The sequence below is a fragment of the Trachurus japonicus genome, chromosome 2, assembly GCF_045865225.1.
Source record: "Trachurus japonicus isolate A0001 chromosome 2, Traja_1.0".
In the NCBI taxonomy this organism is placed as follows: Eukaryota; Metazoa; Chordata; class Actinopteri; order Carangiformes; family Carangidae; genus Trachurus; species Trachurus japonicus.
The window spans coordinates 5023963-5094711 of record NC_140908.1 but is presented as its reverse complement, the minus strand read 5'-3'; the positions used below and the strand labels follow the sequence as shown (position 1 = coordinate 5094711).

General features: G+C 42.1%; 5 protein-coding genes across 6 annotated transcripts; 3 read left to right on the top strand and 2 right to left on the bottom strand.

Moving 5' to 3' along the window:
* Nucleotides 1-19675: 19675 nt before the first annotated feature.
* Nucleotides 19676-23745, top strand: LOC146990657 (cobalamin trafficking protein CblD-like). Its single transcript, XM_085796692.1, has 8 exons — nt 19676-19730; nt 20219-20267; nt 20620-20761; nt 21058-21275; nt 21766-21871; nt 21985-22106; nt 22205-22291; nt 22999-23745. Exons 2-8 carry the CDS (start codon nt 20256-20258, stop codon nt 23215-23217), a joined length of 906 nt encoding a protein of 301 aa, XP_085652818.1. The 5' UTR covers nt 19676-19730; nt 20219-20255; the 3' UTR covers nt 23218-23745.
* Nucleotides 23746-24767: 1022 nt separating this feature from the next.
* On the bottom strand, nt 24768-26488 carry LOC146990656 (uncharacterized). The gene has a single exon (XM_085803206.1). It carries the CDS (start codon nt 26345-26347, stop codon nt 24827-24829), a length of 1521 nt encoding a protein of 506 aa, XP_085659332.1. The 5' UTR covers nt 26348-26488; the 3' UTR covers nt 24768-24826.
* Nucleotides 26489-27639: 1151 nt separating this feature from the next.
* LOC146990655 (ly6/PLAUR domain-containing protein 6-like) lies at nt 27640-34972 on the bottom strand. Its single transcript, XM_085803195.1, has 5 exons — nt 34904-34972; nt 28783-28948; nt 28205-28303; nt 27982-28113; nt 27640-27901 (listed from the first exon to the last, which is right to left on the bottom strand). The coding sequence occupies exons 2-5, from the start codon at nt 28898-28900 to the stop codon at nt 27735-27737; spliced, it is 516 nt and encodes a 171-aa protein (XP_085659321.1). The 5' UTR covers nt 28901-28948; nt 34904-34972; the 3' UTR covers nt 27640-27734.
* A 1009-nt stretch (nt 34973-35981) lies between these two features.
* pspc1 (paraspeckle component 1) lies at nt 35982-47129 on the top strand. 2 transcript variants are annotated; one of them, XM_085796679.1, is made up of 10 exons: nt 35982-36510; nt 37499-37648; nt 37758-37909; nt 38049-38144; nt 38247-38443; nt 38717-38801; nt 39564-39669; nt 43178-43235; nt 45773-45909; nt 46289-47129. In XM_085796679.1, the coding sequence occupies exons 1-10, from the start codon at nt 36109-36111 to the stop codon at nt 46532-46534; spliced, it is 1629 nt and encodes a 542-aa protein (XP_085652805.1). In that variant the 5' UTR covers nt 35982-36108; the 3' UTR covers nt 46535-47129. The 2 variants fall into 2 exon arrangements, with proteins under 2 accessions (XP_085652805.1, XP_085652810.1); XM_085796684.1 differs by lacking the exons at nt 43178-43235; nt 45773-45909 and having other exon boundaries at nt 35985-36510; nt 46289-46794.
* Nucleotides 47130-50937: 3808 nt separating this feature from the next.
* Nucleotides 50938-67173, top strand: LOC146990653 (rho GTPase-activating protein 20-like). Its single transcript, XM_085796671.1, has 16 exons — nt 50938-51152; nt 54792-54877; nt 56278-56451; nt 56944-57093; nt 57227-57268; nt 57413-57497; nt 57618-57695; nt 58670-58736; nt 59595-59765; nt 60928-61100; nt 61233-61397; nt 61877-61989; nt 62123-62315; nt 64318-64432; nt 64906-65672; nt 66493-67173. The coding sequence occupies exons 1-16, from the start codon at nt 51066-51068 to the stop codon at nt 67171-67173; spliced, it is 3147 nt and encodes a 1048-aa protein (XP_085652797.1). The 5' UTR covers nt 50938-51065.
* The last annotated feature ends 3576 nt before the right edge of the window (nt 67174-70749 follow it).

Genomic DNA, 70749 nt, shown 5'->3' with positions numbered 1-70749 from the left:
CTGTTTGATTGACGTGAGACGTACAACGCAATTCAGCGCACCGAAGTGCCCGCTTGTTCCTTTCTCCAACTTGTACAATGAAAATTGAAAAAGGAAGTCGAGAGCCGGAACCAGCCTTCAAAGTAAAAGCTCCGCGTTTTGATGGCTACAGCAACGGACAATTTAAAAGAAAGAAGAAAAAAAACTCCGAAACGAATTAAATACTTAATTCACAACAAATCGCCTCCTAAACGATTACCATTTACCCCAGTAAAAACGACATTTCTCATGGTACAAAGTGAACGACGTAATTGAATTATACTTCGTACACGTACACGGACCGGGTCGGTACTGCTACTGCAGCCAGGCAGCGTGAGCCTGTGAGCCTGAGCTCAGGGCAAAGGAACACCGAGGTCACAGACAAATCTCATTTCTACACATTTGCAGATCACAGATCTGCCGCGGCAGAAGTGTTGCAAAATTCACGTGTAAAAACACAGCCAATGGAGAGCTCCTGCCTGAGTTGTAAGTGATGACAGACATTTACAGATCTATTTACGCATTTACAGATCGGTTTACACATTTACAGATCTATGTACACTTACAGATCTGTGTTCACATTCACAGATCTTTGCATGCACTTGCAGATTTGTCTTCACTTGCAAATCTGAATACGGACACAGATTTTTTTTACACACACACAGGTCTGAATACACACACACAGATCTGAATACACACACACAGATCATATTACGCACACACAGATCTGAATACACACACACAGATCATATTACACACACACAGATCTGAATACACACACACAGATTGAGATACGCACACACAGATTGAGATACGCATTTGCAAATAATATTGCAACAATAATAGCTCCATACATTTTCCCTCAGCCGTGAGAATTAAATTGGCAGAAAAGCTGAAACACACAGCTTTCTTTTTCCTTTTTTCATCTCACGAGCTGTTATTCCACCTCCACCTCTTCACAAAACACATTGCGCTGCTTTTATCTTCCTTTCAACTGATGTTAGACAAGCTCCCACTTTTTCGCCTTTGGGAAAAAGCTCTTATGTCTCATCATCTCCTAATTCTATCCAGCTCCAGATGAAGAATTATACATCATGGTGCAGAGGGGTGCTACTTGGAAGCAATGATTTGGCTTTTAATCAAGAAGCCCATATGTTTACACTCTGTATGTAATGAAAATGTCAACTAAGACACAATATTCTGCACTTTTACCCACATTCGGATTCACAAACTGCAGCGGCTGTCACTCAGACAGAGTTAATATTAAGCTTTCAAACCGCAAGACCTCTTCTGTTCCAAGGCGGTAAATGAGGAGTCGTGTTCTGCATTGATTGCTGTGCGGCCTCCCCCTGATTTAATGAAATATGAGTTGTGTTTTCCTTTCTCCCAGCCTCCTTTGTTTTCCACCTCTTTGAGGGGAGTGTCACGGCGAGCCGCAGATAGAATGAACAGTGGCATATTCCCCCAAGAAGCCGAAAACGATATCTCACCGAGCCAACGTTCTGTGTTGTGATGTTGATAAGGCTGTTTATTGTCTTTAAACAAATTTGTTTCATCACTTCTGAGAGGATTTGGTGCATGTGGGACTGGAAGAATACAATGTAATCTTTATTGCACCAACATCAAATGACACTGGTTTTTTGAATTATTCCATATTACATCTAATTTCTGCATTTTCAGACTTAATTTTTTGTTTTTTACTAATTTTTTTTAACATATTCTTGAATAAAACTAGCAGTAGCTGCAGTCCATTCATAATCATCCTCATGGTCATGTGCAGGCGGGTGATGGGAGGCCTCAGGGTGTCAGTGCAGTGCTATCAAGACTCTGTGTTCAGTCACAACAGTTTAGTCCAAGAGTGATACAGGAGCAGCTGACATGTTGAATATGGAGCCGAGGCGCTGTACTTCATTAGACCGTGCAGCAGCGACTGTCACTGCTCATACCACTGCTCATCAACAGTTATGTGTGTATCTAGCGTGTGTGTACGTGTGTGTACGTGTGTGTGCCTTCTACTCGATCACTGTCAACACTCGTCAGAGCACTCTGCGTTAACGTCGGTGAGCTCCATGTTGCTCGGTGTCCAATAATGTGAGGAGGCTGCGGCAGTAATGAAGTGCATCTAACGGCATTAATGTGATCTGACAGAGAAAAGTCATTTAGCGAGTGGCTGTGACTGTAAACACAACTAATCATCTACATCTGAGTCTCTCAACAATCATAAATGCTTCGCTGCTCGTCGTCGTACTTTGGAAAAACTTCTAAAAGAGAAACTCTTGTAATAATTATGGCACGGTTCAGAACTCGTACATGCAAAGTTTTCTGGAACAAAATGTTCTATTGCTCCGAAGAAACTATAAAATAATAAAGAAAATAATAATAATGACAGTAGAAAAAAAACAACAAGCAATAAAAAATAAATGAGCTGAATAAACAATCTCCTCATAATAATGTCATTTCCCCTGCCAATTTGTAATTATACCAGTAGAATAAATGGTGCAAACCAAACAAAAAGCACCAGCTACAGCTTTCTTCTTTGTATATTCAAGGTGGTTGTCACCTATCATTAGCCTGCTGTCTGTGGACCTGCTCAAAGCAATCCAATACAAAGCTCAGGCAACAACAAGAGGACCACATTTCCTCATTCTTTTGCTGTCTTGCAGTGATTCAAATAAGTAGATTGATACCACTCTCATATCTGTACACTAAAAATGAAGCCAGCTATAGTTTCTGTCAGAGGAAGTCCTGTATCCAGGTAGAATAACCTCCATGAGGCAGGTGCAGGTGTCAGGATGAGACCGTGTCTGAGCCAAATGGCTTTAGCATGCACTTTTATTTCTTCCATCCTCCATCCCATTATAGCACTAAAGTAGCGGAGGACACACACCACACCTGGGTCCAAACAGTGTGACCATGAACAGGTGAACGTGTTTATTTGCAGCTGGAAAACTCCCTTCCTTGTAATTTGGTAAAAAAAAAATGTATCCTGGCTTCTGATGTCTCCTCCTTCAGCTGCATTAACACCATTATCATCAATTGCTTTTTGATTTCTCCCCATTTTCCCTTTCATAAAGAGATTTAAGCCATTTGTGTCAAAGTTTTCCAATCTTGATCCCAAAAAGGAACAAAATGCATCAGTATGAACATGTAATCTATTGTGCATGTTATTTTTTCCCTTTCTCATTTCTTACTCTTAATGAATGTGATAAATCTTGGAGGAAACCCACCTATAGAGAAAACACACTCAGCAGCAGGATGCATAATTCATGCACAGTGCTCCATGGCATCGTAGCTGCTGTGTACCAGAGGTTCTGTTCACTTTAGCTTCAGTTTGACTGTGGAAGTGGATGAAATGTGATTTCTCACATCATTGCGCTGATTAAGCATTTAGCTTGTTTATACGATCCTCTCTGCAGTTTTTGGTGGTTATTGATTTCAGCATGTATTAAACACAGCTTTATTCTCTGTACAACAGCATCCGAGCCGAACAGTCCTCCATATAATCATTTGCAAAGCCGCACTTTAGTTCTTTCCAATGTTTCTGATTATCTAAGCCAAGGGTGGAGGCGGGGGTTAAATCCACGGGGAGCAAACTGAGTCTGTGTGTGGTTTGGTTAATGTTTAACAGTTGAAAATCTCCTCTGCTTTGAATTCAATCAAGTCAAGATGTGAAAAGTATTGAAAATGATATTAAAAAATGTAAATCTGTTGCCCTTAGAATAAATAAAAAAAAGATGGTGTAGGAATGTGGACTTGAGGATGGATTTGCTGTCATCCTCATGTTTAACATGAGGTCATGCACCTAAAGCATCAATCAGCTCCTGCTGTGATGGAGGACTTGTCGTCCGCTGGAAAAGAGGAGGGGAAGAATGAAAAAGGGAGAGCTCAGCGGGGCGCCGAGGTCATTACTATCTTGTGCAAGGTCACAAAAATGCCACTGGGTAATTGAGTGAAGCCTGGCTGGTAGCTGCAAATCGGAAAAGACGCCTCACCTCCATCTGTCGGGGTGGGGCGGGGGTGATTTCATATCGAGGCTCTCTCTGTAGTGGGGAAGCAGAAGCAGCTGGAAATTATGGTTTTATTTTTCCATTTTGGATGCTCAGCAGAAAAAAAACATGCAAGGCAGCTGTGGCAGTGAGGTAGACAAAGACCTAAGTTTATCTGCCGGGAGGAAGGGTGCTGCCAGATGCGGCTGTGCCCCCCCACACCCGACCCACCACCACCACTCGGCTCTTGTTGCTTTTGGAGGCGACAGAGGAAAGCACTCTCACAGGAATCAAAGTGCCTCAGCCTCAGCTTCAGCCTCAGCGAGGGAGTGAATTCACGTTATTTGCCCATTTACCTTAAGGAACAGAAGTGCTGATGGCAGAGCTTTTCTACACTGGTGGAGCCTCTCCATCCCATCACTGTGTTGTCACAACCCATCCAGCTGCTACTTCTGATAGCTTTCTTTTCATTTTCCACTCTCTCTCTTTCTGCATCCCATCCTCTTTGCTTGTTTAGGAGAGGCCATCAGCTTTCAACAATGTCTCTCTGAGGTCTCGCCCGTCCTTGACCCTCATCTTCTGCTGCCGGTGTGTGTGCGTGTGTGTTTGCCTACTCGCGTGCGTGTGTGTATGAATAAGCAATGCAGGGTGACATTGTGTGTGCAAGAGGTAAAGGGCAGAGTTTTTTTTTTTTAACCTTTTCAGAGCAGGGGCGCGAGTCGCCTGAAAAAAAGCTGCAGGATTCCGGTTGGTTCAGAGCGACTCTATAGAAAAGGAAGAAGCGGTGCATCGCTGCATTTACACCAACAATGATTCAAGGCTCCTCAGAGCGGAGGATAATTAAATAGGTTCCGCACATGCCTGCACATCCAGACGGTTGACTTAATTTCCTCTGAGCAGGGGGAAACGATGGTGTGACCTTGATGAAGCAAATTGTCTCCCGAAAAGAATCGAAAGACAAATATCCGTCAAATGTGTTGTTTTCTTTTTTCCTCCAGAATTAAGTTTTGCGAGACGTGAGATGAGTTTCAGTGCAAAGTACAAAGAGACGGAGAATTAATGTGACTTCCTTGAAAGCAGAAAATAGAGGGTATAGGCCTGTTTGTGGCTTTCCATAATAACAGAGGGTCTTAGATGTTGAATAGGATCAGTTTAACACTGAGGGAAACATGTTTATTGACTGTCTGGCTTAGAGTAAGAGGAGGAGATGGATACCTAGGCTGTCACAACCAGGAAACCATTTAATTTCTTTTCATTTTTTACCACTATTAAAGGAGAAACCTACACATAGTTTAATAATACACATACACCTTATAGAAGAAGAGCCATTTATTGGCTTTCTAACTAAATCCAGCTGTTTTTATACATATGAATGGAAAACAAAATGCAAAATTGATTGCGATCAGCTCACATAAGCGCAATCAGGTGATTATGTAATAATTGTGACGGGCCTAATTGATACCACTCTCTTACAGCTTATTTTAGCTACAGTATAGCATGAAACCTGCAGGTATTGATATTCTTTGCACTGCCGTCCACCGATGCTAATTGTGGTGGGAAAAGGTTGGAGCCCGTGGGCAAGGTGCAGCACCTGTACCTCCTCAAAACCGTCTGTGTCTGGATCCCAGAGCCAGTCTGAATGTAAATGTGTCTCTCTGTGTCTCTCTGTGTCTCTCCTGTCCTTCAGCATCCTTTAAAAACACACGTTGCCCAGCCGAGAGGCTTTGTAAAGTGCTGTCAGAACCTATTTAGCTCCTTCATCGTGCTCTGCTGCCGCACTAGTGTGTGTGTGTGTGTGTGTGGATCTGTCACTGCCTCTTACTGCGTGGTAATCCCTGACATTCTCCTTTGTTTTTCTTTTTTTTTTCTTCTTCTGACCGGTTATTGCTGGTAAATCATGTTGTGGTTGTGTTCTGCCTAACCAGAGATCACTTATCAAATTAAATCATTTTTAGTTTGAGGCTCTGCTGCTGGTTCTCGGCCTGTTATTACTGTTGATTGCAACCAGAACATTTCACTTCCTGTAAGAGCTTCTTAAAGTTACTCATTCAGATTCAGTCAGTCATAGCAGGCAAAAACCAGGCCCCATTAAAGCTTCTCTCATCTATATTTTATATTAACAATGCATCAAATTGCTACTTTTATTGTTAAGCTTTACTCTGCAGTTCCACTGAGGTTTTTTTTAACCATCTTAAGATAATTGTGCTGGTTTTATAGGCCACAATTTTCCTGTTTTGATTAATTCTAACTGCCCTCGTCAACATAGCTTCCAGTGAATGGGAACTGTTCAGTAAAAACGCTCCAATAAACCCACTGTACCAGCAGCTCAGCACCAAGCAGCAGACTGAGAAATGTAGTGATGGTAGCTGGGGAACATGGTGTGCAGCCAGAGGCATTTTCACAGGGGTGGGTGAAGAAAATATAATGGTAACCCTAGTAATATAAGTGGTAACCCTTTCATTTGCAGGCAGCTAAGTACATGATAATGTCAAGAAAATAAAAAATGATTGATTGCATAGAAATAGCCCAGAAATAATGGTCAATTGCAAGGCATTGCTATGAAATTGACCATTATTTCTAGACCATTTCTTGACATTACTACACAATTACTTGTTATTTCTTGGCTATTTCTCGACATTATCACGTAATTAGCGGCCTGTAAATTAAAGGGTTACCAAATAAATTAGTGCAGGTTTACAAACTGCACTAATTAATCCAAAAAAGGGCAGAGGTGAAACCTTAAAGATTTTCCATTCAATATAGCCTATGTGTATTGACAATGGACAGAATGAGTATATTAAATGCTATAATATAATAGTGTGTTTCTGCTGTTTTCAGAGGGAAGTGGTGTTTTACTCTCAGCAACCTTCAGGGATTAGAGACAGCCTTGTGCTGTGAAACCATCTTATTTAACCTTGAGAGTGCTGTTGCTTCAGTGATAGCCTTAATTCACTTGGTGGTTATCTAGTCTTGCCGCTATTATACACTTGAGACAGTGAAGGTTTCTCACTGAGTTCCAGTTTGTTTTGTTTGTTTGTTTTTTATCCTTTATTTATTCCGGGTAGTTTCAGCATCTCTCCCATCACATTCAGATTCAGCACCTTTGAATCGCAATTGTGTTGTCTCTCTCTCTGCAGTCAGTGCTCCTCATCATTATGCCCACAACAACAATGAGATTATGGATAATGGATCCAGCTGGAATAGCATCATAACAACCACCATCGCCTGCATCTATCCCAGCACCTCTCTCTCTCTCTCTAGTATTGATTTTGAATTCCTTCCTCAGGAGCTCCTCTGTTATGAGTTAGTGCTGCTGGAGAGGATGCAGGTCCACACTGAGGATGGATAGATGCTGGGTTACATGCTGTGGCCAGATTAAAGCAGGTATAGGCTATTGATCGGCGGATAGGCAGCAGTAAGGTGGCCATTGATTGGGCAAACAGCCAATTTTTGACCTCACAGTGCACTGTGTGAAATCAATGTCTTTAATCCACTGGGAGAGGTGAAGAACAAGAAGACAGGTCCCAGAATGCTCTCTGTTTTAGTGTCATCTAAAAGCCTTTTTCATCTTGATATGTGGATTTAAAAAGCATTTATTGAGGGTCCAACAACTCTGGTCCAAACTTTCTGAATATTATCCTATCTGGAAAATCCTTTTCAGAGGAGAAGGGATGCAGGGATGCCCCCCCCTAAGGAAAATCATTTTCTAAAATGAATAGGAGGTTCATAAGTCTTTATTGAACACAAATAACCTGGACCTTTCTATTTAGTCAAATACATTCATTTAGCCCTGGTCCAGATGGATCCTTTTGACCTTTAGTTATGATGGGTCAATCAATACAGAAATAGATGTATTTCATCGCTGATCATATTCATCAGGGGAACAAAGAGCAGTCCCTGCATGTTTCTGTACTTTACATTAGTGTGACCAGATCTACTGCCCTTTATCCTCCACAACATCTTTATTTAATGAGAACATTTAACAAATAAATAAATATAACCTTGTTATATCACATTGTTAGATTTCTCATGTTGATATGTGCATTTATAGCTTTTCAGAATTGGTTTAGCTTCTTTTTTTTTTTTTTTTACCTATATCTTCTTATAATACAAACACATTGATTACAGAACATACAGAACAGATACATGAAATAATGGGACTGATCAAAATAAAGAATAAAAAAGAGAGAGAAAAATAGAACATAACAGACCAAGAAAAAACAATAGGTAATAGGTTGCCCTCCTGGTTTAGCTTCTTTAACCTCTTTATATTTAGATGATTAGTTATCTTCACTGTATCCCAATGTGAGGGTCAGATGTTTTAGGTTTTAGGACAAATTACATTATTTACCTTGTTGGTCATTGAGTAATTTGAAATGCATGAAGTGAAACCAGAAGGGGAACGTCTCGTCCCTCGGTCTCATCCTTCAAAGGTGACATTTGAAGACTGATTGCATGACAGCGGCGGCGCATGTCCCATTTCAAAGGCGCCCAAGAAAATGCATCAGTCAGTCCCGAGTCCTGACTCCTTTTCATTGTGGTGGCATCCACGAACCACTTTTTAATAAGAAAATGTAGCAGTGTGTCTGTTCGGTTCATTTCAGTTTGACCTTCACCGTCTCTGTGGTCTTTGGAGACTAGATCTTCAAAGTGCAACAGTAATGGCCTCATATATTTCTATCAAGAACAAGATCACATCTCACAAAGCAGATGACTAGTCTACAACGCAGACCTGGACCACCTAACGCAGCATCCTGTCCTCACCTACACCTACACCGACTCCTCTCATGACTAACAGCTGCAGGGAACTGTGCAGGTTTGCTGACGGTAACTCGACCGGATCACAGATACCCCCACCAAATCAGGTCAGCGCTGGCCGGATCATTGCCCCTGTCTAATTGAGAGAGGTCAGCGCTCTCACCTTGTCTGGCACGCCGCACCACACGCACATTCCTGCACTGCACTGTACGCGTGTAGGCACAAGGCCAGGAGACAAAGCCAGTAATAGCAGAGCAATACGGTCACGCTTGAGCGCGCGGCGCTGCAACGCTGCAGCCTGCAGACTGGAAAACACGGGAGCCAGTCAAGTGTGGCGGCATTTCTGCTTTATAGAGTGTGAGTCATTAAAAGAGGAAAGGACACGAGTGCACACTGACATGTCACAAGGTTTTTATTTAGTGATGCTATAGAGCAAAAGGTTATTACAGCGAAGCTCTCGGAGAACATTATTGCACCTACAAACAGATGGATCTGTGTTTGATTCCCTTTGAGACAGTGGTGGAGGCTAAAACGGAGCTAAAAGGAGAGTGAATATTGTTTTTACATTCAGCAGGTGGCTAGAAACTAAATAAATCTAAATGAATGCAAATGTTACTCCGTGTTCTTCACTGTTTGCCAACACAATAATGTTGATGAGTACACTCTCTGGTTTATCAAGTGTCATGTGAGTGGAACTAACATGTGGAAAACGAACACATCTTTATAGGCTGGATCACTTCTCATGCTTGTGAGGGACTGCAGATGAACATGATCACATCGTGGCTTATTTACATTTTAATTAATGTGGAGTAGTAGTGTGTGCCGGAGGAAATGCATAATAGAAGTGCATGTGCTTTTCCCACAGCATCTGCCATAACTCCCACTTTTTATACACCGTGTCAAGTGATGTTCCTCAGCCTTTATCTGTCAACAACACTGCGTATTTGTTGTTGCTGCTGTTTTTTTCATTGTGAAACGGCTGCTTATCGTCTCTTTTGCACTTCAAGTGTTGAATACTTTTATTTATCATTTGGTTTATACAAATATTTAGCTTGTTGATTATCACCTCAGGCACCCAAAGAGAAAATCATCAATTTTCAATTGTCCTATGGTTTATCGTGTCAATGGTGACATTTATCAGTCAGAGGCCAAATACAGATGAATGTAGACTATTGACTTATACTTATTCATTTCCTGAGCTGTTTAAAGGGATAGTAGCATTTTTTTAAAGTGGGGTTGTATCATCATACAATCAATATAGCCCCTAAGTACTTTAATTGTAGTAGAAGACTCTCTACACTCCTCCCGTTAGCAACGCCAGCCCATAGCCCTGCCCAGAGATTTACAACATACATTGTTGTGAACAGACCCAAAGAAACGGCCTATTTTCGTGGCCTAAAAGAAGTTTTACCTGAAAAAAAATACACAGTTCCATTGTTCGCTATAATATAATTTTTTCCAGCCCCTCAAAGTGCAGGAAAAACGCAGTTTTTATTTGGACCTATAACCAACTGCTGATCGGCGGGCGCTAACCCTGGGCGGAGGAGTACATGAGTTGGTTATAGGTCCAAATAAAAACTGCGTTTTTCCTGCACTTTGAGGGGCTGGAAAAAATTATATTATAGCGAACAATGGAACTGTGTATTTTTTTTCAGGTAAAACCTCTTTTAGGGCACGAAAATAGGCTGTTTCTTTGGGTCTGTTCACAACACTGTATGTTGTAAATCTCTGGGCAGGGCTATTATGGGCTGGCGTTGCTAACGGGAGGAGTGCAGAGAGTCTTCTACTGCAATTAAAGTACTTAGGGGCTATTTGTAGATCATACAACCCCACTTTTAAAAAAATGCTACTATCCCTTTAATGACACAAGCCTTTTGCTAACATGTATAGCTGCTTTAATAACATTACTCCTATAAAGTGTGTTACACCTTCTTTCTTTCTCAGCTACACTGACTGAGAACGACCAAAGCTGCGTCTGAAATTACAATAGTGCTGCTCTACACTTATTGTCTGCCATGTTATTTGGCTGAGGGTGTGTGTGTGTGTGTGTGTGTGTGTGTGTGTGTGTACGTGTGTTGGCTGTGGCGTCAGGCTATATATGTTTCTCAAAGGTGCTTCGTCCCCAGGCAGTGGGCACAGTATCATGCTGGTGTGTGTGTCATCCAAGCATGAAGAGTTAAATCAGCCCTGCGGTGTGTGTGGTGTGTGATGAGCTCATTGGAGCACCTCCAGCTGTCCGCTAACATTATCTGCCCCCCTGTTTAACCACTGTGGTCAGTTTACTCCAGGCTCATTCACACATTTAATTGTCGTAGCCTAACCTGGCTGGTGCCAGTGCAAATGTGTGACACAGATAGATTTCATAGAGTTACTCATCCAGATGCATATTGACGATCCAGCTGCAGGAGAACCAGAATCGTTCACAGCTGGACCTTTCACAGACCTTTCTATATTGAATTATTCTTTTCAAAAGCAGCTCGGTGCTGCTGAAGCATCCTCTCATCCTGTCACATCCTCCTACACCATGTATAAGTTCATGTGTTTGTCAGTATAGATAGCACTCGGGCAGGAAGGCAATCATCAGAGCGTGTGATGAAGCCGAAGAGACAGCCGACATAAACACATCAATACGCATTAGACTCTACACACATTGAACTTGTTTAGCTTCTTGCCCTGATGTGTATATACCAATTGAATCTTCCACAGTCTGCAACTCCCCCTTTCTTGGCTCTACGTTATATATTTCTTTTCCAGCAAAATCTATCAGACATTGTGTTTCTATGAGGAATTGTTTCATCCTCCAGTGGGTTGACAAACAGCAGCATTGTATCCTGAGATTAGCTAATAAATTACCTTTGGGCAGCGGGTGTGAAAACCCGTCGTTGCCATCAAACTGTGTTAAAGTCACAGGGTTGTCGCCCTTTTGCGGCTGGATGCCACCCTCCCAGATCTGACAAGGACTATGATCCTCTCATGTTTTGAATGGGAGCTGAAAGCGCAGGTTAGCGGGGCGTTATGAGCCCCGGCGTCGCCCAGCGCCCTCTCAGCGCCGCGCAGTCATCACAATGCTGTCTTCTGTCGTTCAGCCTGTGGCTTCATCCAGCCTGTGGAGCCGTTTCTCTGGGAACAGATAATATAGATTATATGTTCGCATCACAAGGACGTGGCGGTCATCTTGCCCAAGTATGTCGGAACTATGCAGGATTTTTAGCCTTACCTTAATTAAACAGCTTTGGAGTAATTGTGCTGGTTAAATAAACGACTTGTAACTTGTTGCAGGGTGAATGGAGGCTCTCTGCCTTCCACCTAGCGTCTCTTGGCTGAAAAACAACTTTGCTAGTTCAGCGCCTCCGACCCGGTGTCCCAGCTCTCGTCTCGGCAGCACCACAACACAAACGCGCCCCGTAATCTTGTTTATGACAGATTAAACTACACAAATATACACATCGTAACATCATAAATGATATATAACGTTATGTAACGCTCTATTGATTGATTTCTGGCAGGCTTCGTTGTAAACAAATGCACATGACCGGGAGGAGGGTTAGCAAAACAGTGGAAAAGCGACTGGACTTACTACTTTTTGCTGCAGAAAGTGCAACTGGGGCTGTCCTGTTATGTTATATTATATTATATTATATTAAAGCAGAAGTAAGCGATCCGGTTGTTTTGGCTAACTTCTTGTCAGCCGATGGAGTTAGCAGTCCCCGCCCTCGTCATGGATCTATTGGTCCTCGTCCCTATGTCACCACATTCAGGCACATCCCTTGGCTGCACACACAGCCCTTCATGCCGTTCTCTCTCCTCATTGGATAAAGGTTGTAGGATACAAGGAAGTATACAAGAAGTTTTCTCCTCGGCTTACAGCAGAGCAGAGTGACTGACAGACCTGTGTTTCGGTCCAAACACTCTATGTAAGTGATTGCTGTCGGAAGATATAACTATTTAAGACTTATATTAACACAAACATTCCGCTTACTTCTGCTTTAATATTATGTTTATGTTATAATTTGGATTAACTAAACCTTGAACTTTCTGCATAGTTAACTTTTATATCACATTGCTATTCCTAAAGTGTGGTCCAGAGGCTGAAATTACATTAAATACCTAGAAAATATGTCATAACTGTCAAAGTGTGGATAATCGCTTCATTAGTATTCAAGCTGTTTTCCTGCATTTAGTAAGCACACAACAGTTTGTCATAAGCTGGTAGACACCAGCCCTTTTTAATACTCACTTAAGTCAAGTTGTCTGTTTTAATTTTCAGTGCATGGTGACAGAAGTGGAGTATTTCTTCCACACTCTCACAGGCCTCTCCCTGTCGACAGCGTCCACACTGTAATCCAAACAGACAGCGCTGTGAGACAGTGGCAAGGTTTTACGTGCCTTCGCAAATGTCAGCCTGCCTCGCCTCTAGTCCCTGAAATGTGATGAGCACAGACACACACTCGTGCCGACGCAGTACATGAAGACTGAAATCTCAGTTATACCGACATTTCTTGCAGGCTTACTGTAGCTCGTCCGGAGGCAGAAATAATCTCATTGGCTGAGTCTAAATGTCAGCGGGGAGGGTTCGTCCAACTAAAAACCTGAGATTGAAGCCTGTTTAAAAGGTAAAAGATAAGAGAAGGAGGCTCTGTTATGAATTCCTGCAGTGCAAACATATAATCTATCATAAATGATCCTGTTACTTTGCCTGGTTGACCTTCAGTGTTGCTGTCACACAGCTACGCAGCCTCCCCCGACCTTCCACGACCATGAATGCTGTGCACAAACTCTCTGCAGACATATATTTAATAATATTATGATGATGTTTGCTTTGTAGCATCCATATTCACAAGTAGACAAACTCTAATCTTCCACATGCCTATAAATATTTCATACAATGGAAAAGAAATGTATGGAAATGTGTTTAAATTAAATTAGATGTCATGTTATTACCAATTGTAATGCTTTATAGCACACTGGTCTGAGCTTTTGAGCTGCATGATGTAGGAAAAAAACCAGGACCCAACCCAAATTCCATGTGACAATATTTCAAATAAGTCATTTCCTGTAAGTCTGCGTGTCAGGTGTGGAGACACTTTTAAAGGCGTCGGTTTTACTTGTGGTTAGTGGCAAGAATCTGACCAAAGAAATCATATTTGGGTTACATCATGGATTCACAGAGGCGTGGAGACTTCAGAAGAAACCTGGTGGAGAAGCAGCCGAGGGTGGAGAGAGGCGTCGCCGAATATCAGCATTTCTGAAAGTTTCTCATCCCATCTGTATGGACAGAGAAAGTCCTTCAGTTATATCTTTGTCGACTTGCTCCTGCATCTATTTTCAGAGGAGAAGCTGTGTTGGTGATATCATTCAGGAGACAGATATGTTGGCTTGCATTCATGCCATGTAAAGATGTACTGTATAAAATGCCATAAATGATCAGTGCACCATGTGGTTAAGTGTTCTCTCATGCAAATTGTGTAGTAATTACCTTCCTCATAATTACTACATGCCTGAATTTTCATGAACGCCCTTTTGCTGCATGAAGGAGCCGTTTTTAAAGTATGACGTAGGTGTTAGTGAACAAAGGGAAACTGAAACAAACTCTCAAGCGTCTCAGTTGTGCAGAAGATTCACCGGTGTGTTCACCAGCAGGCACTAGTTGAGCCTCAGTTGGTGCTGGTGGTGCAGCTGCACCCCGCGGCCCTCCATACATATACATCATTTCATGCGCACCGTGCAACAGCGCTCACACACACACACGTGCACGTACGCTGCTACCTCATTAGTGACAGCAGCCCCAAGGCTTGCAACAGGGAAGAGGCCTAATTGCACAGTTCAGCAGCACTGACGGTGCTCACAGCGTTTCAACAAACGAGCAGCAGGTACAAAAAGCTGCTGTATAATATTCTTCTTATTTCTGACCCTTCCTGACATGACAGAGCTCTTACTGCCAAGTGAAAGTGAAACTCAAAGTAGAGTCCAGCCACCTGGCAAGTCACCGTGCAGTTTATTGAGGGAACAAGCCAAAAGTTAAACTAATTAGTGGCCTCATTAAATGTTTTAAAGTTAAAACTGTTGACAGGAAGTGAAACTACTAGACTGTTTTCTTTTTTTGTCCATACTAGTGTTATGGATGGCTGTGGACTAGAATATAAAGTGAATGTGCATATGTAGCTACTCTACCACAGTATCTTCTTGTAGTGTTGCTGAATTTAGATGTTGACCAGTGTTATTCCAGCTCATCAGCAGACATGTTTTTATTATTGTCATGGTGAGCATGTTTGCATATAGCTGTTAGCTGTTAGCATTTACATCCAAGCAGAAGTCAAATATCCCACCAAGTATTAAAGGAGCAGCAGAAAATGCAAATGACTAAGCGAAGACATTTCCATCCACTTCTGTTACATGTGAATATTTATTAACTCTGGCTGCTTCAAGATAAACAGTTGCTGCTGCTAATTCAAGCAGCATCAAACAGTTTTAACCAGAACAAAGAGATCAGAGCACATCACCCCAGTTCTTCAGTCTTTACACTGGCTCCCAGTCAGCTACAGGATCGATTGCTACTGGTTTATAAATCACTGAATGGTTTAGGTCCAGAATACATGAATGACATGTTAGTAGAGTATAAAACCAGACGAAGCAGCATTATTTAGCCGTTATGCTGCACACAACTGGAACAAAGGTTAAAAACATTTCTCTTTTCATGTGCTTATGGCTGAGCTCTTTTTAAGAACTTTAAATCATAAATTAGCACTGTAAGTCCTCTTAATTGTTTTATTCCATGCTGCAAACTCATTTTATGCTCTATTTTAGTCTAGTTTTTATATGTTATATATTTTCCGTTTCCAACTCTGTCTGTTAAATGTTTTGCTTTTATGCAAAGCACATTGGTATGAAATACGCTAAATAAATCTGCTTAATTCTAGCTCTCAGTGGGTGCCATAAGAATATGATGCAATGGGCTTTTCTGCTCATGTTTTTTAACGTAGATGGATGGAAACAAACGTGCAGAGCTGCCAGCAGGCTGGCTGTGGTCTCTTTGTTCTGTTCGACCACCGTGCCTTTGTTTTGACAATATTTGCCAAGATTTTTATTTATACTCTGGAGAAAACATCCAACCAGGAATCATCTCCGTGCAGTGTTTGTTGCACCTGCTTGAGCCTCTGTGTGACGATTATCATAAAATACTGTCCTCCAAACTTTGCACCTGGTGCTTATTTGTTAAAATAGATTCCAAAATGCTCCGAGCGTTGTCAGTAGTGCTGAACTGTTCAATTATTTCCCCGAGTGCGAGCCTGGGGTTTACAGTCACTAATGAGGTAGCACTGTGTTTGCGCTCTGTATTTTCTGGGATTCATATGATTATGCATCATTTCAGGAGGGGTTGTTCATGCATTTTGCATCAGTTCCCACTCTGGCCATGTTTGTAAAGTTAGTTCAATCCCCTCAAACAGGGAAATGGATTAATTAATGGACATCAAACCCATCAGATGGGATAAGACCCTGTCAACCCCCACGGTGATAGCAGAGATATAACACTTGACAGAGAAACCACCAAACACATTGAATATGTTGGATAATGAGGGCTAACAAGGACGAGGCACAGTGTGATGCAGCGTCATTCCGCCAAGGCCAAACAATCAATCACTTTTGTTCTTAAGTTTAACTTTGTTTATTCATTTATTTATACTGATTCGTTGTTCGATCGCTGTTACATCATAAAGCTGTATGGCTTTACATGATTATACAATGAATTCACGCAGCTCCTCTTTCTCATATTGATCTACGAAACAAACCTTTTCTCTTTATGCTGCTGCTGCTGCTGCTGCTGCACTAATAGCCTATGTGTTAAATTGAACAGTAAGCTACCCTGCTATCCTCTCCCTCTATTGTATATGTTATGAAAGAGCTGAAAAAGGAAACGTGTCCTCAGATAGAGTCACATCCATATATTTCCTCTGTGCGTCGGGGAAGGTTTGGCAGCTGGTGTCCTGCTGGTGACGCTCTGCAGCAGCTGAGCCTCTGCACCGAGCACTAATCCTCCTGGTGACCTGCCGTGCGTCCCTTTGAAAAGACGAGGGTGTTAACTTTCGACGTGAAGCAGAGTGATTGATGATAGATGATAAGAGACAATCGTAATGGAGAAAACATTTACAGTTTACAGTTGTGTTTCGACTTTGGGACCACTGCCGATCAGATACTGTTACAGATTCACATTTAATATCTTGAAACAAATGTATCTCTAAATCGATATCTTATTGATATTTGACCTCAGCAACTTCTTATGTTTGTATAGATTAGGAAAAGTAATAAAATGTGTTAATTAGTGAGTGCTAATCAATGATTTTGTTGTTTGGACAGTTAGATAGTTAGTTAGCCAAGCCATTGAAAGCTCATAGGTAGCCTGTAGAAGGACTGGAAATGTCACTGCCAAAGGGTCAGAGTTTCCAGCTTTCACAAAACAGGAGTGGATGTATTTTGATAATCGAATAATCGATTTGAGTAGTTTTTTAAGAAAAAAAAAAGTCAACATTCTCTGATTTCTGCTTCTTAAATGTGAATATTTCTGGTTTCTTTGTTCCTTTATGACAATAAACAGAGTATCTCTTTGGTTTGTGGACAAATCAAGACATTTGAGGATGTCATCTTGTGGTTTGGGAAACATTGATTGACATTTTTCAACATTTTTTAACCTTACATTGACCAAACAACTAATCGATTAATAATGTTGATTTAAATAATCGACAGATTAATCGATAATGAAAATAATCGTTGCAGCCCTAGCCAATATCAACAATGTCTGTCAATTGCATGATAAACATGCAGACAAGCTATTCAAATTGAAGTTTTTATTTTAAACATAAATGGAAAAAATATTTTAAAATGGTCTAATCAACCAAAAATGTTGGATTAGACTGTTGTAAAGGACATTTACAAACAGACTTTACCTGCACAAGCCATCATCAAGATGTTGGCTGGTGGGGAACATGACCAAAACATAACTCCAAATGTGTCTGTCATCCACACACTGCTGAGGAGAAGGGAAATAAAACCTGTAACGGTTGTCTGTGTGTCACTATAAGGACAGAGTAGTTCACACTCTGCTGACACAGGAAGGTGTAGCTCAGAAATGTGATCAGATGAAAACGATATATAATATAATAGAAAAGTGCTGATTCGGTGAAGATGCTGCACCTGACTCATGTGTGCTGTGTCTGGAAGTCTCTCTCCGGGCTTCGCTGCATTTAAGAATTACTATGGCAACACCCGGCGTTGATGTTCGGATAGAAAAGTGTTTCAGTCGAAGCTTTTATTTTCATTCAGCAGGTTTCTCATGACATCTTGACATCTTTCTCATACAAATATGAATATTCGGTCTTTGAAATTTTTTTTTTTCAAAAGGATTGCCATGTTTATCGACAATAAAAAAGAAATAGATGTGGTTGTAGGTGCAGCTTTACTGTCAATAGAGCTACTGTGCTGTATGTCATCTATATAAAACACTATCACTATAATACAGAGAGGCTGTTTCCACCGGGGTCCTCACTCAGACTTCTCCTCTTCACCTTCCAGAGAGCCTGAGGTGAAGAATTCATTTGCTGGCTGCTTCAGGATGCTGCTGCATGTTTATCACTGTGTGTGTGTGTGTGTGTGTGTGTGTGTGTACATCCCAGAGGGGCTCCATCTAGGGTGGATGCTGTGTTGCTGTTACAAATGATCCTGTGGGAGACTCACTGACAGCCAAGCTCCACATGCCTCATCACCACCACACACACACATACACTCGCAGAAGGACAAACACACACAAACGCACTCCCATCACGTTGCTGCAGCTGCCCACAGTGAGTGAAGCATGTTGGTCCCAGGGTAAACTCCCACTGCATATCCTGTCAGCTCAGAGAAAGTGTCAATCAGCTTGTCCAAGTCAGCTAAAGAGATGTGTCTACGCCAGCAAAATGCACTCTACACGCCGTCCTTGTCCTTCACCACTTCTGACAGCAAATAACACTCTTCTTGCTTGGACAATTCTTTTATTATACTTTTTTCCCCCCTTCTTTCTTTACTTTATCGATCAAGGGTGGGGGATTTTGCTGAGCGTGTGTACCGTTTCTCCACAGTCCCCCATCTGGGATCTGCCCTAGTACAAACACACTCGGTCTTTGATTCTAGACATTAGAGGTGAGCCAAGGTAAAGCTCAATAGAAGTGATTCAGTTCTGCAAAGTTAAAGTTAACGTACTATCTCCAGACTGCCATATTGTATACAGAGGCCCACCTGCCATCTCACTAACACTGGGCTAAGGCCTGTGACATCTTCAAGCTACTTACTGACACTGGGCAATCGGGTGAATCGGCAGGTATTGATTAGGTGTTGCTCCTGAAACCGAACGCTTGATATAAAATCAACGCTTATTTGTTTGTAATCAGAACTGGAAAATGTAAAATTATGCATAGGGGTTCATAAAGGCCACAAAATGTGTCTGTTTTTTAAAATTATTGACACAAAATGTTCATTATACAGGCACCCTTTTCTCCAGCAGTGGGCAATATTACATTTAAGAGTATGTAGACTATTTAATATCATGATTTTTTATTTAATTCATTCTAAATCACTTAGTATTTCACTAAGGCATACAACATAGCAAGGCAAACAGAGGCAACGGTGCTGTTTGATAAACCCTCGGTCATTTGCTGCCATCTTGTGGAGACTTGGAGGAAACGCAGCCGGTGATATTTGATATGCGGCGAAGGAGAAAATATCACTTAAATTAAATTTAAATTAAATTGTATTGATTAGTTACGTGTTAAAACCCGGTTGAAACTCTTAATCATCAGTTTGACATTCAACATTATATATCTTCTGATGTGAGCTGACGTAACTGGTTTCCAAACTGCGCAGGAGCAAATTTGTCCCTCGTCACTTCCCGTTGTTTTGTTTTTTTTCCCTTTATGGTAAAGCGGACGTGCGACTTGACAGGTACGGACAACATGTACTATTCACTATATAATCCCATTAAGAAAGTTATATTTGTATTTAATCATGCAGATGGTTAGCTCATTCATTGCTTAAGTTGTTCGGTATTGTTTTAAAGTTGTTGTCATGTCGGGAAATAAAGAAACGCGTCTGAAAAGAGAAAGTGTCCTCTCTTGTCGACCGACCATAGCAGCTAGCCAACACCGCGCTAACACGAGCAGCTAGCTGTTGTTTGTTTTGAACATTCAACTTTCGTGTTATTGATAATGTGTATCCATAATAGTCCACCTCTGCTGTCAGACAGTGGATTGTAACTTAGCCTCATATAATGCTGCTTTTACATCCGTGTTTAAAGTGTATGCAATCATTGCATCATGTGAACAATGTTAAGTAACTTCAACTAGCAAACTTGCAGTTAGCTTGTGTTGTGTTGTTGTTTTAAATATGTAGATTGTCCTGTATTTCAACACTTGTCTTTTTTGATCCCACAGGTTACAGAATAAACGCAGAAGACTAGACCAGACCATAATGTCTAGTAGTGTAAGTGACATAACCTCCCCACAGAGCTGCTTGAAACTGTTACCACCAAACACAGCTTAAAAGTTTGCCAATTTAAAAAACGTAAACTCCAAAAATACTAGTACAAAGTGTCTTACAGTTTTTTCATTATGTAAATCTTTATTTATAACTTAATTTTAACCCTTTAAGTCATTCTTATCTTGTGGCAGTGTCGGCCTGGTGTTACATGAGCTGGGCATGTAAATCTGGTGCTCCAGTTATGTACCATAAACAAACAGGAGTGTGAATCTGATTTCCACTGTGGTCATGTGTATTTAAATACTCTTCTCTAAAGTGTTGCATGCTATAAACAGAAGGTCTTGTGTCCCTGTAGGTGCTGTGTGGTCGGGGCAGGCTAGTCTTATCTCAGACGGCTGCCCGCCAGGCGCTAGCTGCTCTCAGGGTCGGTAGGACCAGGACCTTCTCCGCCGCCAGCTCAGATGAGCCGTACATTACTGTTTCACCCACAGACTCAGGTGAGTCATCCAGCTAGCACACATCTCCTACTGGTACCACACTCTGCAGTTGACAGCAGCTTTGATCTTGGTCTGAAGAAGACTTATGGTTTACATTTTAAAGGGATACTTCACCCATATCAATAATTCACCAATTTCCTACTCACTGTCGTGCCAATGAAGGGTTTGGAGAACTTTCTGAGTTATTTTGGGTGAAGCATCCCTCTAATTTTTTATTTCAGTTTACTTCCTCCAGTAGTCTGAGTTGTTGTTGACATAGAAAATGTCCTCAAATATTCATGTCGTGCCTCCTCCAGGACCCAGGACTGTGTGGCCAGACGAGAACATGGGACCATTCGGACCTCAGGACCAGCGCTTCCAGTTGCCGGGTAACGTCGGGTTTGACTGTCACCTGGAAGGCATGGCGGACCAAAAGAAGGCGCCAGTCCACAGGACGGTGCCCGATGTACTCACCACAACAAGCAGCATGGAGAGACACCAGTTCGTTCTGGCCCAGTTTGTCAGTGAATTCCAGGTAAGTTACTTTTTTAATAGATTTTTACTCTGTAATATTAACAGGACACACTTAGCGTTGCAGACACTGAGGTCATCTACTTGCTTTTTATTGGTTTTAGTTGTTAACATATTAAAATATGAATGAAAATATATTTCAGAGCAGCAAAGACGGCCCTGAAACATTTTTTATACTCATGTTTGAAAATATAACGGTTATACATATATATATATAACAGTTTATTGGATGAATAAGTTACCAGTTGGAATGATAAAACCTTTATTATATCTAATAATGGTCATAATAAAACCTTACCATACATACTAGCCTTTAGTCTGTGTTATTGTATTGTAGCGCATTTGCAACGTATGCTGCTTATGAACAACTTTGATTTCAGCATGTATCAGGCTTAGACATAACTTCCAAAGAGGTTTCTATTATCATTAAGAGTAAATTATCTGTATTGCTTGTCAGTGTGGCATGTTGAAACCTGGATGTGTGTGTGTATCAGGGAAAACTGGGTCCTATATCCACGAGAGTCAACAAAGCGGAGCAGTATTTTAACCAGACGGACACAGACTGCTCCATAAACTCCTGCCCTGAGCTGTTAAGAAAAGGTAAATGGAGTCGTCCTGTTTTAAATTATACATAAGAGTATTTATAACCTGAGGTTAAGGCAGCTGTCGCATCCCTAGTGACAAAACTCTCTGTGTGTATTTTTGTGTGCCAGATTTGGAGCTGTTATTCCCCTCGGCGCCCGCTGCCTCCATCACCGTAGTGACGGTCACGCAGAGGAGCGGCCTGTGTGCGGAGGAGGCGGAAGAGCTGGACAGAGATCAGCAGCTGCACAGAGTGAGTCCTCTGGTGTTTCATCTTTCATCTTCATCGTTTTAAGATGTGAACATGTGAGATCTGACACGGCCGCTGATTGTGCTTCCTCTCAACTGCAGTTTGTGAATGGTGCTAAGGAGATGTGTTTCGCTCTGTGGACCGCAGGATACTGGGCGGACTTCATCGACCCAACAACAGGAGCAGCCGTGAGTTTCTCTTTGTATTAATGGGATAGTTCAACATTTTGGCAAATTGGCCCATTGCCATAATCCCTATAGCCTTAGAAGTATGTTCGTTACCTTCATTTGTTGGTGCAAGCTGTTTTTAGAACGGCGGAGCAGAGCCGCAAGCTTCTCAGAGCTACACTACGGAGGCTCATGGGATTTCTTGGTTTCCCTCATCAAACTCATGAAATACACAATCCAACAACTCCAAAACGCTCTGGTGGACAAGTTGTGACCTGCTCATTCACCACGCTATGAGATAATAACAGAACGTTACCAGACAGAGTTGTTTTAGAGGTAAATTCATGCATTTGCCTCGAAAACACTCGTAACTCTCGTAATGTTCCGTTATTATCTCATAGCGTGGTGAAATCCCATGAGCCTCCGTAGCGTAGCTATTTATTAATAAAGAATACAAGGAGATTTTAGCCACACTGTTCCAGCATTGTGACTTGACTTAACCATTGTCATGAAGCGAAGATAAATAGAATGATAATACTTTAACGGGCACATGGTCAGCAAGAACAAATAAAGGCTGGGTTGAAAAGTCTAGTTCTAATCATTTCCCTGCTGCACTCAGTTATTCTTTTTAATAGAAGGTGAATAAAAGCCTGCTGAGATGAATTATAGGGGCTATTTGGAGGGCATTTAAAAGACTAACGTTTGACTCCCTTCACCGTATCTTCCAGTTCTTTGCATCTCCGTCGGGTCACGCCACGCTGCGAACAGAGGAGGACCTGGGACATTCTGGCTTTCACATCGAGGTGTCGGGCTCCTGCACAGTTATCCGTCACATCCTGGGAGGAGCGCCTTTATTTGTGGGGACTGTTTTCACTAATGCACCGACTCACAGCGCTGCCATCGCCAGACTACAAGGACTTTCAAATGCACTCGATGACGAGGAATAGGCTAGTTCATGTTTTACACCGAAATACAAGGCCTCTATTTATGGTTTGAAGAAGCTTGGCAGTTAATTTATAGTAGTGTTGGTACAGTATGACATGGTTGTATCAGTGGAAGGTCGTATGGTAAGTTTGTCTTACTGTAACAAAAGTTAGTATTCAAAGGACTTTTTTAACCCACTTTATCCTGCTCTGCATCCAGGGGGAAACACACCCAGAGCAGTGGAAAATTCACAATGTGATATTTATATTTAAGAGGTCTGGCGGTCACATTTTAAAGGACGGCGTCATTATGTTTTATATTAGAAACATGAATATGACATGGAAACTTTCCGATGTACCCAGACGGCTGATAGAGATTAATGTGAAAAGATCCAGATGTGATCACCCTGACATTTAAACAGGTCAACTCTTTTCATAAATGTATATTCAGTGTTCTTTTCTCTCTTGGTATGCTGCACAAACATATTGATACTGTTTGAATTGAAGCACCACAGTTGTGTCAGAACTGCTGAATAAATAAAGTGACTTGTCGTCAGGCTGAAATAAATACCACCGTTTCCTGAAGCTCCTTGACAAATTTACAACACGAACACACTCTCTCTCTCACTCTACATGGATTTACCCAGATTATAATGTCGCTGATTTGCAGGTTCATAATGAATGGTTCCCTCTATTTATACATGTTAGATGTACGTTAAACTTAACTAAAACATTCCCTTTTCAAAGACCAATGATGGTGCAATTCCATCAATAAGATTTTACATCCGAGCTTAATTTAATTCTTAATCTAGAACATTTAACCATGATTTTTGACCTGATTGCCGCATTTTGAAGACTGATTGTGTCAAATTAGTGCGACCACACTGTCTCATTGCAGCTTTACTTCCTTGGCCATGGCCGTGATGGATTCATTCATGTTCATGTTGGTATTTATACCGTATTCTTATTTTAGCATATTCATGTCTTTGTCTGTCTTGAACTATTCATTTTTATTCACAACAGATCTAAAGTGTTTTAATATAAAAACCTTGTATGATCCCGTCACATTTGGACCAAGGCCACGATTTCAGGCCAGCTGCTCCCCAATGACGGACCATTAAACCACATTACAGTCATAACATCAATCTTAACATCAATTAAACAACTCTATTCAACTTTACAAATTTTCTGGAGAAACTTGATTTTTTTTTTCTTTTTTAATTGTTGTTATTTTGGTGGGAGAAACTGGAGCACCCAGAGAAAACCCGATGTCAGCGGGGAGGACATGTGAAGTCCTCACAGAAACCTCCCTGTGAGGCTGTGAACCTCCACCGCGCTGAGCTTGCTCTTAGGAAGGACGTGTTCAGGGATGGTTCAACTACTCCATTACAAAAGTCTTTGGAGGACAAGTCGGGACAGAGTAGAGTCTTTTCTTTTTTTCTTTTTTTTTTTCTCTTTTTTTGTCAGACTTGTCACAGCGGACCTTTGTAATGAAGTAGTATTTAATGAAGCACATCCTTTGTAAGAGTTTGTATTAATCTTGAAAAATATTTTTTCTTTTTTTTTTCTTCTTTTTTTTTCAAGGTTAATACAGAGTCGGAGGGGAAGGTCGATCAAGAATACTGGCGTGTTATTAGATGTAGTTGATGCACATGTTAAAGGACTTCCTCAGGAAATTGGTTACTGAGGAAAACATCCTGGCGATGGCGGGTCGTTTCTGCGTCTCTGTTGGTCTGTCATTGTCGTTCTCGTCGTCGGTGTCGTCATAGTGAAACTCTTCTACGTAGGTCACCTCACATTTGCTGGTTTTTTTGGCAAAGAATTTCCTAACATTTTTCATGAAGCTGCTGGTATTGTCTTTGTTCTTCTGCAGCTGAGCTTCTAAAGTCTTCACCACAGCCTCGTCAAAAGCTTTCTCCTTGGACACCATGGCGACATAGAGCAGCCCTGCTGATCCAAACTCGCGGCAAAGCTTCTTGAAAACTGGGATGTGGATCTTTCCAACAGTCCCTGGGAGTACGAGACTTGGTTTTTCCTGAATCCGTTTTCCTAGACGTGTCACTATCCCCTCAACGTTCACGTTGACTAACCGTGTGTTGGTGGAGTCGGTGATGCGCTCCACCAGCTTTGAAATGAACACCGTGAGGAAGGTCTTGTCCGGCTGCAGCAGCTCATACTCATGGCTGGGAGAACGCTGTCTGTGCTGCTGTTTTGGCATCCTTTTGTTCTGTGTCTTTGCTTTGAACCCAACTGGTTCATTGATGATTTCCACACTTTCCAAAGCTGGTTCGCAAGAAGCTTCGTCCTCGCTGTCGGCCTGAGCCGCCGCCTCCTTCTTCTTCTTATACAGACACACTGAGCAGCCGCTGTCCGTACATTCTTCGTCGGTAAGGAACTCTGCTTCTTGTGAAGTCTCGGAGCTGGAGTCGTCGGCTGGCACTTCTGTTGCACTTTTCAGTATCTGTGCCAGCAGATACACCATGTCCCTGTGGGTGGAGTCATCTATATGTGGCTGAGGTGGAAGCTCCTCTGGTTCTGCAGGGTCTTCTACCTGACCTGGAAGCTCTCCTGATTCTGCCTGAGCCGGAACCTCTTCTGGAGATACATACGAATCGATTTCAGCCAACGTCTCGTTCACTCTGTGCCTCACCTGGGAAGCAAATAAATTCACCAGTCTTTCAGATTGGGGCATGTCGTGCTCTACTCCTAGCAGTTCAGCAAAGCTACGGTCAAAGGAATCTGCGATGGCGGCTTGGATATCTTCGTCCGTCAGCCACTCGTAGTTCCTGACCGAGCATGAGAGTGTCGTAGTGTCGATGGGGCTGCGGGAACGAGCCGCATAAACCCGGGACAGTTTCCATTCGATAACCTGAGGCGTCACGACGTGCAGGATGGTAACACCGATCTCCACTACAAGTTCTTTGCACATGTCGGTCAGCAGGCCGATCATTTTGACGGTGATGTTTCCCTCAAACAGAATCATCCATTCCTTCTGCGTGATTTTGTTCATGTACGATTCAAAGATGGGGAGGAAGAACTCTTTTGAGATGATGGGAACCTCCAAATCGCTGCAACGCATTTCTCCAAATTCCTCTGCTGAATACACATCTAGGGCTGAATTTCCCACATTGGGAAAGTCTTGTACTGTCGCCATTGTTGGTGTTTTCTTGAGGCTTCAGTAGTTTAGAAAGTCTTGAGTAATTTCAAGAAAGTTTTGAGTAATTTTCAGAAAGTTTTTCTAGTATTTCTTAGAAAAGTCTCTGTAGATCTCTCTGTGTGTTGGCTCAGTGAGAAAGTGACTGTCAAGGCTTTGACATGATAAACTATAAAAGGAGAGCTGTGACGTCAGAGTTGTAACTTCACAACACACACGTGTATGACGAAACGGAATCCAGATAGATAACAATAGAACGCGTCATAGAGAACTGTGACGTCAGAGTGGGAACGGAACGGATCAAAAACAGAATCCATTACGTCCAGCTGTGACGTCGCGGTTACACCTGCCCATAGTGGGCACGCGCGCGCACTCACAGACACGCGCACGTTCGCTCTTCGGATTTGTCAACATAGGCTTAATGGCGTACTGTAGGTAGGCTATCGATCAAGGGATATTATTTTTTATTTTGAAAAAAAAGATATGGACCAAAGTCAAGTATTTTTGTTAAACCTTATTACATTATATGGTAGATTCTATATTCATAAATGCAAATGGTCTGATAGGAAACCCAATATCCACCAATTTAAAAATGAAATGAGAATGTATTTTGAAACACTAACAGGACTGACGAACAAGAAAGCCATGCGGACTGTGACTCTCTACAAAACCTTAAAATCCTCTCTGTGAAGTAAGTGTTTTGTACCCCATGATCTGGATGCTTATGTATGGTTTTTTTTTTGCATTGTGACTTTTTAAATTATTTATTTATCACTTTTATTTATTTATTTTTTCCACAAAGCCTTTAAATCCTCTTATTGAATCGAATGTTTGTACCCCATGTTCAATTCAATGTTATTTGTTTGTCATTGATGATGAAGTTCAATAAAGATTGAAGTAAAAAAAAAAAAAGGTAGGCTATCGATCGATTTTTTTCTACAACCAATAAAGCGTAATTGAACTGACATACTTGATCAGATCCTTTCAATCAATTAGATTGTTTTACCACAAAAACTAACCACCATTAAACACATTTAAATATATGTTTTGCTGTATCTTTGACAATAATTACACAAGGTGCAAACTGGGCTCTTGCTAACGTTTTAAAGGACAATGCAAAGTACAACATGGTGGGCTGAGGCATCCAACTGCAAGGTAGTGTATAAAAAAAACAGATGAAAACTGAGTTTATTATTTCAGTTTATTAGCAAAATTACTAAAAATCAATTTGAACATAAAATACACACTGATAAAAAGTAATATCAACTTTTGAATACTGTTATAATGCCATCTCTAAGCATAAATAAATGGATTTTAAAAAATAGTTTGAGACAGAAGAAGTTTTTAATCAGTTTGAGCATGAACAAATGAACAGAAATCCCAGGTATCAGGAGTTTAACAGGATGCTGATGCTGATGATGTTGCTCATCACTGCAGGATGAAGCCTCCAGCTGGAGCTGACCAGCGGAGAGGTGGAGGTGAAAACAGCGCTGCTCTCATTCCATGGCACCAGCATGTTACAGATGTTCCCCTCGCAGCAGGACGAGCACACCTGTCCAGGGACATTTAAATGTTGAGAAGACGTCCTCAGGTGAGTACCAGGTTTATATTCCATCACACATAGCCTACCTCCTTCACATAGCCATTATCAGTGACGCCAGCGCAGCCAGTAAACCGACAGTCATCCAGAGTGGCACACCGCTTGGTCACAGACACACTGTCTCCGTGGTTATCCATCATGTGGAGTGTGTAACAGTATCTGGTATCTGCGGGAGCACAGCAAGCCTTAAATTCTGCATTATTTTACACACTGTAGATGTAGATGAGATAAATCCACACCAGTAAGAGCTGACAAACCTTTGGGACAGTACACATCTGGCGCCCAGCGGTTGCACTCATAGTTGTCTGCAGCGTCTTGACATGTGAAGCATTTGAAGCCACCAGGATGAGGTGTAGCTGTGGAGGACAGACACACCAACACATCTAAATCTACAAATCTACAAGGTGTTATTGTTTAATGTAATACAGCCACAATAACAGACCTGTGTAATAGCCAACAATAAAATACACCACCAAAGAGGTAATTAATAAAAAGAAAGGTGGGGAAAATAATGATGGAGTTCAATTCAGATAAATTTAGCAAAATTAGAGATATATTCTTGTTGTCATCCAGATGTTGTGACATCTGAAGTCATCTTTGTGGTGCAACAGCTGCTTGTTGAGGAGGTGCTCTCCATGGTGCTGATCCTATAGAGTTTGTTTGTGTTTTTCTGCCTGTGTGCTCACAGTTGCCCCTGCTGGCAGGTGTGATCAATAATGTTCAACCTTTCCATCTCACTGCTATGATATCAACCAAACAGCAGCATGTCTAGATAGATGGATCCAAAGCCTTTAAAACGTTCAGCTCTGTGACTATATTATTCTTATGCTCGCACTTGACGGATGCAGCAGGATGACGTCCTTCATGGTGAAGTCCCGCGACTGGACAGCTGTCAGCCAATCGGCGATGTTCGTCATCAGCAGGATCCAGGCCACCGCTGGGCAGACCTCCATCACCGGTCTCAGAAGTCTTCATGCACTTATAGGGCCTCAGGTTGGACGCTGAGGGAGGGAGGGAGGGAAGGAGGGGGACAGAGCTCAGCACCACACAACTGCATTCAGTGCACAATCTGTGCTCCATCTCTTTCATTTCTAATCTGCATTTTAATATAGAGATGTTCAGTGGGGCCTACTTTTTCTTTATTTTCTAGGAGGTTACAATAAAATTATATTAAACCAGTGTATGCAGCGTGGAAAGAAAGAAAGAAAGAAAGAAAGAAAGGGGGTGTTGGTGGTGATGCTCCTGCTGTGAGCTTCCTTCATTATTTAAGCCTGAAAAGGAGCCCTGCGTGTCAGTGCTAACCTTTAACTCTTAGCAGAGAGTGTGAAGATGAATTTCCCTATGGGACAATAAAGGCATTCTATCTATCTTCTATCTATCTATCATCCAGCACTGGATTTGAATAATTACATGACAAGGAGCTGGAAGACATAAAGTTAGTTACATTTCAATCGTGTGCCCCTGTTGCCCTATGAGAATTCAGCCTTGGCCCGTTTGCCATATGGTTTCTTCTCTGTGATGCTATTGGTCCTCCATTAGCGAAGGCAAGTCAGCATTATTCTGACAGGTCTGCTCAGAGAGGAAACACTCCTCTCCTTGAAAAAGAGAAGGGGGACCATGCTGCACTATAGCATCAATCACTTTCTTATCATTGTGAGACATAATATTGAAATGCGTTTGATGAATCTTGACACCAACTATTTTCATCAGCTCAAGTCTATAAGTGACATCTTCACGTGTTGGGTTGCTTCCTGTTCCAGTCTCTGACACTCTCTTGACAAACAGTCTTTGTGGATTCGCTCAGATGTCAGTCAGTGGATTAAAGGGCAGATGACCTGGTTTTACCCCTGAATTGACATCAGTGCAGTTACTTAAGATCAGCTTTGAGTTCAGCTGCCTTTCACGCTACTTTATCCCCAGGCCTTGTGCTGGCTGTGTGGTTGTAAATGCTTGTTTTCTTTGCATTATCCATGCCCCAATAATACTGATCCATGTCTTCGCCACAAACACAGTAACCATAATGAACTATATTCTTGTTGAGGATTGTACAATCAGGAGCCAACAAAAGGAAATGTATGGAAAGGGAAAGACAGCCAAAAAAAAAAACACTAGGAACTTATATAAATAATTAAATAGGATAAACACAGAATAAAAATGATTATAATAATGTATTTATTTAGCAAATAAACGTCACATTACATCCTTAATTAGATCTAACTCAACCTCGAATTCGGGGGACCATGTACTGAAAGCTAAAATAGATTATTTGTAACTTTGAAAAGTTATTATATATTATAATAAAAGTCTCCTCTTTAGATCTAGATATCTTTAGATCCATGGGAGAAAGTAATGAACACAATGTGAAAGCAAACAGAAAGCACCATTAGCTCAGCTGCTCAGACCTGCAGATGTAATATTTTAAAATGAGCTTCCAGGACAAAAGTACTACAAGAGTCGAGGCTCTGCTTAATTACGCCTTACAGTATTATTTGGAGGGATTCAGAAAAGTCTTTCACTCCTAATGATATTCTGTACGCTCAAAGGAAAACTTGAGATCAGCTCTCCACCTCTGAGCTGCCTGATGGATGCCTGGGGCCTCATTTATCAAAGAGCGTGTAAAAGTCCTCTTAAATTTTCAGTACGACGGAAAGGCAAAATGTGCGTACGACCAAAAAATATACACTCTTTTCAGATCTATCAAACTCCGCGTACACACGGCTGCACGGTATTACCCTTGATAGATCACACCGGACCTGAGAAAAGCGTGGATGAGAACACGCCTCATACCCAGCCCCCTAAACGGCCCCACGCAACCATATGTGGTCAATGCAAATCAGTTACGTGCATATTAAGTAGCCATGTGCACTCTGGAAACGTGTGGAATGACGTCAGTGGAAGACGGTGAAGACAACAGACGGACGGAGAGCGGAGGAAGAAGCGGAATTTCTCTGAAAGCGAGATACACGGTAACACGGCAATATCAGTCAGAAACATCATCTTGCATTGAAAGGCTACAATAAAAACAAAAAAAACTCCCAAATCTAAATGAAACAGAACAGAAAGAAGAAGAATCATATTTATTCTGCCCCTTATTTTAGATTATGTCATAATAATTTAAAGCAGGGTTTCCACTGCCAGTCAGTACTTTGCACCCCTTTCCACTAACCCCCAACTTCCGTTCACTGGAAGACTTTGATTTTCATTTGTGCATAGCTATATATTAAAAAACATTGAAGTCCACCAGTCTGTGACTTTTCCTAAAATGATGTTGGGCAGCACCCAGTTTTGTTAAATACAATAAATATTATTCACACAAAAAATATCGATCATGTTTTCTCATTTGCTTTGATTTGCGCCGACATTATTGTGCTTGCTGCTTGCTTGTGTGTGTCCAGTCTGGCTACGTAACACAGGCACGTCGCAGAAATTATTTTCCAGACTGGACAGACGGGTTGTGGAAGAGGTGTAGCCTACATGCAAGGGAAAAATATCAATATGATATCAAAAGAAAACGAAATTCGTTTTATAAAGCCAGTATTTAGGAGCAAACTAGTGTAAATGCACAGGGGAAAAATCTGAGTCGCTGTGCTTTTCATGTAAAGTGCCGACGTCAACACGTGTGCGGTGGTGGTGGGGGGGGGGGGTGGGGGGGGGGGTCATGATCACCACCACTTGCTACTTCAAACAGTGTCCGCGCTCCTCTCTCCCTCGCATACTGCAGTTCTCTGACTCTGCAGCGGCGTCGCCAATTCCTCTTGTTCTTCAAAAAGCGTGTAAATGCCGGTACGCCATGGTCGGACTGGTCGTAAATTTTTTGCTCTTACTCCCGACAAGTTTTGGTTTGATAGATCCCAAATTAGGCGGAGAAAAGTGCGTACGCACAAAATGGGGGAAAGAGCGTGTAAAAAAGCGTGTATCCACAATGATAAATGAGGCCCCTGGTCTCGTCTGGAGTAAAAAAAATCTGAGCGTGAGAGCAGGGAGGCAGGAGTGGAGGGATTATAGGTACAATAGCCCCCTGTTACAGCTGGGGAGGGATGGAGATGGAGAGGGTTTATATCAGTGTGTGTTAGATCAGCACCAGTTCATCAGGTCCCTGTTAAAAGAGACCACTCAGAGCTGAAAGGAGCTGGAGGAGAGCAGGTCTTAACTCTTCCTGTCTCCCATGACGACGCATGCTCGTCATGGTAATTGCTCCCTACCTGTGTTTTTACTTTACTTTACTTTAACCTCAATGTCTCAGTCGTTTTCCAGCGTTTTGCTTCCCTGTTTTAAAGTTTTTTTTTGTTTTTTTTCCCCCGTTGAAGACTGTAACTTCCAGATTTTCCTACGTCCATCTCCTGGTTTTTGGTTTTCTTTGGACCCCTGCCCTTTGTGGACTCAGCTTCTGCCTTCCTGTGGTTTTTGGACATTCTTAGTTTATAAAGCGACTTCCCCTCACTTATCAGCGTCGCCCGCCTGTCTGCATTTGGGTCCTCCATCCTGTTCCACTGCAAACTTTCACTCAAACTTAACACTTTTTCTTTTTTTTTTCCCTTTATGGAACAATGTTGACGCAACCAAATAGTGTCATATTTTCTCCTCTATTCTCATATCCTGGAATTTTTTTTTTTTTTTTTTAAAGCACAGAGGTTTACACTTAGAAATACTGTTTAGTGTAACAACAACAGTGCATGTGGCCTCCTCTACCCGAGATAAGGTCGGGTTTATCTGCTGGTGGTTTCCATGTTGTTAGTCTCTCGTCAGAAGTTCAGAGGTTGAGTTTTGTTTTACACAAGTATGTTTTACAGCGTCCTGAAGGGCAGTGGGACATAACTCAAGTCGGTGTGATTCACTTCTCTCCCTCGGCTCCACCTATCCCTCCTTCCTTGTGTGCTGTCAGAGATATCATATATTTATGGCTGAAAGGCCCACATGACTGAAAAAACATTGTAAATGTCAAGACATCCACCTTTATACTATATGGAACTTGTGAAATGTGCAGAAAAACCCATGTCCAAATATTATTCAACATCGTTGAGCCAACATTTTCTAAAAACAGAGCAGCAACAACCAGTACAATCCAATTATTCATTATGTAAAAAAGGAGGAAGGTTGTTCGAAGTGGACATAAATGGCTTCCTTTTATCACTGGTAGTTAAGTGAAGATGTTGCATTGAGAAACCTCAAACACAGCAATCATTTCACTGTCAAATAGGGCCAGTAAATGTTAAAACACTTTGCCATTAAAAGGTGTTTGGACACATACACAAAGGGAACAACGCCACGCCACACACTAATAATAAATAAACAGGTTAAGGCTGCATCAGCTGTAAGCACTGGTGTAGCTCCATCAATCACTTCCACATCCTAGCACATAACATTTAGCATATTATACAATATGAATACAATCAAAAAGCTGTGTCAGTCTAATCAGACCATCCTTGAGTTGAAGTGTGCATTTCTGCAATTTTTTCAGGGACAATTTGTCAATATTGTCATCATGGCATAATTCACATTTAATCTTTCAATATATTTCATACCTCTGCGGTGTATATGTTTATCATTTATATGTTCTGTCAGGTTTAAACTATTATCATCTGCTCTCCAGTGTGTATAGCAGACACTACGCTGCTACCATAAATGACAGTTAGTTAGACTGTATCATACTGTGGCCTATGTCAGCTTTACAAGGAGCTATCCACAAAGCCAACACTGAACGCTCAGAACTTTAATCTGGAAGTGATCTAATAATGAAGCCATTAACACCCACACACACATTCAGGGTGACACACACAGAAACCTAACGTGTCAGATGTGAGCAGTTTAATTGCTCAGATGAAGGGTAATGGCTCCACGTTGGTCATGCGTGGCTAAGGAATACTCTATCCAGATTTAGGCCACCAGGGTTGTCTTTGAAGTTCAGCCGATGTCCAGCAGCTCAGTACTATTGACCAGGCACATATGGCCGGGGCTCCACTTCTGTCATACAACTGCTTTTTGTTTTCAGGTCTCCACCAAAGTCAGAGGTGAGTGGCTGCAGCCAAAGAGTAACAGTTAATAGCACTGGTCCTCTGGTCTGTTGGTAGGAGCTGTGGTATCGCTACATGTAAGCATGCAGCACTGTGGATAAAAACAAGCTGAGCTCAGGCTTACATCACTAAGTCAGTACTTGACTCTTTTATTTAACATAGATTATTAAAAAGGTTAGGCCAGGAGCTCTACATAAATACCTATTGGCATAAAGAAGTAGTGCCTAAAGTGAAAACTCTTATGAAAACTAACTAATGTGACTGATGTAACTGAGTGAAAGTGATAGATTTACATGATTATATGACATTAATTAACCACGGATTAAAAGCAGCATGTTTATTAGAAGTACAACTGCTATTAAGTGCATAATAGATGAGATCGATCAACCAATAAGTTTGCATCATTCGTCACAAACTGCACCGTCACATCATAAGAACATTTAATATGTAGTAACTCCCTGCAGCTGTAAACAAATGTGTAGTGGAAGCAAGCTGCATATGAATTATTAACACGCAGGGCACTCATATGTGTGATTAAAGAGCCAAGCTGCATGCTCTGCAAATCTAAGCCACTACACAATAATTAAAAGGCTTGAATAATTAAAATGCATAATATAGGCTACTGTATGTGTATGTGGGCCAAACCCCGGCGCTGTAAACACTTGCTGCAGCTTGTAGGTGTTAAGAGTAATAATCTATAGGGATGCTCTCGCACTGCAGTGATATTTTTATATTATTAAACTTGTATTAAACATGTATTTCGTAACCTTAAACCTTAATTAGCCCATTTAAAACCCACATGCACTAAGCCTACAAATTAACTCCGATTTGATCTTAAATGAGCGCCGTTTTCGGGTGATTATACTGTAAAACAGCATTAAAACTGACTTAAAGTTGACCATGCAAACACATCTACACTCTACGGTACTTTATAATGCAACTTACCGGGCCGTGTTTCCTCTATGAGCCCGCAGGAGAGTCACATACTCCGCAGATGAAAATCCACAAACTATCGTGAGCAGCGGAGGAGGGGAGGGGGCTGCTGCGTCACAGCCACGTCATTAATAAATAAATTAATAAATGTCGGGTCACATTTTCTGCACGTTTTATGAATCTGGTTAATAAATACAGGCCATGTAAGGACTGGATTATGCCATGCGAGCTTTATTGTGAAGTTTAAAATAAATAAATGAATACATAGGGGTTTAATGTGTTTGGTTTACATCTACAGGAATGATGCTCCTACAATATGCAACCAAAACATCCTCATTATGGATCACTGCTGCTCTCAGATATGTAAATAAAAAAAAACATGCTAAAGGGATTTTCTCATGATCAAAAGAGATCAAAGCTAACCTTCTCACGAATTGCATAGCCCAAAAGGACTTCATTAATATTCCTGTAGTAAAACATAGTAGTTGCAGCCATGAGTCACAGGCAGCAGACCTGTCAGGATGTGTGATACCCAACAGGGCAGTGGGGAGAGGGAGGTTAACAGCCCCTCAGACAGAAACCCACGGTCAAACAGAGGAATTCCAGGAGCAGATGCACACAGATGTGCAACATAATAGTGAGGGACAGATGGCTGGAATAAAGTTCAGAAATACACAGACTGCTCAGATGACAAAAACAAGCAAACGACTCATGAGGTGAAATGAAGGGATGAGGGGGCAGTAACAGGTCCAGATGCTCTCAATATTTGTTTTGGGGGAGTGGCCTATCTATTTGTATTGATTTATTTATTTATCTAAGAAGATCATTATGATATGCACAATAAAACAGCACAATTACGAAACAATAACGCAAATTATTATTATTTATGAAATTATGAAAAAATTAACTGAGTTTAGAAAGTAAAAAATACATTTAGTTTTTATTATTATTTTTTATTGTTAATAAAAACAATTTAAAAAAGGGAGTGTAGTGATTTATGTATTTGTTATCTTTCTTTCTTTGTTATTCTCTCTGTCTCCACCGGTGGTTGAATCCGGAGTAGAGCATGATTGCATGATGCGACCGACCGACCGACCGCCATCTTTGGATCCAAGGAGGTGTGCAGCAGCAGCAGCAGCAGCCGCCACCGGTCCACCGTCCGCTTCAACAAAGTTGGCTGAAATTATCGCTGCAAACAAACACCTCTTCGTCCAAGTATGGCGAACCGAAATATGCAACAACAACCGGGCATGCAGAGCAGCAACTCTCCTCAACCTCAATCGGCCAGACACGGAGGAGCCGACTCCCCGGCCGATGAGCAGCACACGCCGAACAAAGACAGCCCCGCGCCGCAGCAGCAGCAGTCGTCTCCCTCCGCGGCTGAGCAAGCGGAAGACTCCGGGGATGGGAGCAGCAGGGAAGGCCCCGCGGAGATGACCCTGGATATAACGAGTTTTCGGAAGCCCGGCGAGAAGACGTTCACCCAGAGATGCCGCCTGTTCGTGGGCAGCCTGCCGGGGGACATCCCGGAGGAGGAGTTCACCGGCATGTTCGCCAAGTACGGGAAAGTTAACGAGGTGTTTATCAACAGAGAGCGGGGCTTCGGCTTCATCCGCCTGGTACGTAGCTACAACACACAGCTGGTTGTTTTTACCTTTGTTTGTTTGCTTAATGAACTCCTTTTTCATTTATTTTAATTTATATCCAGCAGTGATGGGTATTACGGCGTTAGCCTACTATTTTCAATAACGAGTAATCAAAAAAGTTACTGTTTCCCCCGTTGTAACGCCGTTACCGTTACTGACAGTTGGGAAAAAAAAACGTTGATCTGGAACTAACCAATCACTCAGTATTCCTCCGCACAGGATCAATACTGAGTTGGTTAGTTCCAGATAAACACGAGGTTAGGGGGGCGAGTCCAAGTAATTTGACATATTTAAGCATTTTATTGAAAAAAATGTAACACAATTGTTACTTTTTCTGGTAATTAGTTACTTTTATAATGTAGAAATTCAGTTACTAACTCAGCTGTTATGTTTTGCCATGTCTCATATTTACAATAAGCTCACACTTTGTTGTTTTTCTGTGTTACAGTTGTATATTTACAATGGGGCTCAGTACATGTTGTATTTGACAGAACAGGCTGATTGATAACCCTTAATTGATGACCCCAATGTGACAAGTGATGTGACAGAAGTATCAGGCACCTGGGCTAGATGCAATACCAGGGATTGCTTTGAATTGTATTGGCTTGTGGACACTTTATAATAAGTACACACTATTAAGCATTAGTTAAGCTCTAAATACTGAATTTGTCATTTATAACGCATGAATACATTAGTATGTAGTCTATAAACACAGTTAAAAATGTTTTACTCATCATTGATAAACACTAACTGTATTTATAAACTACATACTAATGAGTATTCATGTAAATGAAGAATTCAGTATTTATTAGGCTAATGCTTAATAATGTGTAGTTACTATACATGACATGTTATAACTACAATTTGTGTACATTATGGACTGCTCAGTTATTTCATGTTTTAATACAGCTTATTCTGCAGCCTTTATGATTGTCCTAATGTTTTACCCCTCATCCTCCAGGAAACCAGGACACTGGCAGAGATTGCCAAAGCTGAGCTGGATGGGACAATTTTAAATAACAGACCAATCAGGATTCGCTTTGCCACACACGGTGCAGCGCTGACAGTACGCAACCTGCTGCCTGCGGTGACAAACGAGCTTCTGGACCAGGTAGAGTGGACTCCCTTGTCTCCTTGCCTCAGCTGTCCAAGTTTGACTGTTTGATTTCTGTGGAGAGATGCTTCACCTAAAAAAAACAAAAAACACCTTGTACCCTCAGGCGTTTTCTGAGTTTGGGCCAGTGGAGCGGGCGGTTGTGGTGACAGATGACCGCGGCCGTCCCACTGGGAGAGGCATCGTGGAGTTTGCCAACAAAGCAGCTGCACGTAAAGCCCTGGAGCGCTGCACTGAGGGGGCGCTGCTGCTGACCACGTAAGGAGTGTGGGGTGATGTGGTTTTGGCTGGGATGGAATAAAAGCATGGGGTTGTTAGGTATTGTGATGTTGTCATAACAGCAACTAACTGCCAGATGAAATGGTTCTGACTGTTTTGTCCTCCCTTTTTTTCTCAGCACACCGTGTCCAGCCATTGTTGAGCCCTCGGAGCACTTTGATGATGAGGAAGGCCTGCCTGAAAAACTGCTGCAGAAGTCTCCAAAGTACTATAAGTAAGTAAAAAGAGGTTTGAGGTGACCTTACAAGTACAAAGGCACATGAAACTGATTTGTTTTGATGAAACTGTCTCCTTACTCCGATTTGTCTCTCCTCAGGGAACGAGAGCAGCAGCCACATTTTGCCCAGCCGGGGACGTTTGAGTTTGAGTACTCGTCTCGTTGGAAAGCTCTTGACGACATGGAGAAGCAGCAGAGGGAGCAGGTGGACAGGAACATTAAAGAAGCCAAAGAGAAACTGGAGGCTGAGCTGGAGTCGGCCAAACACGAACATCAGCTCATGTTGATGAGACAAGGTAGGAAGTGGTTGTTGGTGTCCTCCTCCCTAATGTTGACCTTTTATCGCCAATGTGTGCGTGTGTGTGTTTGCCTGCTGATGACAGAAAAATCTAAAATGAGGTGCCAAAGCTCACAGTTTGTCAATAAAATCAAAGCAGAGACAGGATGCAGATTGTGGATTGTGATAGTTTTGGTTAGATCGTCCATCCAGACTTGATCCTCATTAATATTCATGTCAATTTTCCTCCATTTTTTCAGGCTTTCTAATTAATGTTGTCCATCTTTTCTAGATCTAATGAGACGTCAGGAAGAGTTGAGGAGACTGGAGGAGCTTCGCAACCAGGAGCTGCAGAGACGAAAGCAGATAGAGATGAGGTGTGTGTTTTTCTTTCCACCTTTCAACAAGTAATGAAGACAGAATGAGATTTTTTTTTCAGGTATAAACCAGCGATACATCAATGCCAGTTTTCAGTTAATATTTTTTTCATGCAAGAAAGTCACCGTTTAATCCGGAGTCTGTGGTCAGTTCATAACGTTTGTTAGGAACTTGCCGATGTTTGTTCTGGGAGAGCCGACCGTCCGTCCTCCCGTCGGAGAAAACGAGCCAAGTAACGTATCCGCATGCTTTTAGAGGTTTACCGCTGGCTTGTTAAATTATTTTGAAGAGATTAATGTTGGTCTCATTGATGAAATTTAACAACTGTGGCAGTGGCATTAGTTTGTTTGAATGAAAAGTGAGCAGGGCTGCTTCTGGGCTACGGACTGAAATCACCACAGTTACGTAAATAAATAAATGTTTTTCAATGAACCGATCAGTCTAATAATTTTTATTTTGTTAAGTCAACATGGTTACTGTACTTGGGAAAGATTATTACCACTTTATAACTTAAAATTGGTCGGTATTTCGTCAACGTAGCTCAGTAGTTTCTTGCTGTGCAGCCATAGAAACAGACGTGGTCCAGCGCCATGGGAGGAATGTTTGGAACTATTGAGGGCTCCATAACCCGGAAGTCGGCCCGCCATTTTTTACAACGGAGTCCTATGGGAGTGTCGCCACTCTGTTATATCTATCGCTCTGGTATAAACCAATACTTTGAAGTGGTTTTGTCATTGTGATGGAGTTGTTTGTGTCTGCAGGCATGAGGAGGAGAGGAGGAGGAGGGAGGAGGAGATGATGAGGCACAGAGAGCAGGAGGACCTCAGACGCCAACCAGAGGGATTCAAACCCAACTACCTGGACAACGTGAGTACAATGAGAAACAAACATGCTGAAGCTCGTCCACTCACAGACACACAACCTTTCTCTTAACTGGCTATTGCACCAGCAGACTTATTTGATCTTTATCCATATTAACACATCAGAGGAAGAAAATACATTACAGTAAATGGTGAACATCAACAGCTTGTAAATGTACATACTAATATCAGTATTTACTGTGTTGGTCTCACAGTAGCAGTACCGTTGTATGTTTTTGTACTGTCTGTGCATCGGTCTATGATTTCACCGTAGTTTTTTTTTATTTTTTAAGGCAACTGTCAATAATCTGTGGCTTTTCCTGTAGCCACATCTCTTCAGTACTGTCATTATGTCTAACTACATGAGACAGGATAAACACATTGGTAATTTGTATTCTCCGATGATTGAAACGTTGAATTGAGTCATTAAACGACCTCTGAGACGGTCACAGTAAGATGGAGTAATGAAAGCTTCAGTAGTCGTTGTGACTGTTGTATTTGTTTACATCATATTGTGGAGGTGTTGTATTTCACCTCCTTAACACACTTGTATGAAATTTCCTCATCTCTTTTCCTTAAATGTTTTTTTAATTTGTGACCTAACCGTGCACCTTTACTCTTTACACCATCAGGCATGCTTCAGTCAGACAGAAAAGCTTACAATTTTCACCAGTCGTTCATATTAATTAAAAAAATAAGGGGTCCTTGTTGGATCCTAGTGAAATCAAGGACAGCAGGACAGCTAGTAGCATTTTATTGATCAGATGACATCATGATGTATTAAAGCAGAAGTAAGCGATATTTTTGTGTTAATATAAGTCTTAAATAGTTCTATCTTCCGACAGCAATCACTTACATAGAGTGTTTGGTCTGAAACACGGGTCTGTCAGTCCCTCTGCTCTGCTTTGAGCCGAGGAGAAAACTTTTCTCGTATCCTACAATTTTTATCCAATGAGGAGAGAGAACGGCATGCAGGGCTGTGTGTGCAGCCAAGGGATGCGCGTGAATGTGGTGACGTAGGGACGAGGACTGTTATGGTGCGTTCAAGGCAACCCGTGACTCGTGTTTTTCCGACCTGTGAAGTCGTACCAGTTCGATCTGGTACCAGTTCACGGGTTGGAAGTTACGAGTGGCCGTTATAGACCCTTTCAGAGAGTATAGACAAAGACAGGTGTGGCTCATTAGAAAACGCTCTGGTACACTAAATGGAATGGAGCCTTAATTAGTATTCTTGGTAACACCTGTCTTTGTTTATACTCTCTGAAAGGGTCTATACTGACTTTCACAGGTAAAACAGGTCGGAAAAACACGAGTGGGTTGCCTGGAATGCTACAAAGTCGTAAGTTGTGACTTGAAGCTGTAATGTACGGTTTCAAAAGCCTTCCGGGAACGCAGCATTAGCCAAAACGACCGGATCGCTTACTTCTGCTTTAATCTAGATCACCTGTGGCCTCTCTGCTGAGGACTCTCTATATTCTCTATATCCAGAGAATAGACCGTTCAGTTCTTGACACAGTGTTTTAAAAGCAACAAAAAGGTTTCAAACAGTAAGAAGAAATGGATGTTTCATTCAGTTCATACTAACGAATCAGGATCCTTAATATTTCCTTTATATCAGCTCTGAGTGAAGTTCAGTCAGTGTGAATGTCTGTGTGATACTGTATGTTGTTGTTGTTTTCTCTCATAACTTTTCTCTTCAAACCCTTTGCTCCGTTCAGAGGTCCTGTTGGAGTCGTGGCAACTTTCATACTCACATAAACACACACACACACACACACTGGCATCATGGACCATCGGTCCAGCAGGCGACTGTCCTCAGATCAGTTGTTAATTAGACTTGATGAAGGACTATACGTTTAGGTCTGAGTGAGGAGTGTTTCAGCTGTGTTGTGTGTGTGTGTGTGTCACTTGGTGTGGACAGAAAACAAGTGTGATTATAAGTATCAGACTTAACTTAACACTTAACAGTATCTTCCAGTTTCTAGTACTGTAAAATAGTGCTCTTTGCACAACAATAATTTAAAGCACTACTTATTGATTCTTGACTACCTCATGTAATAACTGATGTTCATCATCAGCTGACATGTTGCTCTTTTCACATGTCAGGGCATATTTTCTCTCTGTCTTGTGATGTTGAGTAGTTTATTCTCTCTATTTTCTCATGTATCCCAGAATATAAATCTTGCCATTGCTGCCACCTAGTGCTCAGATTTGGTGCAGTTCAGACGACAATATTCAATCCCAGAAGATAGTGCACGACTCACATAGGGTTTCATCACACAGAAAGAACATTTATTGCAACAGCATTACTACTTTATCTAATTAAATTTGTAACATATTGGCAGGTAACAGGTAAGTACATGACAAATATTGAGCATTACAGTATGTGGTACTTTTATTTGGATAAATTCTACTATAGATGCATTATTTCTGACATAGTAAATAACAAACTGTGCTACTTAGTACACGCTATTGATAACATTTAAAACATTTTTGGCTTGAGTGCTTTAGGTCACTGATAGCCATCTGATTTCACTGGGTTGGATGAAGTCTTATATTAGTATGTCCCATAAAAAATAAGAAAAAACGTAGAAAAACATTGTCCAGGTCAGTGAAATCTGTTGCTGCTGAATTTTTTCACCCTCTGTTTGCAGGATTGTGATTTTGTGTTTGTTGAGAGGGCGAGTGAGTGAGAGCGAGTGAATGAAGGAGAGAGAGAAAGAGAGAGCGAGAGAGATCCACATGCGAGAGTAGTGTTATGGATGTGTGCGTGAATGAAATGTATCCATAATTGTTCAATTGTCAGACGATAGATGAATGAAAAAAAAAGTATGAATGAATGTATTTTTGAGTTTGGCCCTGACACACCAAGCTAAATAGTTAACACACAGTCACAATTCAGCCCCTTTGTTTTGTGCAGCATATAGCTACCGGTAACTACGGCTGGTCCTCATTGGTAGCTGATAGTACATGCAACATCAGTGTTACAGTGTTAGTTGATACTGTTTATGAGTAAAAAGAAAAAGTTAAAGCTCTTATGTGTTTGCCTGTCCATGCACATTGTTTACTGTTCATATATGCTGTATTCTCAGTTTATCTTCTTGTCCACAGCTGCGTTTGTACCGAGGCTCTAATTTCTGAGTTGCCTTGGTGTGTCAGGGCCTGTGTGAGTGGATGAATGCTGTAATTAAGATTTAACTTTAACTTCAGATCTTCTTTTATAGTTTACTTACATCTGATGTTGTGTGGGGCTTCTTATAGATGTGCAAACTCCAGCTGTTTTGATATAATGTAGAAGTCAACAGCATAGACAATATTGGCAGATGTTTAAATAGAGGCAACTGAAGCAAAATGTTTAAACACTTCTATATTTCATTAAGAGTGAACAGCAGTGGAATTAACCTGGCTGTGGTCAGTTTTGTGTAGCAGGTGAATACTTTCACGGTGTGACTGCCCACTGAAGATTTGTACTTTAGCAGAGTTTTGTTCTGAAGGCTCTTCTTCACTTCTTCCAGAGGGAACAGGAAATGAGAGTGGGTGAGCTGGGCCCTCGTGGAGCCATTAATATGGGAGGTATGGGCATGATTGTGTAAGGACTGGTTGATACAAAAGTCAGATGAAGTGATGAAAAGTGAATTATAACTGCCTTTATGTCACTATACATTACTATTATTTGTCTTGCATCCCAAGTGAGCCCCTTTTCAACAAGACGTGTTTTCACTCAGGCCTTTGGTGCACCATGATGGACTCACTTGGGATGCAGCGCTAAAGGCAATGAAAACATACTGTACCACATGACAACATAATGTCTGAACTAACAGAATATACAGTGTATGGAGCGGGGTGGATTTGCTGGGGTGGGGTTTCATAGTTTGAGAACTATTTGGTCCTCGAGCTCTCATCCTGAATATTTTTCCTCTTCAGGAACCAACTGAAGAGGTTTGACTGTTTCAACATGTTTTTTTTAGGTTTTGAGCTTTATAGTAAATTTTTACAAGTGCATATATAGGCTGTAGCATTTTCTGCTGTACAGACAAGTGTCCATGCACTTTTATTATCATTAGAAATTGATTTTCCGGTGCAGGATGAGGGGCCGGGGACTGAGGTTTTAAGTTTGTTTATGCTTTGATGAGAACATATTGTCAGAGGTTCATGGTTGCTCTTCTCCATTGACCTTGGATTGCACATCACCTTATTGAACAAAACTGCAATGCCTCATATGAAATGATTTTTTTTTTCTCGCACAACCCTTTTACCCAGTTGATAACAGTATATTTGATTTGATTTGATTTGATTTGATTTGTGATATCTGTGGATAATCTGCTCATCTAAGCTGCAGTAGAAGCAGTTTTTTCATGTTACTGTGAGTGGGTATTTGTGTGCACATCTGTAATACCAGATCAAATATGGAAAATATCAAACTCTTAACCAGGAAGCCAGAGCCACAAAGGCTGGAAATGGCAACCGTGGCTCTTTCTAAAGGTAAAAATGTTTAGCTTACAGATACCTCTATAATTATACAGTACATCTCCTAACTTCAGTTGGATATTGAACTTTGATGGAGGCGTGACCAAATTTTCATTCGATACTGATGAGTAAGTCTCATCCAAGAGAAGCAGCAGTGTGCGGTATCGGAGTCGTTCTGAGTTGGGTTTGTACCTCATTGGAACTGGTGTCTGTTTTTTCTCATATGGTCCCATTTTTTTTGGTAACAGCTCCATCTCCATACTCTCTATAATCAAGGTGATGTGCAATCCAAGGGTTAGGGTCAGCGAAAGTCATGTGGCTACTGCCAAATGTCAAAGTGAGAACCTCTCTCTCTTTCTACATAACCTTCTGTCTCTGTCTAGTCTTTCTATCCAAATCTTTCATGTGTGACACAATTCAGTACCTGTTACTATTTTAAATTAACGTTGGTTTTTGGTTGTTGATTTCATAGATTCAGATTATTATCAAAGTGTTGCTTCATCTTTTGTTTTTTGTTTTCTTTTAAGTTCAACTTAAAGAGATAAGCATGCAGTTATGGTGAATTATAGATGAGGAGCAATGTTATTAATAATACCAGTAATGAACAGGGATGCACCAGTGTGACTGATAGGTGTCTACTGATACCAAGTAACGATCTGATGCCAATGCTTTTTGTTGAATGTGTAAAATCTATGCAACTGTCTGACTGCACGGAGAACACACTGAGATCAGTATAGATGAGGCTGTAACAGTAACACAACTGATTCAGTCATTCTTTTTCTCTTAATGATGCTTAAATCCATCAACCTTAATCAAAGTATCAGCGATGGGAATCTCACTTTGTTTTTTGGTCCATCTCTTTGGACCAAAACTGAAATATCTCAACAACTATTGCCGTGAAATTTAATACAGTTGGTCAACAATGGGTCCTAATGACTTACCCTGACTTTGCAGTTTGAAGTGAGATGTCTGGCCCCTAACTGGTGATTTGTTGCTCATCGTGTGCAACTATAATCAGGTTTATCACCAACTACCTGCAAAATTTATTGACCTTCACCTTCCCATTTTCTTTGTGTGTAGTGGCTCTTTGCTAAACTGATGAACATAAAGCCAAAGACCAGCCTACGTTAGCATTTAAGCGTATTTGTTAAAGCACGACTGTGTCTTCACAGAGCTGCTGGCATTGCTGTCGACTCTCTTTAGCTTTATTATTATGGAGGTTATTTTTCATTCTGGGTCTGATGGAAAACAAAAAGTTCAATAAGACTCCTCTTGTTGTATATACGTTGAGTTATTTTTTATTGAGCTTTATCCATGGCACAGCTTGTCGACAAAGTTTAAGAAATATACTTTTGTTATGGTCAGCTACTGGCATCATTAACGCTTACACTAACACTAAACGGAAACCACTACCTACTTAAAAAATGAAGTATGATATGGTTATTATGAGCAGTAACTGTCAGAAGCCGATCCAGTGCATCCCTCGTCTTAGCTCTTGACTAAAAGCCAACGTTAACTTGTATTTCTAAGTCAGCGAGAATAGCTCTATAGTGTTCAGCTGCAACAGTTCTTACTGGGCGTTCATGAGCTCATGGGTTGGTGCGTCCGAATGACCAACCAATGCTCCGTTGTTTTGCGTGTAGATGGCTATAACCAGGCCAATGCGGGGCCCGCTGGTAACCAGGGTCAGATGATGGGCATGAGTGGAAGGGGAGGAGCCATTGGGCCAGAGGGAGCGGCAAATATGGGGACACCGTTGATGTCAGAGAACGGAGCCATGGTAACGTATCAGGAAAAATAAACAAACGCTCAAGAGCCGCCTTTGAGCAGTTTCCTACATTAACAAAAGTTCTGCCAGTATATTTGAACAAAGTGTCTATAGAAAAAATGTTTTGACCATAGTTCAAACCTTTAAAGCTTTTTCTGCCAAAGCAGAAGCCAAAGAAATCTGAATATCTTTTTGTTTTGACCTACAACCTGTAGACTGAACTAATAGACCTGTTTCTCTGTCTCCCTTTATTCACTTCTCTCCCGTTTACTCTTGGATGGCGACACTTGGACCAACCCTGACTGACGGACCTTGACTTTGCTTATAAACACAATCCAACACCACACCACCACCACCACCACCACCGTTTTCTGTGACGTTGATGCGGCAGCGAAACGATAGATACCCGCAGGGGGGATCAATGGGGGGTCGACCGGAAGTTGAGTCCCCAAAACTACAGCAGCAACGACATCAAACACCACCACCACAACAACAGCAACAGCCACCACAGCAGCAGCAGCAGCAGCAGCAGCCGCCGCCATTGGGCCCCCAAGTCGGACCAGGCCCAGGGTTCGGCCGGGGGAACCCAGTTGGGGGAGTCTTTGATGGGCCAAATAACAAACGTCGCAGATATTAATTTCTGGAGGTTTTAATGGGTCTCTGTTACTGTACCACCCCCACCCCCCACTTCTTTCTTCTGTTTCTACACTGACGTAGTTGTTGACCATCTGAACTCCCAAGGACATGTTGACTGTTTGGTTTTTATTTTGTCTTTTTCCTTTAAGTTCTCACTGCGGGACACTTACAGAATAATGCTTCATATCCACAGTCACCTACAATAATGTTTATTTAAAGAGCCTGTTTCTCCTCCGTCTTCAGAATAAAAATGGTTTGGGGGCTCGGCAGTGAGTGGAAAACAAATGATATCTTAGGTCTTTCTCTTTGTTTTTGACAGTCTTTATGGCTGTGCTGGTGTTGGATACACTTCGTTAAGCTGCTGTACGGGAGACTGGACATTGATTACAGACTAAGCAAGATTGCTGAGGACTGGTAAATGTTCGATGCAGTGAACCATCTATATATCTACGTTCAATCATGTGACGGCTCAGTTTATAGATTTTGTTCTTGTTGCATTTGGTTGTGCTCCTCCCTTTACTATTACTGTGAAATCACACAGCCAGTGAAAGCTGCAGCTTCAGTGCATCCTGTATTTGATGGTGAAGAGAAATAAATCTAAAAACAATTGTAGGAAGTTGTTTTTGTGTCTTTTACCATAAATTGGACGGCAAATAAATCTTGCTGAAGTGCTTCCCTCTTGTCACGTTTACCAGTCTGATACGGGTCAGTCCTGACCAATTTAATGCGATATTAATGTTGCGATACAGTCCAGCCTAAACTATTGTGATGTACGATATTGTCATGTTTCAAATATTTTTGAAATAAATTCTTGTATTGGTTTATATATTGGTTTTCACTTCCAACTTTTCTAACAATTTAGCCCTAAAATGAGAAGAATTCAAAGACTCAGGCTGTTCTCTGTAGCTTTAGTCAATATTAGGTGATTTTGAAATATGTTTGCTATCAAGCCTTACTCAACTGAGCCATGCATTTTAAAAACTGTATCAAATAGCTTTGTTAGGAGCACTATATAGTATCTATAGTTTTTGTGTGAGTGTCAGGATATCTCTGCGAGGTGTGTGTGTTGGCTGCAGTTTTGTGCTTAATCAAAAATCTATGCATCATTTGAAAAGAGAGAGAAAACACATGGTGTGGTTGACCATACATACAAGCGCTCCCTTTCACTGGATCTGGGAAATGTGATAAACCCCAACCAGGCGTCACGGACGCTAAAGAATAGATTTATAAGGTAAATACGTTTCTTTTCTCTTTTTTTTCTTTTTTCTTGTATCATAAAACACACAAAGCACTTCAACATATTCCACTTGTACTACATGTCTACATGCCATTGCTTGTACAGTATGCATCAGCACAATAACATCACACAGTATACTGGCACAGTCTGCTGCTGACTTTGTGAACAGGTTCAACAGGCCACTGAGAAAGCATTAAATGAGGAAAACAGTTGTGACATGTTCAGAAGTGTACGATTATGACATTTTAAAGTAATAATAGTTAAATGGGGTTTAAAGCACAACTCAGTTAAAAGCCTCTGAAGTAATTTCAAACTTACATTTGGGGAAAATATCTTTATTATCTTAGAGGACAACAGCAATAGAGACATAAACAGTCTAATAAACATGTTTTGATTTGTTGCTTTCTATTGGTGCTCAGTTTATCAGATATAAGATGGATCGGCCTAATGAAGAGTGTAGAAATATCAGTGAGACGATGACATCTAGAGGAAGTGAGAGTGCTGGTTTTTTGTTTATCTTGTCCTATGATGAAGCTGCATGCTTTGACTTTTCTGTAATTGTTTGTTGTTGGCGCTTTGCAGCTTGGTCCTGCAGATCTCTTCTTCACCTATGTGTATGTGTGTGTGTGTGTGTCCACTGTCATCTAGTTCATATTTTTTACAGGCCACATAAAAAAAACACACGGCCTGTCAAATGTTACCTTGTGTGCTCAGTGTTAAAACAACTTTTGGTTTAAATTGTCGTCATCCTTGTCTCTTCCAGGTCCTGTTTGTGCCCTGCATCCAGTGATGTGTCCAAGGTGCAGGTAACTCTCTCTCACACACACACAGTTCACAGCTCTTTATATTATGCTTTTAAAGTTACAGATGTAGCTACTGTTCACATTTATGGATGCCTTTGTACATAAAGTCATATAGTTGTATCTTGATAAAGAAAGATAGAAGCAAAACAAGAGAGTGGATGCTGAACTTGTATCTTTGCAGAACTGAAAAACAATTTCCCTCTAGTTTTTTTCTCTACTTTTATACCGATTACATCATAGAAAGGTTAACCACGTGTAATAATCCACAGTGTGGGCACCAGATCCGTTATTGTGGAGTAGTCCCAAGAAGCCCTGAGCGATAGGTAGGTGTATACGCTTGTCTTGACAAAGTTAGAAATGTAGCAGTAAACACGAGATGCAGATCATGAGGAGGAGGAGGAGGAGGAAAACAAACCACGCAGGAACAAACTGTGTGTTTTTTGTAATACAAGAAATGACTATGAAATATAAATCTTTTTTCGAGGTCGTGATGCCCACAAATGCATCAGCAGTATCTGTTCTGCATTAAATTGATAAATATTCAAATGCTCTCTGCTCTGTCGTTAAAAAAATGTGCCTGTTAAATTAAAATCAACCAGGGGTTGAGTTATATGAAATAAATAAATATGCAAATGAATAAATGAAGATTTGCGACACCACAGTGTTGTTGTTATGTGCCTTATAGTATTGTGTTATTGTAACTTTACTGATGTAAATGATTATCTCATTTCTGTTTTCATTATTCTACAGTCATTTTGTGATTGTATTCTTTATTAATCCAACTCATGTTGGCTCATGTCTGGTTCCTTTTTTAATGTTAACCTGTCCTGTTTAAAGTGAAGTTGTAAATGAGATCAGATGCTTTTCCTGCTTTTCCATTCAAATGGAGCCAAACATTTAATTTATTAATCAGGTCATGCCTGTAATTGATGTATTAATATAATTGTTATGTTATGGTGCAGCAGAATGATTTGTATTATTATCTGACTGTGAAACTGTGTTGTGTTTGTATTATGGATTACACCTCCCTTCCTATTCATCTGCAGTGCTTTTTATTGATCCCTTAATGAGGATGACCTCTGACCCCATCAGACTGAACTGATGTTTTAAGGCCAGAAGAAGAGTGTTTAGGAGCGGGGAGGTTCAGAGCTGACGAGGCGAGACATGTGGCTTTTCTTTGCCATGCCCTAGGCTGTTCATTATCAACATGAGCCAAGGTAATCATTGAAGTGATCCAGTTTTAACGGGGCTGATTGTGGCCAATTTGGGGAACGAATACTCTGTGTCTCTGTTCTTCACTTTGTGGCCTCGTTCTTCTTTAGCCCAGTTTGTGGCCCACTTATCTTTTTCCAGAAGGACAATTGATTTTTGGGGCAATAGTTATTTCTCTTTTCTTTTTTGTAAATGTGCCAAGTTCACACACGCTCCCTAGCTGTCAAATCCACTTTGTTTAACTGTCCTCAGATTGTTGTGTTCATAAATGTAGATTCATCTCGCTCTTCTGTGCAACTGTCAAATAAAAAATGAAGTGTTTTTGCAGAGTTAATTGAAGGAGAATCACTTGATTTAAGGTTCGACTGTGCCCTACATTGCAACCCCATGGCCTAGATTACAGTCACTACTATTCAACACTGTTTCCCATGCAGAGACACTGGAATCTAATAAGGTGGGCTCGCACTGACGGAGCTGCTGTGCTGACAGTGAGCACTGTGGACTCATAATCCGATCATGTTTGGATCTAAATAACGTCTTTGACTCCACAAAATGTTCCCAGGATTCCTCTGTGTGTGTTCACCTTTTACTCATTTAAACAGTCTAACCTGTTTGCCATTCATACTATATGATGTGACCTTAACCCCAGAGAGGTCAAGCCCCTTTTGGATTTATTATATGTAACTTCATGCAGGTTGTATAAATGTTTGTGTAATGATCTGAATGGACAACAGTGATGTGCAGTCTGATCAATAACGTGCTGTTCGATATCAGAGTGGAGTTATTTCTCCACGGCGCAGCTCCCTGTAGACCGCCTCTCCTCCTCTCCTCCTCTCCTCCTCTCTCCGTTGTTTTGTAGTGTAAATCTGATCGTTTGTCAAATGAATGGAACAAATCGGTTAAAAATAGGTGGGCCTATTTTTCGCAGTGTTGTTGGCGCCGCCTCCACGCCGTGCGTAAAGACGCATTAAGAGGTGGCACAGCACCTGATAATCCAGACAGGACGTGCTTTGGTTACAGCACAGCCTTATTATTGATGGTGAGGAGACACAACTGTGGGATCAGCTGAGCTTGTTGAGTTTATATTACTTTAAAAAAAAAAAACCAATCATCTCAACTTTCCTCCCTGGCTGCAGAGTTAGAGAGAGAGAGGGGGGAAAAAAAGTTTCAGTGACCTGCCGAGGTTGAGTTGAGATGGTGTGTAGCTGCCGCAGACGGAGGTTATTAATGGGATTTCTCTCTCCCCTGCATCACCCGAGGACAGCGGGACAGTGAGCCGGATGGACAACATGTCTCCGCAGCAGCAGCAGCAGCAGCAGCAGCAGGACAGCCTGAGCCGAGGCGGAGGACAGCACGAGAACAAACGGGTGAGTGTCCCACAGCCTGAACCGAGAATCAAGTCTGCGGTTATTTCTAATGACGAGTTCATGTCCGCGCCTAATTCATTTACATTTATAGAAAGAGAGATTCATGCAATCCTTCTTTATTTTATTTCATTTTATTTTTATTTTGTCTTTAATAAAGTGACATAAGGAGGTCAGTGTGTGTGTGCGTGTTCGGGTGAAGGGTCAGTTGAGGGTTGAGGGCTGTGACCCGCTCTGCTCCGTGCAGACAGTCAGTCCGCAGCCGTGGAAAATCAACCGTCGATATTAGTTTGGCTCCGAAGTAACAGCACAGGAAATGGATAATGGATCACCAGGATAAAGTTTATACGGTAGGTGTGTATCAATAACGCACTAGTAATTGTTGATTAATAACTCATAATTTTGGTTGGCATAAACTTTATGCCATAAACTTTATGCCAACCAAAATGTATGCCATAGAGCGTCGCAGGTGACCTCATCGCCCAAACATGTCGTGTTGACGCTTTATTATGTGAACCAGATGAATGGCCATTAATAGCCAATCAATAATTGATCTCCCTCACATTCCACCAGAGCTGTCAACAACTATAACTCCTCTTGAACCATCTGCTTTATACTGGTGCACAAACACATTCAGAATAACTAATAGCCTAGCATAATACAGCATGGTTATTGTCTGTTCATACTTGTAATACTCATATACTCATATATAATGTTATATTGTGTTATCAAACATCCAATTAGTGCAACTACAGTAATTGTGAAGTTTTAATTGTTGATGGAAACGTTTGTTTGCCTCACTCTGATTGTAAATTATTACAAGTGTTTATTCAGTGGTATAAATTGTAAAGAAGGAGGTTAGTGAGTTCAACTATATAATGATAATTAGACACATAATGAACTAATCTGTTCTAATGAACAGTTCAATTAATCTATTCTATTCTATAATCTATTATAATTAACAGTTAAAGGGGACATGTGCTCATTTCTGCTTCTTGACATGGTACCTTGATGTCTAAAAGTAATTAGATCTAAAAGTATTAGTTAGTAACATGCTTTGGTCAGAAAAACCAAAAGAGTTGGCAAAACTTTAAGGTTAAAGTTTAAGGGGTGAGGAGGCACTCCGGATACGCAAATACACATACTAAAGCAATGAAAAAGTGAGTTTTGCATCATATGTCCCCTTCAAATTAATCTACAGTTGTATGTTTAGTAAAATACTAAAACAGATTACGATATAGTATTATATTGAATGAGTAGTTTATGTACGTATATCATTAAATCAGACCTGTAGTCAGCATTTAGCTCTTTTTTTTTAGATTAATAGTTTTCTGCAGTGAATGAGCTGAAATCATAAAAAAAAGAATAATTCAATTTCCTTGTTAGATAATATTTTAGTTAACTGCTCCTCTCTTTCCTGTCCCACTGTAAATTCAATATTTCTGGCTCTTGTGTCGTTATGTAATATAATGTAATGTATTTGTTATGGCTCATCAATCATTGTTGAAAATTACAATGGGATTAATCAATGACAGGAATCAATGAAAAGGCGTGTGGTGTTTTGTCCAGTTCTAGTTAACCTGACTGTTGTGAGACTCTCGAGACCTGTACATTATCTTTTTTTGTTTGAATTGCATTGATTGATTGATTAATCTGTTGATCAGAGACTCCAGTCCAGTCTGGACCGACGTGTCCTTGTTTTCATCAATGATTTATTCCACATGTTCTCCACCGTGAGTTAATACAGTGATTAATGGGAATGTGCCGTTCCACCTTAAATGTCCCCGTGTCACTGAGCATCACACAAATGTAAAAATGTGTTTCTGCCAACAACGCACGGTTTCCTCACCTGCCTCACACTTTGCTGTGTTAACGTAGGCAGCGGTCAGAGTGAATGGCTTATTGTTGTGGTCACATTAGAGCTGCTGAGCTGCTGTTGCCCAATAGAGCAGGAAAAAAAGCCCATAACTCCGTGTTCGCTCATGTCGGTGTATTTTTAGGACAGAAGTGTGACATTGTAATGTTGTGGCTGGAGTTTGAGGAATGTTTCACCACCGTGTGACCCGGCTAAACCCACTGATGTTACATTGGGAAATGTCAGAAATGTGTGGACGTGCGTGCTGCTGCTGGCTGAAGGATGAAGACGTATTGATCTGTTTTTTTCTCACTCCTTTAGTCCGTTTAACATCTGGAGACGGATTGTGACTGTGACTGTGACTGTAACCGCTCTGGACTCCAGATTCAAACACACATCGGCTGCTGCATCAACTCATATTAGATTTTCTATAGACTTTGATTTTCTCTGCCCTGACCTTTCCTGTCTCAACACCCAAAGACTCAGGACCAAATCGCTGTCATAATGATCCTTGTCTTTGCTCCAAACCAGCTCGAGGGAACAGAATGAGGAAACAAGGCAGCTCGTAATAACTTCGCACCATCAGAGGGTTTCCACTTTGTATGAAAATCACAAGCGTTGACATTTAGATTGAAGCTGCTGCCGTGGGTGTTAACTCTTTTATGTAAATGTTGTCATCCTGTTTGAACCTGTTGTCCACCTGCATGGGTCTTCCTGTGCTTAGTTACATTGTTACATGCAAAAACTGCCATTAATGATCACATTTCAAGGTGAACAGCAACAGATAGAAAGATACTTGAGTCATGACAATAAAATAAAAACCAGCAGGTGAGTTTGACCGTAGCTCCTAGTGTGTTAATCCGACAATATACAACTAAAGGAACTGCAGTTATGTAATGTTTTTTTCTCACCCTGCTTCACTCTCTCCCTCTAATTGCAAATCCCTCCACAATTAGATTAAATGCAACTTTAATGATTGCCGTGGGGAAACTAGGATAATAGGATCCAACAGAGTGGATGTGGCTGCATGCAGCATCTGCTGGCACAGAGCGATGAAGGAGTGGATTCAGTCAGTGCTGAAGTGACATATTTTGGTCTTAGCAGTGTTTTGGATCATAACAACGTTACGTAGATATAAATATGTGAGCGCTGTTAGTGCTGCAAATGCTCCAAATTATATAATCGGAGGGTCTGATATGTTGTTGTTTGGTTGTTTGATGTTTCCTTTTCTAAACTAAATCTTAACTTTACAACTCTATATGACAGACGTGTTGTTTTTGACATTTAAAACGGTGGAAAACTATGATTTTCTAATGTTTTCTCACTGTTTCTGTGTGAGAAAGGTCAGCAGGGTCGGGGCAGACACAAATAGATGCCGCTGGGCCCTGAGGGTTGAACAGACTGTTAGACTGATCCCAATGCTCCGACATTCCTCCGTGTTTAAAATCTCATTTTTCAACCTGTCGTTCTTGTCGTTTTGGAGGCCACTGTCGCTCCCGGTGCCGTGATGAATGTGCTGCACATCAGAGTGCTTATGTAACAGATGAGGAGAGAGTGTAAACATGACGTAAAGATGAAGTTAGTTAGTGGTGGGAGGTGAGCAGAGCCGTGTGATTGGATGTGACATGGAAAACAGAATCCTTGTATTACAACACAGATGGATATTGAAAGGAAACTCTGTCTCTGTTGTTGTGTGAAATCCAAGTTGTTTCAATAGGTTCGGACCAGAAACTAGAAACGATGTGAGAATATTTTGATTATAATGAACTTTGTTTTGTCTCTTCTAGCGGATGAAGTCTCAGAGTTATCGCCGTCAGTCCGCTCCGTCTCTGGTCATCACCAAGGCTCTCACCAGGTCCAAGACTCTCTCCAGGTACCGGTTTTGTCTTTTTCACACACAGAACAAGAGGAAATCGACATGTTTAATTTCACATTTAACTTGGACTATCAAACTGGCATTAATCTTATTAAATGCATGATTTAAAAAAAACAAAAACAGCATTGTTCCTGCAGTGGAAGCCTCTCAGTCAGTCGTGTTGATGTTGTAGTATCACCTTACAGCAGGGTGAGTAGGTCAGTCCAAACAACCTCACAAACTCTAACACAGAGGTCACTGACAAAACCCTGAAGCCACACACACATTTCACGTGCACACACACACACACAGCTCATCTAGTACACTCCCATGCCCTGAGCGAGGTGTTGCATCCACACAAAAGATAATCCCTCTGTAACAGGACTTATCAGCGGATCAGGCAGCTATTAATAGTGTCTGTCTTTGAACATATGGGCTGGGAAAGTGAAGAGGAAGTAACCTCATTAAAAAGCTCCACAGAGGTGCGACAGCCACGACCCCTGCAGCGTGGCCACTGTGGGAATCCAAGTGGTGATCACAGTAAAGACCTGAGCTGAAACACGATGTGAGCATCATCAGAAATCACATCTCTCATCATCATCTGTTCGTTTAATGTCTTTTAAATCCGTTTTTGAGTGCAAGTGAGTTCAGCAGTGGAGCCTCTCTGAGAAGTCAAATGACTTGTTCACACCTCGTTAGCTAATTGTCAGCATTTTAACACATTAAATACTAATGTACTTTGTATTTATAGAAACTAGAGAAGTGTTTTTAGGATCTACCCTAACTTATCTACTCTACTTTTTAGTCATTATGTGGTATTTTATTCGTATTTTTCTGCTCCTGTGACTTTGGATTCAGATCCCAGGGAGTGCAGCTGCCCCTGACCTCCGACTGCACTCACCTCTCAACCTCATCAAGTGCATAACACAGTTTACATAACGAGCCACTTTGATGTTGTCTCAGTCCAGAGCAGGATATTCAGCTATGAGTAATGAAGGACATCAGGAAGGGAGAGAGAGAGAGACAGAGATCTGAAGTGAATAATCAAATGAAAGAGGCACAGACTCTGTTTCGGCACCAAACATGTAGATACAGTAACAGTGTAAAAGCTCGGCTCGGACCAATGAGTGAGCTGCTGCTCAGCATTACCATGAGTCACGCTCACGCAAAAGCAAGTTACTGTATTACGCAAGAGAGAGCAGTTTGTATCAATGTGTGCTGATTATGAAATGTCACAAATCAAGTTCCAGCAGCCAATAAATACTGAGACAGATTGTGTCTGTGCAAGAAAACAATGAATTACAATGTGAATCAAAGGGGTTGATGGGAGATGTGGTGCTTCTCGCTGCGTATTGAACCTTTAAACCCAGTTTTTTTTGACTCAGCAGGACTTGTGTTGTGTGTGTTTTGTGTTTCAGAGAGAGCTTCCTGGTCCCCGTGTGTCCAGACACGTGTCCCCTGGTCCAGTCGTTCCTCAGCGGCTCGGACCGGTCCTTCCTCCTGCACGGACACGCTCAGCTGAAGACGGGGATGCAGACTCAGGACCGACACCTCTTCCTCTTCACCGACATCCTGGTCATCGCCAAAGCCAAGTAAGCAAAGTGTGCATGTGTGTGTGCATGCTCAGTTAGGTTAAAGAGGAACTAAGCAGGATTTCTCCCGTGGCCATGCTACATTTTTACCTTCATTAAAAAGCTCCGGAGTAATTGTGATCGTTAACTACATGACTTGTGACTTGTTATGACTGAGAATGGAGGCTCAGCTCTCTCTCTGCACCCTGCGACACAAACACGCTTTGTAATCTTTTGTTTATGACGGTTAAGACTACACAAACACACAGTCGTAACATCGTTTATGTTATGTAACGTTTTCCACTGCTCCATTTATTGATTTTTCGCCGGCTTCGTTGAAAACAAATGCACATGGGCGAGAGGAGCATAACCGAAACAGTGGAAAAGTGAGCAGACTTGCATAGTTCCCCTTTAATACCCAGATCTAAGGTTAGATAAAGTGTGTGTGTTTGTTTGTGTGTTTTTTTCTTTGTGTGTTTGCACCGGTCCACATCCCTCTCTCTCTGATCCCAGGTCAGCCAACCACTTCAAGCAGAAGGCCCAGGTGTGCGTGTGTGAGATGTGGACGGCGGGCTGCACGGACGAGGTGTGCGAGGGCAGCACCAACCCGGAGAGGAGCTTCGTCATGGGCTGGCCCACCTGCAACTGTGTCGCCATGTTCAGGTGACACACACACACACAGCATACACACACACACACACACACACACACACAAATAACACACACACACAACATCAAACTGTAATGATGTGAGATTGTTTATCGATGTTTCTACTTCCTGCTTCTTTCTGCTCAGCTCCTCGGACCAGAAAGAGAGATGGCTCACGCTGATCAGAAGGTAAAACTCCTCCGTCACACATCAGCATGCAGAGTGTGTGTGTGTGTGTGTGTGTGTGTGTGTGTGTGTGTGTGTGTGTGTGTGTGTGTGTGTGTGTGTGTGTGTGTGTAGTAATAAAGTCTCACCACTGTGTGTTTCCTGCAGTCTGATAAGAGAAGAGAAAGAGAGGGAGGAGCCTAAAACCATCCCTCTGAGAGTGTACGGGAAGGGAATCAACACTTTTGCTGTTGTAAGTTCAGCTTCACCTTCTGTTGTCGTCTGTGTGTGTGTGTGTGTCTGTGTTTGTGTGTCTCAGCTTTGTGTATTTGTAGTGACATCGTCCTGAGTGTCGTGTCTCGTTCTCCTCCAGACCAAGACGCTGCCCGTCAGCAACTCAGACTCAACCAATGAGGTGATCCGACTGGCTCTGCAGCAGTTCAGCATCATAGTGAGTGTCACAGTCTGGCTGGTTGAACACGTGTCACCATGTCAATAATGTAGCAAATATTAAAGGGATACTTCACCCAAAATCTATATAATTCACCAATTTTCTACTCACCGTCATGCCAAGGAAGGGTTTGGAGAACTTTCAGAGTCATCAAAACGCTTTAGGAGTCCAAAAAACATCCAAATACCTACGTACATACTGCTTTTGGATGAAGTATCCCTTTAATGTGGTTCAAGCAAAGTTATTACAGTATTAACAAAAAAGGAACAAAACAAGTTCAGGGGCTTCAACTTGTGCTCTGAGTTTAGGTCACAATCAGAATCAGGAGTCGAGTCTCTCAGTTTGACAAAGACTCTGTAGTTCACAACAAATAAACAGTCGTTGACAATGAATTCTGGGTAAATTTAGAAAAATATAAATGAGAAAAACCTGATTCCTGTCTGATCACTGTCTCATAACAATGTCAGCAAAACCACCAATTACACGTCTGCTTCTCCTCCTCGTTGTTGTCATCACTGTTTGATGAAACAAAACATAACAATAATTGAAATATTAAATAAAGAAACATTTCCAGAGAGAAATTGAGGCTCCAACAGATTAATAGAGGAGCCGTGGCCTAAATGTCAGTGCGGTTCATATTTCTGAGTTGATGCTGCCGGGCTGCTGAAGCCTTCAGCTGTTTGTGCAGCCTCAGATTTATTGGAGCCGCTCCGACTAAAAGCAGCGTTGTCTGTCTCAGTCAGCAGCGGCAACATTTTCTTGCCAACCAGCATAAACACAAACATCAACAAGGCCTGAGCTCCTCTGGTGCCACATGTGATGGAAACAAACAGCATGTGAACAAGGAGGAAGTGAATACGATGCATTGTCACATCCCAGCGTCCCTCCTCTCTGCCGTTTTGTGGGTTTCGGAGACTTCCTGTCCCGTGTTGTTGTGTCTGATTGTATGTGTGTGTGTGTCTGTTTGTGTGCAGGGAAATGTGAAAGACTTCCAGTTGTGGGTCATCTCCAAGAGGGACAACGCCCCCTACCCTCTGATAGGTGAGTGTGTGAGCTGCATGCCGCTCTGACACGATGATCGTCACTGTGCATGAGTCAGATTTGAAGCATCAGTGCATTTACTGATGAATGATGTCAATCAATCAATATCAATATAAACTTTATTGTCCCAGAGGGAAATTTGCCTTGGACAGTCAATGCCTCCAGCAGCTGCATATCATAAAAACACAAGACAGACATAACAGTACCCTTACATAACATCAAAACATTTTCCATTCACTCCTGAGTGGGTACAGTTCATACATAGACCAGATATTGCACAGCCCTTGTTGCCTTAATTGCAACCAAGAAAAGGAAAAAAAAAATCTACAATTTGTTTTTTATATTTATTGAATAAATATAAAAAACAAATAAGTATAAGAGTCTATAAAGTGCAGAGTGTCTTGGGGACTTCTAAAAGATCCTAAAAACCAGTAGATAAATGATCTCCAAAAGAATAAAGTCTATTTAAGATTTGGCAGGTGGTTTGTTTAAGAGGTGGATGGATGTTGGGAGGAAAGAGAGCTTATAGCGGTTCGCTTTTACATCGGCTTGCTCTGTATCGTCTCCCCGAGGGCAATCATTCATATTCTGGATACAGAATATGTAAAGGATTGTTTAAAATGTTACAGTATGTGCCAGATTTACCACTGTGCCTTCATAAATTGACTGAAGGGTCGGGTACTCTTTAGTGCCAATTATTTTCATAGCTGTTTTCACCTGTTTTTCTAACCTCGACTTGCACTGGACTGTGAGAGAACTAAGAACTAAAGCTTCCCAATACGGCATTATAGATGCGATGTTGTTGTGTATTGTGTTTGTCTTGTTATACAGTGTAACGGCTGTTTCTCTCTGTCGCAGGTCATGAGTTTCCCTTCAGCATCCAGATGAGTCATGTGAGATACAACACGTCTCAGGGAGGAGGCGGCGCTACCACTCCGTCACAGGTGGAGCAGCTGCAGGTGTACAAGCAGTGTCAGTTCATCCTGAAGCCGCGGCCTGTGGAGCCGCTGCAGCAGCACGTCGCTGCAGGTGAGGTGCATCCTGGGAGCCTGTCTGTTTGTTTCTCATTTGTTGTGCTCTGTTTTTTTGTTTTTTTTATTATTATTCTCCTTTCATTTCCTGTAAGACGACACACTATAGCCGCTCTTGAATGTATGTATTTAAATGTTTAGTGTCTTATAAGACCACACTGCAAAAACTCAAACTCTTACCAAGAACATTTGTCTTATTTCTAGTCGAAACAATCTCATTATACTTAAAGCAGAAGTAAGTGATATATTTGTGTTAATATAAGTCTTAAATAGTTATATCTTCCGACAGCAATCACTTACATAGAGTGTTTGGTCTGAAACACGGGTCTGTCAGTCACTCTGCTCTGCTCTGAGCCGAGGAGAAAACTTTTCTCGTATCCTACAATTTTTATCCAATGAGGAGAGAGAACGGCATGAAGGGCTGTGTGTGCAGCCAAGGGATGCGCCTGAATGTGGTGATGTAGCGACGAGGACTGTTATGGTGCGTTCAAGGCAACTCGTAACTCGTGTTTTTTCGACCTGTGAAGTCGTACCAGTTCGATCTGGTACGAGTTCACGGGTCGGAAGTTACGAGTGGCCGTTATAGTGACTTTCACAGGTAAAACAGGTCAGAAAAACACGAGTGGGTTGCCTGGAACGCTACAAAGTCGTAAGTTGTGACTTGAAGCTGTAATTTACGGTTTCAAAAGCCGGCCTGGAACGCAGCATTAGCCAAAACGACCGGATCGCTTACTTCTGCTTTAAAATAAGACTCATCACATTAAAAGTAGCTTATTTTTAGACACTTTTTTTTACTTCTTTCAAGCATATTTTCACTTGAAATAAGTAGAAAAATCTGAGTTTTTCTTTCTTATTACAAGCACAAAGAACTTGCTTTCACTGGCAGATTTTTCTACTTATTTTAGGTGAAAATTTGTTTGAAACAAGTTAAAATGATCTAAAAACAAGATAACTTTAGGTCATGAGTCTTGTTTTAAGTGGAAAGAGGTTAGCATAGTGTAGAAATTAGGCATTTTGACAAGAAATAAGACAAATATTCTTGGTAAGATTTAGGGTTTTTGCAGTGCATGTGGGCTGCGCACAAAAAAAATATGCATGACACTTAAATAAAAAAGATGAGTGCTCATTCTGAGGCGTTCTGGGATGTTGTGTTGTTTTAGACTTCTCTCAGAAGCCGTTTAAAAGGAGGCGCTCTCTCATCACCTGGGCCTTCTGGCGAGGCTCCTCCTCCCACCTCAACGAGCTCTCCCTGGCCGGAGCGCCTCACGGCTGCCTGTTCGCTCAGCCGCTCAGCTCCGTCTGCGTGGACGACGCTCTGCCAAAGCCCGTGATGGTGAGTGAACGAAAACATTTCAGCAAAGCTCAACATTTAGATGAGAAAAAAAGTTTAATGAACTGTCCAGGAAGGTTTGTGTCTTGGTGTCATATGAACACACACAAACACACACTTTCTCCCTCTCTCTAGGACATGTTGGCGTTTCTGTACCACGAGGGTTCCTGGACGCGGGGGATATTCCGTCGGCCGGCGGGGGCTCGGGCCGTCAGAGAGCTGAGAGACTCTCTGGATGCTGGAGAATCTCATCTCCCTCTGACATGTGACCACGTCTTTGTCATAGCCGGAGTCTTCAAGGTATGAGGACACGTGTGTGTGCGTGTGTGTGTGTGCATTGCATCAGCGTGTTCATTACCTTACTGACCCACATCTGTAATCAACAACATTAATCTGCGTCCGTCCTGCGCAGCCTCGGCTCTGCAGCCACGTTAGCAGGACACACTGTTCACAGCAGAGGAGCTGAGGTTGTCTTGATCATGTAATCTGTGTTGTAATCTCTTATTATCTGGGATAATACACACACACACACACACAGTCACACACACAGTGCACGAGTGCTTAACGCATGTCACGTCTGAGCCGAGCTGCACATGAGATGCGGCGTGTGATGATATTGTCTCAGTCACTTGAGATGCAGATTATTGGACTCTCACTCACACCACAAAATAAAGTTCAGCAGACTTCAGAATGTATTTTATTGTGAAGGACCGACTTCATTACTCATATTCACTGCTCTGTGTGTGTGTGTGTGTGTGTGTGTGTGTGTGTGTTTCCAGGACTTCCTGCGCAGCATCCCGGGCAGCCTGCTGTGTTGCGAGCTGTATTTAGAGTGGATTGATGTTCTGGAGGAAGAGGAGGAGGAGAAAGAGCAGGTGCAGGACGTAAAGAGGTAACACACACACACACATACTTACACTCTGTAGTAAGGACAGAAAATAATGACGATTTTCCTCGACCACTGGGGGGTGCCAACGTTTCCCGGCAGCTCATCTCATCCCATCCCGCTCCGTGTCTCCCTGCAGGATGATCTGTCGGCTGCCTAAAGAAAACGCCCTGCTGCTGCGCTACCTGCTGGCTGTGCTGCACGGTATCCAGGGAAACGCCCATGAGAACCAAATGACCAGTTTCAACTTATCGGTGTGCATCGCTCCCAGCATGCTGTGGCCTCCCGGAGCGCCGTGCAGTCCTGAGGTGGAGGGAGAAGGAGCCAAGAAGGTGAGACGACGACGAACCTGCTGCAATATCAACTCATACACTGTGGAATCTGACTTTGCAACACAATGAAATCTGTCCAAACCTCTCAAACAAAGACATGTTTGTTAGGTTTTTTATTTGTCAGCACACAAAACAGCCACAAAGTTCCCATCACAACAAACAAGTGAAGTTCTTCAGCTCCTCAACCCTTGGTAACACAGTCACGAATCTCTGGCAGCTTTTATTCACATGAACTGTGAGCTGAATGTTATCTTATCTGAATGATATTTCTGGTTATTAACTCTTTCACTGCCAAAGACGAGTTATCTCGTCTTAGCGAATCCAAGCGTAGTCTGCCAAAGACGAGATAACTCGTCTTAGCGTTTTTTTAATGGCAACGCCATGCTGAATGTCTTGCCCTACTCCTCTGTGAAGATCAGACTTGTATCATCAAAATAAAGTGCAGAAAAACACATTTGGATTGAGAGATGTAAAAAATATAGCGTATTCCCCCCCCCCTCACGGAGCGGTGCGGGTGTCTGACTGCAGCGGCGCCGCTCCGTGACACTCTGGCCGCCGGTGAGAGCTTAGGGGGCGGCGGCGGGGCTCATGGCGGCTCGGCAGCTCGTCGAAGCTCCGTGCAGCTCCGTGATACAAAGCACAAACGTTAGTAACAACAACCCCGTCGATCGCTCGTCGTTAGTCGTCAAGAGCGTTTGGAAAGTCGCCAGATTTTGCGAGAAATCACTCAGATAGCAGCTTGAAAACCCCGCGATCTACAGTAGTGTGGATGAGGAACGGACGGCGCCGGCGAACGTGACGAGAGGTAAACGTGGTGGGAGTGTCTAGTACTCTGTTGTGAGCGCACATGTCTGTGGCTGTGAGTTCAGGGCACGTCAGCCAGAGCTGTCGGCTGTGTGTGTGTAGATGTGTGTGAGACAGAGAGAGTGAGTGAGACCGCTGCCTGCTGACCAGAGGAAGCTGGATCTGATCTAAAGCGCCGTGTTTCGGCTACAAAAACCTGTCGAACTGATCCGCGCGCGCGCGCGCACACACACACACACACACACAGACACACACGCACGCACACACACACACACACACACACACGTATGCACACACGTATGCACACGCACACGTCACGTACGCACACACACTAAAAAAAAGGAAAGAAAAAGTTGTAACTCAAAGAAAAGAAAGAAAAGAGGCTGCAGAAGTGTGTGTCAGTAGCTAAATATTTTGTCTTTTGTCATCAAAAGTCATTTGTCAGTGTTGATTTAGTTGTTGTTTACAAGAGAACAACTGTACAGATGTTGAGGCGTCACTAAAGCAAAATATAAAGGAGCCAATTGTACTGGTTCACCTGAAAATGACAGCCGACACAAAAACCTCTTTTTCTCAAGATTTTGGTGCCAAAATGGCATTTTGGGCTAAACTAACCTATATTCAACCGCCAATTTCACAAGACTGGAACAAGATAGAAACAAACAGGTTTTTTTGCTGGAAACTAGAGACCCTCTTCTTTCCTTTGATGGGTTGAATGTGTATGTAGTAACAGTACATAATATTATGGTGGGTCTACGGAAATCAGTCAAAAAGCTGGAAAATGCCTGGCAAGCTGGAGGAAGCTGCTGTGAGAATGGCTGGCAGTCAAAGAGTTAATGTCAGTTCATGTGTTTATTGTATCGCCTCTAAACCACCGGAGGCTTTTCTCACAGGAATGTTTCATATCAGCTTCATAGTCTCATTTTAGACCAGTTTGACTTTTAGAAGTTAAAGAAGACGAACAATGCACTTTTTAAATTTTCTTATTAGTGCAATATAGTGTGAAGAACAGTACAATACAAAGACGTCAAATAGGCAAATAGAGAGGAGACAAGAACAAAACAAAAACAAGACAAAAAATTAAAGGGAAGTAAAATAAAATGCAAAAATAAAGAACAAAAGACGATGCACTTGGTCGCAGGAGATCAGATACAAATTGCTGACGTGTCTCTTGTGTTGTTGTCGTCGTCTGCTGCAGGTGTGTGAGCTGGTCAAGTTCATGATCGAACACTGTCAGCAGGTTCTGGGAGAAGAGCCGTCGTCTCTGTTCGGAGGTCCACCGCAGAGACACAACGATGACGAGATGGGATCAGGTACAGAGACGTGGGGAGGTGGTTAATAAAACGCTTTTCTCAGACAGCAATTAAGTAGATAAATAAGAGACGTTGTGATGTAAAAACGGAAGTTTTTAAAGTAGTAACACAGAGACTGATGTTTAGAAATTGGGATATCTATAAAGTTTATCCATATTTCGCACATTCTGTGTCATAAACTGTAATCTGTCTTGTCTGTAACAACATCTATTGCACGTCTGTCCGTCCTGGGTGAGGGATCCCTCCTCTGTTGCTCACCCTGAGGTTTCTCCAATTTTTCCCTGTTAAAAGGGTTTTCTATAGAGTTTTTCCTCAGTTGATGAGAGGACAGAGGATGTTGTTACGATGCCATGTAAAGCCCTTTGAGACAAACTGTTTGTAAATCACGTTGACACTATGATAGTGAAAGATCCTTCAGTTTGTTCTGTCTGTGCCGTCATGTGTAACTCTCTGTCCTCTCTCTGGACCGTCAGAGTGGATGTACCCTCTGACCGACTCGTCCTACGACAGCCTGGAGAACGAGCTGGACAACAGCAGTGGGGGGTCTCCTGGTTTCTGCAGCAGAGGAGGCGGAGTCCTCCCGTCCAAACCGCTCCGGGGCAGCCTGGACTCCATCCTCACGTTCAGCGACTGCGACCAAGACGCGGACGGTCAAGACACGAGCCGCCGCCGCGCCCAAGCCGGCATGCCGACCACGGACTCCTCCTCCACGCTGGACTCCCTGTGCCTGGACGGTCTGGAGCGACAGAGGCGCCGCCGCTCCGAGCCGGCGATAGCCTACGCGGCCAAGCTTCAGCCGCGCGTCATAGGCAGCGACGACGAGGACGAAGAACACGTCTCCAAGAAGCCCGGCGGCCTGACGGTGACTCGCACGCACTCCAGAGGGCAGAGCAGGAGAGGAGGAGGAGGCGTATCTGCGAGGTGTGCAGCCCTAGAGGTCAGCTCCCCCAGTCTCTCCTCCGCCCCAAACTCTCCTGCACCGATGTGCTCGTCCCCGGACTCCCTCGACTCCCTCGGGATAGGAGCGAGCAAGACTGTGCCCGTCACCTTCAACTCCGCCTCCAGAGGCTCTCTGGACCTGGGGACGGCTCCGAAAGACTCCCCGCCCAAAGAGCCGCTCGGCTGGGGGACGTTGAAGGGCTGCAGGGGGCTGCACCCCAACTCCTGGCTGAGGAAGGGCCGCAGGCTGTCTCTGACCCAGCAGGACAACGTGGAGAAAGACGAAGACGATAAGACCGGGGTGAGTGAGGCTTCAGCAGTGCAGGATGTACGTTGTTTTATCTCCACAGAGGAAGCACCACATCCAAGGGTTGCCGATATAATAAATATTATAAGTCCAACTTGGAAATTGGGGCTCCAAACCCTAACCCTAGGAACAAAACCTGTGGGACTTTGAACTTCCAACAGCAGGTTCGACTTAGACCAAAACTTATACAAGCTGTTCCCTCAGTTGTCAATTATGCAAGTAGTTTTCAAATTTGTACCAGTAGAAGAGGCGGGGCAAGCAGGGGTTCATTTGCTTTTAAGGGGACAGCTGTTCTTTTTTTGAAACTTTCTTTTTATTAAGTTTTCAATTCTTTTTTCAACAATAAAGGACAAACAATGAAACATAAAACAGAGAAAAAACAAAATCATATAGAACAGACATGTTGACAAGGTTGACATAGGGCATACATTAGAGCAAATGGGGTTATTCACACCCCACAGAGAATATGAATATGACATTTTTCCCAGTACTTGGTAAACTGTTCAGCTCGTAGTCTTAGGACAAAGGTAAATTTTTCCATGCACTGTATTTTGTTGACAATGGTGATCCAGTCATTCTTTGATGGCAAATTTGTCTGCAGCCATTTCCGTGTAATGGCCTTTTTGCTTGCAGCCAAAAGCACTTTGTAAAGATAGTTGTCCTGAGTCATAAAGGTGGACAGCTGTTCTGAGTGAATTTTAATTTGTGGAAAAGGGGAATAATATGTCTCCTTTAAATAATGTTACAGAAATAAACAATGGACCTGAGAAGTATCACTGTAAAGGTCAACCACACTCTTTGTTTCTACCTACAGGGAGGAGGGAAACCGTCCTGCAAAGCCACAAAGGATGAAGGAGGAGGAGGAGGAGGAGGAGGAGGAGGAGGAGGAGGAGGAGGAGGAGATCATGTGAAAGGGAGACCTGGCAATGAACCCCAAAAACCCAAACCCCCCTCTCACCACCGCTCCACTGGGAGCCTCCACGTCCCCAAGTCCCTGCTGACGGTGGGACAGCTCGGCGACGTCACCGCCAGCGAGGCGGCGAAGCAGCCGTCGCCGTCTCTGTTCTACAAGCAGAGCGGCCCGTCGCTGTCCCTGTTCAAAAGACACAAGTCCCTCTCGGTGGAGGAGGAGGGCCGGGCCCGGCTCCAGCAGCGCCGCGGCTCGGAGCCCGGTCGGCAGCTGGTGGAGCAGACCGCCGCCGCCCTGAGCCGGGCCCGGCTGCCCAGCGACCCCGGACTCAAGGTGTCGCAGGTGGATCCGCCGGGAGAGACGACGTTGGCGGCGCCGGCGGAGGCCCGGTTCTGCCTCTCGCCTTACGCCACCAAAGCAGTGAGGGACTACTTCTCCTCGCACCCCTGCAGCAACCCCAAGAGCAGCCAGCAGGTGACGCTGGCGGTGGTGGAGAGCCGCAGGGAGTGGCTGAAGAGATGCAGCAACCCCGCGGCCGAGCCCGACTTCGATCAGCTCCTGTTCGCTGAAGAGTCCTACGTGTGAATCTGTGAAAGCGACGTTAGATTGAAGGGATAGTTCACCCAAAATTGAAATTGCACTCATTATCTACTCACCCTCATGTGGACTAAGGGCTGGGAGAAGTTTCAGAGTCCTCCGTGGCTTCTCTGAGTTACAGGGGGTCTCGGCGTAGCAGTGCATGTCCATATGACGGTTGCAAATGGATACCAACTGTCTTCGTAACAAAAAGACACACCAAAAAACATCCAAATACCTCCATGCTGCTTGCTGCTTCAAGAAGCTTCCACTACAAAACAAGCTTGAAATATAGACTTAGTAAAATTTTTTCGGGACAATTTCGCATTTCGGGGCTTCAATACAAGACGGACATTACATACGAGCAGCATGGAGGTATTTGGATGTTTTTTGGTGTGTCTTTTTGTTACGAAGACAGTTGGTATCCATTTGCAACCGTTATATGGACAACTCAGAGAAGCCACGGAGGACTCTGAAACTTCTCCCAGCCCTTAGTCGACGTGAGGGTGAGTAGATAATGAGTGAAATTTCAATTTTGGGTGAACTATCCCTTTAAAGCACAAAAACAAAACCCACAGAGCAGATGCTACAAATAAAAGGATGTAAATGTTGCAGCTTTTAAACACTAAAGTCTTAGTTTCATTACAAACCACAGTGCATAGGTTTCCAAAACCACCTTAACAGAGCTGCTCACTCCGGCCTGTGCAGTGAGTTAACCGACACCGAGCAGAACAGTGATGTTTCACCTCGATCTGTGACTGGCTGCGTTATTTTTTAACCTTGTCAAGAGCTTTTTCCATTAAAGGAAAACAAGACCAAATGCTTTTAATCTCCTCACAGTTGCTAGACAGAATAATCTGTAGTGTTGAAAACAATCCAAACACACTGATTGATCAGAAATCAAATGACAAACAAACTGGTCTCAATCGATGACTTTAGTTTAAGCAGTTTTTGTTTTTTGTTTTGTTAAACTTTATCAGGCCAAAGTTGAAATCTGCCAATTTCTAACTACCTGCCGTTGCCTTCTTTCATCCTGAACAAGTAGTTTCTCTCGTGTGTGGGCTGGAGATTATTTTCACCTTTCACTCTGACTGCTCTGTGTTAATATTAAATAAAGACATGTAAATCAGACACTTCCATAGAGCCAACAGCCTCTTACGCTGTAATCGTCATGTGTTATTTAGAGGTTGTTCTATCGCTACAGAACAGATAACAATAGCTCCAACAGTTGAACTTGGTAGATTAGCTTTGTGTGGTTGATTATTCCTTTTCAATAGAAGTTCAAACAAACAGCTTCTTAGTGAATCTCTGCTGCTTCCTGCCAACGATAGATCAAACTCGAGGTCAGTAATATCTGGAAACCTTTTCTTTAGACGCCACTGGTTAAAGTTTTGCTCATCCTCTTTCCCTCACAACATGTTTCAAACGCTTTCTATTGTTGCCAACTGTGGTGTTCACAAAGCCTGTATTGATTAGAGTTAATCGCATGCATTTTGTCCCTGTGTTTCTATTTTGTAAATATAATCAATCCACAAGAGGGAAAATTAATACGTTGTTTTTTTTTTCAACCTTTCTATTTTATGCAGCTCAAAACTTTGTTTCAATAGGCCACGAGACTGTTGCTTTTATTTTATTGTCAAAGCCTCTTCTCTCTGTAATGTATCCGTACACTGTGTTAACGAGCCCAAAACTCTGCTTTTGCAAATAAAATGAGCTACGAGTAAAAAGTTCACTTCTGTTGTTATTGATGGGGAAACAGTCAATCAGAATATTACTTTTGTTTTGAAATAGGATTTTCTAATTAAATAAACAGTAACCAGATTTGGTTTCATGTAAAGTACATTTAGTTGCCCCTTGGTATGAAATGCGCTATATACACAAAATCTAACTATAGTATATGTGATATACAGGTATGAACAGTGAACCCACCTAAAAGCAGTATACCCACTAAACAAATAAGACGACACCACTGGGTGGAACTCACATTGTCACAGGTCATTTTTAGTTATGATTATAAAATATAAAATGACAGCAGGAAACATGTGGGCTTTTGAGATGAGACTGAGTCAACCTCAGTCAAAGAAGCAATGCAGGTTCAGCATCTGCCTTGTTTAGGCTCATCTCTGTGATTTACCCCCTGGAAAACATGTGCAACACTTGAACATATTTTACCTTTTACACCATTACTATGATGATTAGGCCTACTAACAGGAGAGTTTGTCACATTAGCTTATTTATAGAAATGGAGTAGCCTATGTTTATTCTGTTTGGGGAAAGTTGTGAACCAACTTCTGTCAGAGTTTGTAATGATATTAAATGGTTTGTACAACATGCTACAGTCTCAATCAGAAGTCTCTGATTCAAGACTCAACCAACTCCCAAGGCAATGAGTCACAGCCTGTAAATTAAACATGTCAAAACTCCCTTGTCTGTGGGTTTGATAGGCAATAAGTTGATGTCCAGCATCCACTTGAAGGACGTAAGGACTGTCATAGATTGTCTTTGGTGAAATGTCTCATGTGTTTACAAAATTGACTTCATCTTATGAGGTTGGAACACAGGTGAAGTCCAGCATCCTATTGAAACACACTGTCAGAAACAAAGGAAAAGTAAAGTAGCCTATCTCTGGCTGAAGCTCAGGTGTTGGAGATCGTGATGTGAAGACAACGGGGTGTGGGTGTGTCTCATAGTAACATTGTATTTGTTTCTGTTCCAGTTCATTTATCCTGTTTTTATTCATGTGATTGTTCCTGGTCCACTCAGCTGGCTGATCAACTCCTCCTCCTCTTCACCTCCAGGCGGCGCTGTCACAGCTGCAGCCTCCAGCCACTTCCGCTTCACTTCCTGGAGTAAAGAGACAACAGACAACCTGAAGATCACCTGAGTCTACGACAACTTCGCTCCAAGTCTCTGTAAGTGCGATAAAACTTTCACTAAACTGACGAGCAAAGTTTATGAAGAAGCTGTTGAAGCTGCAGAGACGTGATGACGTAGAAAGAGACGTTAGAATCCGCTCCGTGTGTCCATGGTAACAGCGACAGCAGCTAGCTCAGCGGCTAACAGCTAACTGGTACTATAGAATAGAATAGAGAATAGAGAAACTTTATTCATCCCTAGCAGGGAAATTCAAGTTAGTCCAGTAGCTCACACAACAATGACACAAAAAAGATGAACACAAAAAACATTTTAACAAGTGTTATATAAAACGATTGCAGCAGGAACAAATGATCTCTTAAATTTATAGTAGGGAGGTTAAGCGACTTTTGACTTCAAGTCATGATGCAAAGGTCCCCCTTGGCATGGAAGTACCTTAGGGTCATACAAATAACTCTATCCTATAAGTGAGATCACACTTTGTATCTGAAATAAACACGTTTTTAAAATGCCTTTTTTTAATTGAGAAAACGCATGTTCCATTTAGAATGTCCATAGAAACTACAATGTTTTCAGCTCCTGGATGTGATCTACAGCTTATTTGTGACATGATTGCAATATTTCAGGATTGTTTCTCAATTTGAATGATGAACAGGGATCTAATGCCTTTCAATCTGTAGGGCGGACTGACATAGGAAGCAAAGTCTGGGG

What these genes read in the sequence shown, in the direction of transcription:
- LOC146990657 (XM_085796692.1), top strand. An exon ending in AGTTTGTCAGTGAATTCCAG is followed by an intron (nt 21,276 to 21,765) that starts GTAAGTTACTTT and finishes TGTGTGTATCAG; the next exon opens with GGAAAACTGGGTCCTATATC. An exon ending in GAGATCAGCAGCTGCACAGA is followed by an intron (nt 22,107 to 22,204) that starts GTGAGTCCTCTG and finishes TCTCAACTGCAG; the next exon opens with TTTGTGAATGGTGCTAAGGA.
- LOC146990656 (XM_085803206.1), bottom strand. Translation starts at nt 26,347, where the DNA reads ATGGCGACAGTACAAGACTTTCCCAATGTGGGAAATTCAGCCCTAGAT.
- LOC146990655 (XM_085803195.1), bottom strand. Translation starts at nt 28,900, where the DNA reads ATGGAGGTCTGCCCAGCGGTGGCCTGGATCCTGCTGATGACGAACATC. An exon ending in CATCCTGCTGCATCCGTCAA is followed by an intron (nt 28,304 to 28,782) that starts GTGCGAGCATAA and finishes TGTCCTCCACAG; the next exon opens with CTACACCTCATCCTGGTGGC. An exon ending in AGATGTGTACTGTCCCAAAG is followed by an intron (nt 28,114 to 28,204) that starts GTTTGTCAGCTC and finishes GTGCTCCCGCAG; the next exon opens with ATACCAGATACTGTTACACA.
- pspc1 (XM_085796679.1), top strand. Translation starts at nt 36,109, where the DNA reads ATGGCGAACCGAAATATGCAACAACAACCGGGCATGCAGAGCAGCAAC. An exon ending in AACCCAACTACCTGGACAAC is followed by an intron (nt 39,670 to 43,177) that starts GTGAGTACAATG and finishes CACTTCTTCCAG; the next exon opens with AGGGAACAGGAAATGAGAGT. An exon ending in TGTCAGAGAACGGAGCCATG is followed by an intron (nt 45,910 to 46,288) that starts GTAACGTATCAG and finishes TTGATGCGGCAG; the next exon opens with CGAAACGATAGATACCCGCA.
- LOC146990653 (XM_085796671.1), top strand. Translation starts at nt 51,066, where the DNA reads ATGGACAACATGTCTCCGCAGCAGCAGCAGCAGCAGCAGCAGCAGGAC. An exon ending in GACAGCACGAGAACAAACGG is followed by an intron (nt 51,153 to 54,791) that starts GTGAGTGTCCCA and finishes TGTCTCTTCTAG; the next exon opens with CGGATGAAGTCTCAGAGTTA. An exon ending in CTCTGCCAAAGCCCGTGATG is followed by an intron (nt 61,101 to 61,232) that starts GTGAGTGAACGA and finishes CCCTCTCTCTAG; the next exon opens with GACATGTTGGCGTTTCTGTA.